This window comes from Tubulanus polymorphus, chromosome 6, assembly GCF_964204645.1.
Source record: "Tubulanus polymorphus chromosome 6, tnTubPoly1.2, whole genome shotgun sequence".
NCBI lineage: Eukaryota > Metazoa > Nemertea > Palaeonemertea > Tubulaniformes > Tubulanidae > Tubulanus > Tubulanus polymorphus.
In genome coordinates this window covers 2335479-2398677 of record NC_134030.1, presented here as the reverse complement: position 1 = coordinate 2398677, position 63199 = coordinate 2335479, and the positions used below count along the sequence as shown (strand labels likewise).

General features: G+C 39.1%; 3 protein-coding genes across 3 annotated transcripts; 1 reads left to right on the top strand and 2 right to left on the bottom strand.

Annotated features, from left to right (window-relative positions):
* Positions 1–27291: 27291 nt before the first annotated feature.
* On the top strand, positions 27292–28565 carry LOC141907614 (FMRFamide receptor-like). The gene has a single exon (XM_074797319.1). The coding sequence runs from the start codon at positions 27325–27327 to the stop codon at positions 28534–28536; it is 1212 nt and encodes a 403-aa protein (XP_074653420.1). The 5' UTR covers positions 27292–27324; the 3' UTR covers positions 28537–28565.
* A 20911-nt stretch (positions 28566–49476) lies between these two features.
* On the bottom strand, positions 49477–53465 carry LOC141907603 (uncharacterized). Its single transcript, XM_074797295.1, has 6 exons — positions 53328–53465; positions 51638–51803; positions 51252–51325; positions 51096–51168; positions 50619–50786; positions 49477–49665 (listed from the first exon to the last, which is right to left on the bottom strand). Exons 1-6 carry the CDS (start codon positions 53385–53387, stop codon positions 49565–49567), a joined length of 642 nt encoding a protein of 213 aa, XP_074653396.1. The 5' UTR covers positions 53388–53465; the 3' UTR covers positions 49477–49564.
* Positions 53466–55339: 1874 nt separating this feature from the next.
* LOC141907154 (rhodopsin, G0-coupled-like) lies at positions 55340–59239 on the bottom strand. The gene is made up of 6 exons (XM_074796728.1): positions 59158–59239; positions 58488–58548; positions 57911–58041; positions 57071–57309; positions 55966–56130; positions 55340–55630 (listed from the first exon to the last, which is right to left on the bottom strand). Exons 1-6 carry the CDS (start codon positions 59237–59239, stop codon positions 55340–55342), a joined length of 969 nt encoding a protein of 322 aa, XP_074652829.1.
* Between the last annotated feature and the right edge of the window lie 3960 nt (positions 59240–63199).

The following is a 63199-nucleotide window of genomic DNA, read 5'->3' as shown; positions in this document are numbered from 1 at the left end:
GAACACGTCACCCCGATTCGGGAAAAAACTAGGACTACGATAGAACTGGGACTGCGAGCTAAGGGTGGAAAAAAGTGTTAGGAAGTCAGGAAATGAGTCCGAGTTAGTCATGTCTGACTTAAGTGAGGTTTACTGTATTTAGAGTTTAGCATAAAAAAAAGATGTGTGGCTTAATGCCGAAAACGTCGAATAAACCAAAGGAAACCTTTTTGGGAGATTGTTAAAACGCGGACTCGGAGTATTTCACCCGACGCCTGTAAACTAGATACCCCTGTTTCATGCGTCCAAAGAATCCCAAACTGTTTTAACGAGAAAGATGAAGTCTGAAAAGTTTCCTTAAAGCTAATAATTCATTGATTCGAGGTTTCGACTATGAATCAGTAGTATTCCTGAAGATGACTATTTGGGTTATTGTCGAAACGTTGAATCAATAATAATAGCTTTGAAGGAAACACTTTTCGGACTTCATCTTTCGTTTGTGTGGGATTCTCTATATAAAATCGTCACAACACTGACTCTGAGTGTTTCATCAATGCGTCCATATTTTCACCGAAGAAACACACTCATCCTTAGCGCACTGTCGTATGTGTTACGAGATTTCATCGAAGAAATACGATTAGAAAAAAAAATACCAGCAGAAAAATCGAACCCAGTTTTTCAGCGCAACTGAATCCAATTGTAAAACGGAACCGGCGGCGATTCTTTCTCTGTCGCTTTAATTTTATCCGGGCGTATTTTATTTTGAATTGGCGCCGATTGATTATTTTATAAGTAACGACACTCCACAGTTCGACATTTCTAAATATATCATTTTCATAGTACGAGTTACTGATGTAAATATAGCGTGTCGGGTTTCTATCTGAACAGATTCCGACGAGGCGTTTAAAAAAAATATATCTTTATAAAATGTGGATACGGTTTTTTTCTGAATATGATTGTCGTATCGAATGAAGCGTGCGCAATGAAATACGATATATTCCCTATAAAAATTCTAGCGGCCTTGGTTTAAATCGGTCTTCGCTTATATCGACAAGTAAAGAAAAATTCATAATAACGAAAAATAACTAAAAGTTTTTTACTGATGAGCAATAAAAGTAAAGTTTCTATTCACAATGGCCGGCTGGTATCAATTGGTCCGTTCCAAAATGGAAGTGACCAATTTAATGACGACTATTAGTTAGTGCGGCCGCTTGGTCCATTCTAAATTGTAACGAACTAAGTTCAAAATAATAAAGCGTGAACGCGGCAGCTATTTCAATTCTTACTTGTATTTTATTTCAATTTTTACCACACAGATGCTTGAACGGATATTGTACCCACCTACATTAGTAACACTGACGGACGGACAGGTATATCTGTCAATAATGCTGATAATTTCAGTGTTTGTTTTGGCTGTTAACTATTACAGTTATGTACTTTTATCGATAATTTTTCCACTTTGTACCCGGCAAAGTTTCGCTCACACTTTCGTACGCGCCACCGCAGACGGTTTGACGCGCAGAATACTCGACGTTTACACTTCAGAAAATCAAAAATACATTTATGCGGAATATTCACTGCAAAGTGTAAAAAAGCCCCCCGATGGTACTAGGCACGGACGGATACGACCCGTTCTGTGAATGAAACAGAATTCAAGAGAGATCGTGAATTTGTAAATGCAAGAGACAAAATCGTATGAGCTCTAGGTTCGTGTCGTCAAGTTCTCATTCACTCCCAGTTTTGTTATATAGCATACACGTATATAATTTTATGCAAAACGGAAATATCCGGTTTTCAAATAATAGACAATTTTGAATTTTAACATGCAGTCTCTCAATGTGAACACTACTGCACAACCCTTGAGTACCAGCAAAGTGCTGCCAGTATCGGTAGTTATAATGTAAACTTTGCATTATTGGTTTTCCGTGCATATGCGCGCTAAAATATATATGAAACACATAGTTAGTTGGTTACTTTGCCTCGTTCAAACGTGGAATATTTTCTGACATCCGATGCGCTTAAATGTGTTTGCGCTTTTTTCCTGTTGTTGACGTTTAGAGAAATGTCGATTGCGACGGAAGCGAGCGTCACTTTGTTACCCGAGCGAGAGGAGCGGTACTAATATCGGGAATTTCGGGATTCGTACCTGGTTGATCAGCGTACGTGTGCGTATGACCTGTTTGTTCATGGCATCCGCCTTTTCGCCAACTGCAGACTATGATCTAGCTTGTTTGAATGTGGTTGTTCATTCAACCTCACGACGGGACCACGACCATTGAAATATTGCCCACAACCAGCAGGACTCGAACCCACTCGTCACTCAGTGGTTAGTCAACAGTGTAGGCTATTTGCATACACCGGCTCTAGACCAATCACAACGCGGTCTTGCATTTTCGATTGACCTAATTTGGTCAGCACACGTACTCGAACAGAAAATATGATATTTCATCAGATGATTTGAATTCCCCATATCCGCTTTCTGCAGATAGTGTTACATTTCTATTTTGCGGTTTGAATTCAATTATAAACTAGAGCGAATAAAACTGTTTGTAATTGGTTTCTTGGGAAATTACGTACGTTTAATAGGCGTAGAAACGCGTCCCCGTCGAATAATCAGTAACATTGACAATAAAAAGTGTCTAAACTTTGTAGCACCGATTCATTCTTTAATACAGCATCGATTGTACATTAATCATAAGCCTTGTCTCTGCTGAAATTATGTTATATATATACATATTGACATGTGTGAATTCCGATGACGATTGGTTTACCAAATTACCAAGAATATATATATATAACTGAAGTTTTTATGTTAACGTCGGGTAGAATTTGCTCTTCTCTTGTTCCAGAAGACAAGACATTAATTTCTTAGAATATTTTTCGCTTTCGGTCACGACCGGATAGAGAATTTTACAAGTCTCGTAGGATTTGTCAAGCCGTGTGATTCTGACAGTCCAATACGCGTTACTCGTTGTGCGTGACGACGATTAGTTCAGACCACTGATTCCACAATCATCATCCGTTCAGTTACAACTTCTAATGAACAATAAGCAATAGCTAACAAATAGTAAAAAATGAATAAGAGACAATGACCTATAATAAATAATAAATAATGAATAATAAATAATAAATAATAAATAATGAATAACGAATAATAGATAATGAAAAATAAATAATAAATAATAAATAATAAATAATAAATAATAAATAATAAATAATAAATAATAAATAATAAATAATAAATAATAAATAATAAATAATAAATAATAAATAATAAATAATAAATAATAAATAATAAATAATAAATAATAAATAATAAATAATAAATAATAAATAATAAATAAATAATAAATGTTATTTTTAAAAATGTTGCGTAGCATTTTAAGTCGAAACGTCGCTACTCTCTTAGTTTACTTCTCAACAGTGCATTTTTCCTCAATTCCCGTGGAGTGTATCCGAGGATGGACGAGTCGAACGAATGGAGAAAATTGCGAGGTAGTCTGTTACCGAAATAGCTCGATTCTATCCACGGAGCTTGATTGATCATTGCAGTATTATAATGACAGTTATCATGCTATATTGTAATCCACATGTCCAAAATACAAGCAGTTCATTTAGACAATAACGTACCTACCAGGGATGGTGTAGCCAGGATACAAATAGAAATTGTAGGCATGAAAATTTCACGAAATTAATTTCTACAATACGTATTTCAATATCATTTCGAAATACAATAAAAAACGAAAGAGTAAATTAACGTTGTTTCTTTAGACTCGTCTTATCCAGCAGCAAGATTATGGATTCGAATGAACAGTATTTTAAGGGTGATAACTTGGCACAAAAAGGTGTAGGCCCGGGCCTAACGTGACACCCTCGCCTACAAACATATATATGTGTATAATGCAGTTAGTTTTGTCGTTTTGGTCGAACGAATGTCACTGTTCTGTACAAGACAAATTGATGGCGTATATCCGAAGACTATTCATCAAAGACAAATGAGATGAAGGTCCGCTGTTGTGGCTATTCCTATTCGCTGTCACTTAGTCGGCATTGATTGGCATTTTTAAACGGATTGGTCTCGTCTAAACCGTGTCAGTAATAAGGTCCAACTTCGATAAGATTGATAATAGTTCACGCCAATTTGTAGTTAATATAGTTCTACGGGTCCAATTTGATTTTGTCAGGAGTTTAGTCTGGGGCCAGTTGTTCAAAAGTTAAGCTGAAGTTACTTGTTGATAAGTGAAGATGGTGACAATCATTTTTACAGTTCCAAGCGCCGTGCTTTTGTTGCAATGGTTACTGGGACTGCAGTTTCTCAGAAGATGGTTAGAGAAAACCGGTGGACGAATAACGTAGTAACAACATGGACTTTCGATTGCCTCTATGTCAACTATCCACTGGTTTATTTATGACCAACCTTTGAGCAACTGGTCACAGTTCTGTGAATCATGATTTAACTCAAAGTTAAATCATTCAAAATTAATTCATTTCAACCTATGAGTTAACTCTAACTCAGATCTGTAGATCAGGATAATATCGACCAGGAACTACGACTGTGGTAAGAACTATATTCACTCGTGGTGGAGACCTGTCTTGAAACAAGTTCTCTCGTCGTCTTCGAGGATCAACCCGACACAGTCATCACAGCCCTGCGTCTCGGGCGGAAACCGGCTCAATGAGGTCGCGTCTATTTCTAGACCGTCAGAAGTTGTTTGTATTCTACTTCCTACAAATAAGGCCGTACTCCGATCGAAGGATACTTTTGATAACTGTGTGATTAGTTTGTAGTTCCTTTAATGTAACAGTTTCCCGTATCACAGTTCCTTTAATGTACAGCTCTTAATATAACGTATAGTAAAGAGACTGTCCCAGTGTTTATATGTATATATACCAATTAATGAGGAGATCAATGAGTTTTGTTTATTGGTCTACTGTGTGTATATATAAAGAGATATTTTAAAACAGCGTCTTACGTATCCGTTCTATTGGTTATGTGGACCCCGTGCCACAGACTATTCCGCCTTATGGCGTGCGGTTTCAGTGCTGCACCATACACCAGGTGGCACTGAGGTGAAGTTTAGGTTACTGTATTCATCCTGACAATGTCGATTGTATAAGGATATAGAAAAACATGCATATTAATACATAATACAAAAAAAAGAATTATTTACAGAGCGTTTCAACATATCTCCCATATTCATCTAATTAATTCACCTCAGCGCCACTTGGTGGACGATGACGGTATTACTTTGAAAGATTCAACTCGTAACTGTTTGAAAACGCATTTTGGTTATAGAATTCTAAACAAACTTAGTAAAATTGTGATTCGGTTGTAAGATTGCGAATACGTTATTAAAATTCGATGTGGATTTTTCTCTCGCTAGGACGGCGTTCCATAGAGATAACACCTCTGCGCGCATCGACTGATGGCGGTATATTTCTCTCACCATCCGGTAGTTATTTCGGAGACATATTGAGTCGAGTGAATAGAGACGCGCAATTCAATTTCCTGACTCTAGTGACGTAGAAGGCTTCGCAATAAGCGAACAACATTCATTGATGATTTTACTCGCTGTAAAACCTTTAATTAGCGGCGAGTTTCGGTTGCAACAAAGATTCCTGTATAAACCCCCGAGACGCACTGAACCTTTTAGATCAGATTTCTTTTATCTCTGTCCGTTGCTTTGAGCGGTGTTGACGATGGCGGAATCACTACCGCAGAGTTCCGATATTCCACGTAATTCTATCTCTCTCTCTTTCTCTCTATTAAATACTATTATAACACTCAGTCACAAACAAATACGTGAATGTTGTTTAAAGATGTTTACGATGGCACCAGTACTGCGGCAAGCGAGGATTCCACCTGATTTCATGGTTCGAAATTTTAATTACATCGCTCCAAATGGCTCCAAGGTTTGTTCAGTTTTGGTAGTTCAGTCAAACCCGGGCGTCAACAAGTTGTTACGTTACTGAGGTTTTCTCTATTTCTTTATCTAAATTTATATTTCTAATTCAGTTTTTTTACGGTGTATAAAGTAGTTATTGGATAAGTCGTTCAGAAAATGCGTTTTTCTTGTGGTTTGTACATTCACGGAATATTCGTTATATAGAAATGTACAATCAATTTGAAACGCGATTCTCAGTCCGAAAACATTTGAATCAATCAATGTGTCCGTTTATTCTAACATAGGACGTAAGTGGATTTTAACAATACGTCAGCCGCTGTGTAGAGGTCCTAACGATATGACTGTTTGGCAACAGCTCTAATGAGCGTAAACAAGTCATCATTCAGATGACACTTAATATCGTCGGTCGCGATGTTTTTTTATGCGCACTTCTCCAGCTGTTAAATGGAAATGTTTTTTTAATGATGTTTTTACTGTTTCTCGACAGTTTGAGCTCAACAAATGGACACTTAAACAATATGTTCTATAGAAGTGTTGAATGCGACGACAAGTTTGTTTGCCAACAAGTGCTGGAGACTCGCAGTTCAGGACCTGGTTGTACAGTTCTGTGGGGCTGGGTCCTTGCTCATTAAAAGCTAGGGATTTCCAAACATTGAGGGTCTGTCGTGTAAATCACTTTTTGTGTAATATGACGAACGCAGATCGAAAAATAAAGTACGTGACTGCATAAAATCATAAAATTGATTTTTCCTTTAGGTCGTAATATGTTCATCTTGGATGATGCCCAATTATTCATTTCATACCACTGAGATGAAAGTTGATATATAGAATATGACTTTGAATTCCTAACGATATAATGCATAATCTAATGCAGATTGTGTCAGACCTTTATCGGGCCTTGAGCCGACTAGCGCAGTTGTGACTTAAGTCCAAGAAGTGGTCTTACTTCTTATGACTAGTCTTAGTTTGTTAGATTTACAGACTGATTTAGATTGGGCTTAGATCCAACCCCTGACTCATTAACCGGGTGTAGATCGTGAGAATGACTTCCTTGTTCCTTTTTCAATAACGAGAAAAATAAACCGTTTAAGCTTGAAAATGTTTTCATGGAACCGGTTCAACAGCGGCAGATGTCGCAATCATGCTGAACTGATTTCAACCCTCGATACATGTAATAATGTTATTGTTAGGTCCCTTGGGAGTTCTTATCACAAATTGACGACGCTGTCAGGATCAATAACCACTATATTCATCTTATTATATCAATCGGTTACAAAAAAATAACATATTCATATGAACTAGTACTAAAAAAACCAATACAAAAAGGAACATCGATCGATGTTAACTGACGCGCAGATGATCGTCCAGAAAAATGGATTAATCTAGAAATACAAGCGAGAATTCATTCCCATCGGTGGTGCCAAACAGTCTGTCAGACGAACAGCCATTCTGACGATAAATTGATAATATAATTTCATTGCGAATTACTTTCAATACAATCGTTTGATGCAATCACTCTCACAGCTTGAGCATTTCAGCAGATGTTCCGCGATGAACGCACAATATTGCGTATGTATTCTTCTCGCATCGTTCACAGAGCGAAGCAGTTGCCTTTAAACTGTTCAAATTATTCCGCCGTTCTAGACGTGAAGGTAGAAATTCGATGTGCGTCGCAAATACTTAAAGCAGAAAGATTGATACATATCGCAGAAATTATTTTTAAAAAAACTCCAAATCTTCTTGTTTTCAACTGGACTCAAAATTTCAAGAGTTTTTATTTAATGAATTTTTCGATGTTCTAAAATCGTTCGGTTTATCCATCGTTCGTACGATTGACATTGTGTAGCTAACCGGTTTGCTCGTTAAAACGCCGATGTGGTAGAACTTGTTCAAATAATCAACCGGCGTTTTTATTGCTAGATGGAACACGCGGAAAACATCATCACTTCGCTTCTCTTTAATCCGTCGTAAATATACATCAATTTTCTTTTCATTCATGTATTTTTAGAACGATGTAATTTGTGCACGCGATTCCCGGTTATTATTGAACGATTCATATTCGAGGTAAGAACACATTTTATGTATTTCTATCGATGATTTTTTTCCTGCACTGAAATTCTGACCCCGCCTTGAAATGTATTCATTCCAGAATTTTCGTATTTTTAGTCTTTTTCTTTATTCTACGAGTCAAATAATTGTTTTACAAACCGAGTCATTTAGTCTTATTTCTAGAAAAAAATTCAAACGCTTTTGTGACGATTTATAAGTGGAAATGATGGAATTGAAAATAGAATTTGAGCCTTCGGCGGAGTGTACAGGTCAAAACGGCTCGAGCAAAATATACTGTAGTCTGAATTGGAAAAACACTTGAACGGGTTGCAGAGTTGACAGAGATTGTTGCAGGGTTGTCGGCCAGATGTTTTTTTAGATTTTTAACAATTTGCCTAACCAGCTGAGAGATTGTTGCAGGGTTGTCGGCCAGATTTTTAAAAGATTTTTAACAATTTACCTAACCAGCTGAGAGATTGTTGCATGGTTGTCGGCCAGATGTTTTTTTAGATTTTTAATAATTTGCCTAACCAGCTGAGAGATTGTTGCAAGGTTGTCGACCAGATTTTTTTAAAAATTTTTAATAATTTGCCTAACCAGCTGAGAGATTGTTGCAGGGCTGTCGACCAGATTTTTAAAAGATTTTTAATAATTTGCCTAACCAGCTGAGAGATTGTTGCAAGGTTGTCGGTCATATTTTAAAAAAAAATTTAATAATTTGCCTAACCAGCTGAGAGATTGTTGCAGGGTTGTCGGCCAGATTTTTAAAAAGATTTTTAACGATTTGCCTAACCAGCTGTTCGAAGCTTCACAGCCCTGAGATTTTTATTTCAAAATTGGTATTATCATGATTGGTCTCTTCAGGTTGTTTGGTTTGGCTGTCGTGCATGACTGTGCAACTGGCTCTTAGCTTTAAACAATCAATTCACCGAGAACCTTAGTATATGATATAACCACGGACACTAAGACACGACCGCTTTTTTCTCAATACTTTTAAGTCTTGGTGGATTGGATACGATAGGATCGTAGAGCATAGCGTAGATAAAACCACTTCCAGGACCGTAACGATAGTTTAAAGGTTTTATTTTTTCATTGGGAAACGACTTAAACTTGTATTCAAGTTCCACGTCCGTCATTCACTAATGGTTCGGACTTCCATGGAATGAAAATCGTATCGCTATCGCTACAACTATCTAGAGTTGAACGCTGTGATTCTGACCAATTTTATTGAGACACTGTTAACAGTTTTCGCTTCATCTGTGTCAACTTTCAAAAGCCGGGTCATTTTCTTGTGTAAAAACCGTATTCACATTAGGTTCCGTAATAAACCGAATCAAAAATACCCCCAACTTTATAGTCTTTGACGACGTTTTTGATCTTAGAACAGGGATTGTCCCTGTTATTTATTTGGTTTGTAAATTTCGTTTGATTTTCTGATTGAGTGTCCCTTAAGCCGGGCGCACACTAGGTGATTTCTCGGCGATTTTCGTCGCAAGCGACAAAATCGCCGAGAAATCGCCTAGTGTGCGCCCGGCTTTACAGACCCACCACACCTGCCGGGTGCGAAACAGGAGGTTTGATTTTGAAATCGGAAATCGAAGTACAACAGATATAGTTTTGTGATCGGCGGTTGAGTTAACAAAAGCTTTTTGTTTAAATCGAAGTAAATAATTGGGAAATTCGGTTCCGGTTCATTCAAACAATCATCCAAGCAGTCTGAACCGGCAAGCGACTGATTGGGGTAAATTTTCTTGGCTGCCTAATTTAAATACATCGAAATTTTGGAAATAGCTATATAACAAGGTTGAAGATCATTTCGTCCATTTTTAATACTTTTTGGTCGTTTTCTACTTAGCTGTAGTGCAATTCAGTCTCAGATCTCGGGGGGAAAAAGATTCTTGTATGTACATATATGCTATAATTGTATGGGCCCGTCTGTGCAGGTGATAATGTTTTCTATCTATAAGTAATTCCCTCTCTATCGTCGTGTATTGTTTTCCTTACTTCTTCGTGCTGATGAACAGACTAATCCTCATTCTCTCTATCAACACGGCAGATGTACTTTACTAATCATCTCCCTCTCCCCTCTCTCTCTCCCCCTTTCTCCCTCTCTTTGCCCTCTTTCTCCCTCTCTCTCCCTCCCTCTCTCTTTCTCCCTCTCTCTCTCTCTCTCCCTCCCTCTCTCTTTCTCCCTCTCTCCCTCTCCCTCTCTCTCTCCCTCCCTCTCTCTTTCCCCCTCACTCTCTCCCTCACTCTCTCCCTCTCCCTCTCTCTCTCCCTCCCTCTCTCCCTCTCTCTTTCCCCCTCACTCTCTCCCTCCCTCTCTCCCTCTCTCTCTACATTTTCTATGCACTTGAGGGATATTTAAGAGAAGCTAAATCTTGCGCTATATGGACTGCTCTCTTATCAGTTGTGGGCGGAAAAAATGCCCTGAAAAATGTTGACATTGTATCTTATTAAGGACACGGGAAAATTGCGATGGGAGCACGTGTTATACCGTCTGGATAGGCCCGTGGGAACTTCTAAAAAATATAAACGGCAGACGTATTTTACTAATCTCCACACCACGTCGGGATGGGCTGGGGGACATAGCGTCAAAATCAACCAGGCCACGAGGACAGCACTTTCTGCCTCAGGTAGGACAATATACTGTATAACGATTCGACAAGTGATATATAATAACTTTAGTCGGTAATTGATAGAGTGCTCGTAATAGCACGATACTTCTCTGATATAAACATCCTCATAGATATTGCGATAATCATTGATAACTACGCATACCACTGACTTCCTATTAAACTATAGATTCATAGTTCGAAAGTTCACCTGCCGGTTCCGTAGCGTGCCGCAGACATTGACCGGGGGTGTACGCAGGAAGTTCGGTTCGTTCGTTCGGGCGGCTGAAAGTCCGAAACAAGTGCGCATTTTTACGGATCACCTGATTACCTGATTTTGACCATCACCGCCACCTGGCGGGTTGATTGACTGAAAAAAGAATCGATTGCTGAAACCACGAGTTTCTGAAACGATTGCTGAAACGACGAGTTTCTGAAACGATTGCTGAAACGACGAGTTTCTGAATCGATTGCTGAAACCACGAGTTCACGAATGATCAATGCTATTTTTAGATTACAAAACAACTTCAAAATATACAATTGTATGAATCTTATTGTCGTGTATATGACAAATCATTCGAAAGCAAATTGCGACCTGTCACAGGAAGAACATTTCTTTTGCGAGTTAATCTTGTCGAGCGGTATTTCTGACAAGATTTATAATGTTACTTTCGACTGTGAAAGTCGCAATGTCAACGTAACATGTATTTTATACGGACGACGACTTACGAGAATTCCTATTTTTTCTTTTTGTATAAACAACTTTCGTATCAACAACGCCAACTGAAATATCCATTTATAATCGAATTCAGAATGATTAATGCCTTACACCGAAGTTGTGTAAGAAATCGATGAAAATGAAATAATCGGGAAAATTATTCTTTAAACTGTCTTATTTCGTAATTAGTAAATTTTTCGTGTACAGCTTAGAACTACTTCTTTCTTCTTGACTTTCAATCATTATTTTTCTCATCTGCCTGATGGGAGATAAAATGATTCAATGTCAAGGAGGAGGCAAGAATCGTGAAAAAAGCAGCGAACATTAGACGTCGTTGTGCGTGAATTTATGAGGTCGAATCGTTATCCCAGAGAGAGAGAGAGAGACAGAGAGAGGAGACAGAGAGAGGAGACAGAGACAGAGAGAGGAGACAGAGCTAGAGAGAGAAGTTTGCAAATGTGCACAGTTTTTATCATCAATGAAAAAACGACGCGACGCGACGCGACTTCTTCACAATTAATGTTCAATTCCGTAATGGTTCTAAAGAGTTTACACGGAGTAATTTAACAGAATGTACAATCACTCTCTCACTCCCCTCACTCCCTCCCCTCTTCCCCTCTCAGTCTCTATCTACCTCTATCACCTCTCCCTGACCCCTCTCTATCCCTCTACCTCCCCGCTTCCCCTCTCTTACTCTACCCCTCCCCCTTTCCCCTCTCTCCATTTCATCTCCCCTCTGTCGCCTCTACCCAGCTCCTCTCTCGCCCTTTCCCTCCCCTCTTCCCCCCCCCCACTCCTCTTCTTCTCACTACTATAGCACTTACGGGATTAAAACATTCTTGATCATCATTCAAACAAAAAAAGACTCTCTCGATGCACTTAATCTGATGAGCAGCAAGAGCAAGAAAACAATAGTGAAATGTATTTAGTGGTAAACATTACACTCTTTAAAGCAAGCAGTTTGCATGATTAGCATGCATTCCACGTCAACGACTAACCGTTAGGATTCAGGATCTAGTTCCACTTATATTGTGACTTATATAGGATTAACTCTGAGTTTAGAAATGTAATACGGGATCTATATAGTTCCACAGTAAGTGAGTTAGAGTTTTAACTCTGAACTCAGGATTCAGTTGGCCGCCAAGACTGGTCTTTCAACTTGTTAGTTCGGCAAACCAAAATGAACTTAGACTAAGACTATAGTCTTATATATATTGGCTATGAACAAAATGACTGGTCTTAAGCTGATGCTTTAAGAACTAGGATGACCTTAGACATGTTTTTTTAACCGACTATGGAATGAGATCCAAGGGCCAGTTGCACCAAGTCGTATCAATTCTACGTGAAGTCTTCCTAGAAGATGGGTTGAACCGGTTTTAAATCTAAAACATGACTGTATATGGAACCGGTGCGGAATTTTTAATCTTCCATGATTGAACAGATCGTTCACGTACAGACATATGATCAGTTTTCATCGGTTCAATGAAGTCGAGAATCGATTGCGTATAGACAACATAGAGAATACAGCCGTCACTGTCTCAGACAATCAGCCTTTCGATCAATATACGCGAAGTAAGATGAAATTTGAATTATTCAAATTTCTCCTGATAACTGACTACATGAAACAGTGTGTGACATGCGTTTCGTGTGTAGAAAGTTTAGAAATAACGGTTTCCTCCTCCTCGCTGCCGGTTTCCTCCTCCTCACCGCCGGTTTCCTCCTCCTCGCTGCCGGTTTCCTATACACAACATATCGGTTGATGTCGTGTAACAGATTTCAAACACGCGATCATTAAACTGAACACAGAAATTCGAGTCTAATTTGTTAAATCGAGCGACTCGGATTTAATTCTAAACTCGACGCGGCAAAAATCGACTGAGCTGATTTAATCAGCAAGATATTTCAACAGTATTATAATCCATTTACCCCGTCGTCTCCTGCTGTTTACCCTAATTGAACTGCCTTCTGTCTGAGTTTCGTGTCTGTCCCATCTGACCTATATCTACTCTCTCCGTGTTAGTCTTGCCTGAATAAGTTTGCCCTGTCTACGCCCTGGATGACCTATCTGCCCTATCTATCCTGTCTACACCCTGCCCATGTCAACCCCGCCTGACCTATCTGCCCTTGCCAATGCTGTTACCTGTTGCCTACCAAACCTACCATATCCCTTCGCTCCCTAAACCTGACCTATCCATTCCCTGGACCTGGCGTCCTCTTTACCTATCTGAACCGTGAATCTCTTCTCGAACCTAACTTCAATTAGATGAGATACAACGACGCGCATCATTTAAAAGGATTAACTGAGTTTTAATCTCTGAGATGACTGCTGTTGGCAAATCCTCTCACAGTCGGATTTACAGTACCTACTATTAGAAAACTGCACAACGTCAATCAAACTCGAACACAAAAATCATCGGATCTCGCGTGCGTGAGACCACGCCCCTTTTCGATATAAAAACCCGAGCGTTCGTCATTTCGTATAATTCAATTTCCATCCATTATCCGTCAGTAAACATTTCATGTCTGAAACAGAACTCAAACTAATAATTCATTTCCAATATCCTGTGTTTAAGCGGTCGTCGTTGTGAATATGATAATGATAGGTTTGTTTCCCTTTCTTTGCTTGCGTTGCGACTTTTTTCCGCAGGAAGTGTATATTGAATAATTCATTGTATTGTTTGCCGAAGGGCTCTATTTTATCGTGTACACAGCTCCGGCGGTTTACCGTCATCACGAATTGGATTAATACGCTCGCGTTGAGACACCGATAAAATACATTTCCGAAATGCCTTTATAATATTTTCCGCGCACTCGGTTTTGCGCAGATAGGAATCTATTTTCTATTAAACCTTGCGAAGCCGATATCAACAACGACAGGAAAAAAAAGCGATTCAATCTAAAAAACAAACTCTGCGAAACTTTAATCCCAAACGTATCGTTATCAGCACGTGATGTAATGACGTCATCGGTTTTTGCGGCGTACGTATGCATGTCTGACTGTCGTCGCGTTTAGAAACGCTGCCATAAATGGTCGAGTGCCACATCGCAAATTGTAAATCGTAAATTGTGAATTGTTAAATACTTTGCATTCCAAAATTACGTACATTATATATCGCAGAAAATATTTCATACATCCTCCCCCGGCAGGGATTCGAAGCCTGATGGCATCGCTAGACTCAGTCACGGCACGAAACCCTACCTGACTATACCACTCAGACTAGTCAGGTGGTTCGAGGGAGGACGGGGTTTCATATGAATTCTTTTACGATAATAGTGTGACAATGAAATACGACCGATGTGACTTTCCTGCATGAAACCTGTATAGGTATAATGAGACTGAACACGCGAGCGAAGAGAAGCTTTCACCGCGAAATTCAGTGTTTGATGTACCGCAGTTGTTAAGGTCGTAGAGCCACGGAGATCATCCCTCAGGCTGCTTGATTCGACGATTCGGAGTACTCCGAATATTATTCTGGAGCACACCGGATGCCTGTAGGAACAACCACTTCCAGCACTGGGTGAACAGAACCTGTGGCTTCATTCAAAATATGACCACATTCCGCACCAGCATTGAACGAGCTCGATTTGCTTCCCGTTAAAGCCAGAGTTGACTTTAAAATCTGACTGCGGACTTTAATGTTACATAATGGAAGAGTCTGTCGGTAAAGCGGGTGCGGGCGAGCGGTTGTCTGGACGGGTGGGCGCTCTGGTGGAAGAGTGACTGTTACAGTATTGTATTTGACGTGCTCCAGTAACTCGCTCACTCGTTCGTTCGTTCGTTCGTCTGTTGATATCGTTGACATTTAGCTGTAATATCCGGTGTAAAACAGATCAAAAAACGCATTACAGTTAATCATGTGTAATTAATCACATTAATCGACTCGAGTTCTATAGACTGACGTTTAATGGTCTCGTGATCCCGCGAGTCGGGGGTGAGAGCATTTATCATCGCTCTCAAATCAAACACAAACTGTCTCTTAGATAACATTCACACCAACTATCAGCCGCTGCTCATCTGCACAAGCGTCGATTGCAGTTTGTTTCCAAACGGGGCGAAAAGATTATTATTATGATAATACAAAATCAAAGAAAAAATTTTGAAAAAAAAAATTATTTTTTTAAAGATAATTGAAAATTAGAAATTAAAAATAGAGGACAAGACGCACAGGCTCTTCTGAACTTCTGTTAATTGCAATTTATTTCCAAAACACTCCACTCGGTCAGTTCCGTTGCAACACGGTCAGTTCCGTTCAACTCGGTTAGTTCCGTTCAACTCGGTCAGTTCCGTTGCAACTCGGTCAGTTCCGCTCAACTCGGTCAGTTCCGTTCCAACACGGTCAGTTCCGTTCAACTCGGTCAGTTCCGTTGCAACTCGGTCAGTTCCGTTGCAACTCGGTAAGTTCTGTTCAACTCGGTCAGTTCCGTTCCAACTCGGTCAGTTCCGTTCAACTCGGTCAGTTCCGTTGCAACTCGGTCAGTTCCGTTGCAACTCGGTCAGTTCCGTTCAACTCGGTCAGTTCCGTTCCAACTCGGTCAGTTCCGTTCCAACTCGGTCAGTTCCGTTCAACTCGGTCAGTTCCGTTCCAACTCGGTCAGTTCCGTTCAACTCGGTCAGTTCCGTTCCATCTCGGTCAGATCCGTTCCAACTCGGTCAGTTCCGTTCAACTCGGTCAGATCCGTTCCAACTCGGTCAGTTCCGTTCAACTCGGTCAGTTCCGTTCCATCTCGGATGTTTTGTGATATTTTTTGTGACGCTATATATGAAATACATCACATCTAACTCAGATAAGGCGTCAAGAAACTTTCAAGTTAGTTTGCTCGTCTTTCACGAGATGTAATAAAGAACTGAGTTCCTCGATAAGGAGTAGTTTTTTTTTCCACGATGTTTTAAAGCCCTTAATTAAACGCTCTCTTTACAAGTGATTAATCTGCGCTAATTGAAGCTATTTGTCGCACGTGATGCGCAGGTAATCTATTTGATTTACAGCTCGACATCTTAAACGGAGTTGATCGTCGTCGCTTGCGAGAAATAAAACGACCGATGACGGAAACCGTTCGGGTAATTTCGACGAGAAACGGCCGCCATTTCCAGCGCGATTCGTCGCACACGATTCGAACAGAGAATGATCGTCTTCCTGGTCGCTCTTTATTTCCTCGTTCCCTCGTTTCCCATTACCCAACACACGCGCCAACGAAAACGTCTTCCCCGGTCGTTCTTCATTTCCTCGTTTCCTCGTTTCGTATTACCCTCCGCACGCACGCGCGTATGACGATGATTTCGGGCGACTGCAATGTCGTTTCCAACACGAGTGACTTTTTTACTTCGTCTAAATTGAAGCATTAAGGAAATCTCGATATTTCGATGTATTCCCTCGTGGGGGTTCGGATGATAACTCTACGCTTGCCAGCGTGCGTGCTGCAGATGATTCGCTGGTGCCAGACAGTCCGGGTTAATTTGTTTACTCACGATGTAGTTTTAAGCCTTTTGTGTTGCTAATTAGTCGTATAGTTTTAACACAACAGCTGAGGCCCCAGGTGTTTTTGCACGTAGGTTTCAAATTAATACGAGAATTATGCACAAAAAATAGCAATCTCCCCAGGTCAAGTTGCAGAGACGTGGGCTCAGTAAGTGAAGATATAGTCGTAAGAGCTCAGACTGGTCTTAAGTGTGTTAGATAGGCTTTAGAACCAAATGAGCTCAGACTGGTCTTAAGTGTGTTAGATAGGCTTTAGAACCAAATGAGCTCAGACTGGTCTTAAGTGTGTTAGATAGGCTTTAGAACCAAATGAGCTCAGACTGGTCTTAAGTGTGTTAGATAGGCTTTAGAACCAAATGAGCTTAGACTGGTTTTAAGTTGTTACAATGGCTAAAGAACTGAAGCTCATACTGGTTTAAAGTACTTAGATTGATTATAGAACCAACATGAGTTTAGACCGGTCTTAAGCTGTTAGATTGGTTATATAACCAAAATGAGCTTGGACTAGTTTTATGTACTTAAATTGATTATAGAACCAACATTGAGTTTAGGCTGGTCGTAAGTTGTAAGTAAGATTGGATGTGGAACCAAAATGAACTTTGACCGATCTATAAGGTTGTTGGATATGCTATAAGACTAATGTGCTGAATCGAAACCGAAGCGGTACAACAAATGGTCCCCAATATATAATTATATTCTGCTTTATCACGATGATAGGTCCCAAGAGGTCGCAAAATTACACAGATTCCCATAATTCAAAACGTGACGTATCACATGAGTGCTAATTTTTACGAGGCAAATTTCTGTAAACTGTCAATTGACTTAGAGAATTGCCCTCGATTAATCATTTAGAATGACCCCACTCACCGGGTAATTTAAAATACACACTGGGCTCATGCGCCGTACTCTCGGGAAAAGTGTTCGCAATCTGAACTCCAGAATTGAAAAACAGAATCCAAACAGTCGCCGGAGACCGATTAAACAATTCTGTTGATTTTTCATCCGGATGTCGGAGTTTGTTGAACAAACAATAATTTTCCGTTTTGGTTGTACGGTAAATAACTATAACCGGCGCGAATTGATGCCGGTAAATAGCTTTAACCGATGAAAATCGACGACAAAATCGATCAAGAAAACGACCTTGAAGAAAACGCGCATAACCGTAACTTAGATTTTATCGCGTTGACAACGCTGCTGACGTCACGCGTTCATAGATCAGGCAACGCAGGATGTGGTTGAGCATCTAAATCGACGTGAACTCTTCCCGAACATTTCAGTGACTTATACACTAAACACCGGAATGATGACTTTCACAGATAAACGTGACCGCTAATTACAATATGATACGCGGTGCACGAATTGATCTTGATTTCATATGGTCAAACTGTGTTCATGCACGAGCAGAGATTAAGATTGTAATCATCTGTAGAATATCCCGCTAGAATATTGTCTGGTCAATTAATCCGATAAGATCGATGAGATTTGTGCAACAGGAGAGTTGTTTCATATTTCACGGATCTAAACTAGATGTATTACACGCGCGTGCTTGTGCGTGGAAAGCGGCTCATCCACATTTTAAGGTGGAACATCCTCTACATGAAAGCATGACACGACGAAATAAATGTAGAAATCAAATCACTGAAAAGCAAAACGATCCTTATTTCCAGCATGTTCAAGGGATTCGAACCGTTCTCCGAACCCCTTGACCTTACGAGTCGCTGGAGTCGTTGTTACTAGCCGACCAGAAACCGGTCGTACCAATCACAGCGCTTGTAATAACCGACATTAGGTTTCTATTGAAATTCCCGTTAAATGGACCAATCGGCGAATGTTTTACGGAACAAGGAAGTATTTCGCAATTCAATATATGACGTCATGTGCAATAGCCCAGATAATGAAATTGCGCGTCATGTGGCCAGGGGGCGCTTGTGGAAGTGAGTTCAGGGAGCGATGACGGACTCCTGGCAAGCGAATATGTATTTCCAAATTAAAAAAAGATAACTCATAGCCAAAAATTTATGAATAATGTCAAGAAATGAGTTTGGCTTCCTTTCAATAAATTGTCTTGCTTTATTTCACCGCATGATTAAATGTACTTCTTGAAGATTGTATTTAGATAGTATTCTCGAAACTGTCAGAAAAATGTACTTGATGCAATATCGTTCGCTGTGACATCGTGTACTTTATGTAGGTCAGGGACCCGCTTCCACAGTACTCGGTTTTGACTGATTACGTATCTATCACAGAGCGATCGATGCACTTTATATTAACCTTGAACTAGCTGACTCCACCGTGTGGTTAAGCGTAAATGACGGCGCCGTGAGTCCCTGACACGAGGCCGCGATATACATACATACAATTCGCGCAGAACAAATGATCCACTCGGCGTCTTATCGTAGTTTGAACACTCGTCTATTGCGAGATGGTAAATCGTACTGGGGGGATTAATAGCTGTAAGAAAGAGGAAAACATCGCAATCATTCACGAAAACGTCGAAAATTGATAACACGCTCGATTAGAGACGTTCTCGCATTTATTTAAACGGTGATATCTTCATTTCTAGACTTGTCTTAGAGCGCAATTAACCCGGACTATTTATAACTGATATCAGTGAATGTTCGATTAAAAGATCGGGAATAGAAGCGGAGTGAAGGGGAGGTCGGCGCCATAACAATACATTGGAACCTCGTTACAATGAACTTCACGGGACCAGAAAATATGTTCGTTATAACCGATAGTTTGATCCAGCATGAAGCTAATGAAATTGTCATATATACTTTAGACAGAATATTATATTTGTTACATCCGATGAATCGTGCTATCCGAATTCGTTATAAACGATGTTCCACTGTATATCTTGGAACACGTTCCAGCTCTACAGTTGCCAGGCGTGAAGAAATCCCGGTAAAGTCCTAAGCTAACGGTGCCGTTGTCCTCGGTGGGTCCAGGAGGAAACACGGAACCTCTCTCGCTGCGAATAGTCCAGTTTTATAAGCGAACAAACGGGATCCAGTTCCACAGTACTGTTACTGTTGTTTCCTGCCCCGCACCCTGGGACGACATGCGGCGTACGATATGCGATATGCGATATGCGATATGCGATATACATGTTACATTTCTAAAGTCGTCCATATTCTTGTCGCACTGAGCTGGAACAGTATCGTGTTATCCACCACGGCGACCCTTTGATCTTCACTTACATCTTACAAACCTACAGACGATGAGAGAAGAGACGAGTCCAGTGGGAAAGCCTGTTATAATCGGGGGTGGGGGGAGATGGGTCGTGATGATTCTGTTGCTCTGTTCGTTTGTCATAAGTCAGCAGTCGCTAGTACTAAACGTCTTCCCGTGAAACCGACCGTAAACGATGCGCAATGATGACCAATCAGTGATCGGGATCAACGCTGCAAATATAGCCGTGTCCAGCTAACAGCCCCGGCAGCTATCCTTCGTATCTTGGCAGGAATTCGAACCTGATGACATCATGAGACTCCGCCACGTGTCATCACTGAGATTCGAACCTGATGACATCATGAGACTCCGCCACGTGTCTTCACTGAGATTCGAACCTGATTACATCATATCTCGTTCCTCCCTCGGCAGGGATTTGTACCTGGTGAGACATCGTGAGGCTCCGCCACGTGTCCTCACTGAGATTCGACCCAGACGCGAGATACATCAAAGAGCTTAAATCAAATATTCTATGGGTACATAGTATATATTGTGAGTATATTGTGACGCCTGAAATATTATCAGTAGGCAAAACTTCTATAGACCGCGCCTTCCCTTCGTGTTGTCAATAAGAAAATATAACAGGGTTATTTTTGGGAAACCATTATCCGAACGAAATGAAGTTAGATTAAGAGTATTTTTAGACCGAAGAAGGGTGGTAGCATTAGCAAACATCCGAAATATTTCTGCTGTTATGTAAACTTTTTAGATTCATTTATTGAGATTTTTATTCATTTCCTCATCACGGATGTGATTCTTAACCGATTCAGTTATACGTAGATAAGTTAGATAAAAACAAGCAAAACATGCTAATAAACCTGACTGACCGATCGGAATCTGTGAGAGCCAAGCGAGCCGAAAACAGACGTGACGCGAGTAAAGTGATGCCCGTCGATAGCAAGTTATGTAACGCGTAAAGAACAGCGAGAGAAAGTGAGGATAAAACAGTTGTAAAACAACAATAATCGCCGTACTGAAACAGACCGTTACAAGAATAAACGCCCGCGTTTTATTGATATCCACGCCGGTCACTCACTTCAGAATATCCAGCCTGTATTGTATTCAGGGGCGGGTCCGGACTGTACGCTCGATACTAGCAGCGATACCGCGATATCGGTGCCTTTCCCTTCGATCGATCACAAGTTTCTTTACACCGACTTTTTCTCCGAATAGATTACGCTACTATGATTTGAATAACGTTGTTTACTTCGGAAAGTTGCTACAAGACTGTGTAAAACCCTACAAAGCTGCTTAAAAGGAATGCAATCTGTTAAAAGGAATGAGGCCGCATTTTTTTAGCGAAGTGCCCGTTATTCTGTTGGTTCTATGGTCAATGCATCTAAACCCTGTTATCGGGACATTGCTTCAGTAAGGTTTCGGAGTCATCCTCTCGAATAAAAGAGCACTATATCAATTCGATTTGGTAATCCGAAACGGGTTGAACGCCGGTTTATTCAAACTATCAGATTAAGTATTTAATGGTATTTGAAGGTGTTTGTCTTTCTATGCAGCTGACAAACTGTATTCGCGATATGTTACATACTGTTAATCCTAAAACAACCGTATTACGAATTCAAAAAAAAACCGTTAGAATATCTGAATAATCATTCGTTTCAGACAGCATCTCTCGACCGACGTGGCGCGTGGCGGGTATTGTAAGTTTGCTTTTCGTTTGTAAAACAAAATTATGCACGTTAAAAAAGTGACAAGTTTTATCGGGGAATGTTTTATCGATTTTCATTAGGATGTTTCTAGTTCAGAACTGTAGAACTGTGTACAGAACAGTGGAACTGGGTTCAGAACTGTGGAACTGGACCCAGTACTGTGGAACTGTGTCCAGAACCGTGGACCTGGGTTCTGATCTGTGGAACTGTGTCCAGAACCGTGGACCTGGGTTCTGATCTGTGGAACTGTGTCCAGAACTGTGGACCTGGGTTCTGATCTGTGGAACTGTGTCCAGAACTGTGGACCTGGGTTCTGATCTGTGGAACTGTGTCCAGAACTGTGGACCTGGGTTCTGATCTGTGGAACTGTGTCCAGAACTGTGGACCTGGTTACAGAACTGTGAAACTGAACTGTGTTATATACCGGTATATATAATTTCATCCGTTTCTGACAGTTCATCGTATGCTCAATATCGTTTACTTTTCCTTGAACAACGCAGTTCCATTATTTCTGGAGAATATGATCGAGGCAAATTATAAGAAACGATAATTAATAAAAGGTAACGATATCGCTGTCAATCAATGATAGGTTATGAAGCAGAACAGATATCATCTGTTATCATAGTTTTTTCCCGATGCGCGACATATGTTTTTGCTGCACTCTGAAATAGTAGGCGGAATACATGAATAATATTCCATCCATGGTCACAGTTGATTAACACTAAACAAACAGTATATATATACATCGTAGATACTGCGATATACAATACGTGGTTCAGCTAATCTAATCACAAGCGTCGTTTGTTCGGTATAATTTGCTGAAAGGAAGAGATGTCGGGGGTAGTGGCGGTGGTAGTTCTATTGTCGAAGCTACGATAGTTGCATTTGTTATTTTTCCATTTTTTCATTTTATATTTTGTATATGATACAATGAGCAATGATTCAATCGCAATTGCTTATGATTCCACAAAATGATTAAATCATTAAGACGCGTTTCGGACTTGGCACGGGATAACATTGGTAAAACAGGCAGCTTCTTGTAATTTCAGGCATTTCAGATATAGATTTATCAAATTTACCAGGCAAGGCGCTGTTATAGTTCCTGTTGCAGCTGTCAGGTGTAACAACCGGGTTTTATCGTTAAGTCGTCTGTAGCAATCATCGAGATTTTTTTTTTTATTTGTAACGCACCTGTTTGGTGTTAACTGGAGGGGGTGGGGGGAAAGAAAGATTAATTAAGTTTTCGACGCAATCATAGTTTATTAATCCGAGTGGCGACGACGCCTGCCATATTGATTAGTTGCTAAAGGTCGATGACGAGAAACGACTGCGATTTCAGCTTGATGGAAGAAGATTAAGTCGTCACGTCTTTGTGGTGGCGCCGCGCCGGTCGGTTCTGCGCAGGTAATCCTATTACCGGATTATCTGAATCAATCGTCGAAGATTATCGATTTTTATTTTTACCGTTGTATGACGTAAGAACTGTCCGATGACGCGCTGCTTCAAACACGTCGGAGAATAGTCTCGCAATGAAATTATCTTCTAATTTTATGGCAGTGTTAATTTCTAGTTTATTCGGTTTGGCAGTTCGCGGCCTACGACGAATCCGTTAATCCAGTATTCATGGATTCGAATCCCGCTGATATATATATATATATATATATATATATATATATATATATATATATATATATATATATATATATATACATTTTTTGTAACAATTTATTTTGTAAATAAATTCATTCATTCATTCATTCATATATATATATATATATATATATATATATATATATATATATATATATATATATATGAATGAATGAATGAATGAATTTATTTACAAAATAAATTGTTACAAAAAATGTCGACACAATATACATTATATTCAGAGTAACAATATATAGTGCTACTCTGAATATAATGTATATTGTGTCGATACATGTTTAGCGGTAGTCTCGGGTTCGATTTTAAGTTAGCTCATGTTTCAGAGATTTCGATATTTCTTTCATAGTCTGATAATCAGGAATTGATGAATTGTTCGTAAAAAATGAATTCCACAGACACTTGTATGATGAGAAAGATGAAGTCCGAAAAGTTTCCTTAAAACTAATGATTTATTGCTTCGACGTTTTGACTATAACCTAACAGTCATGTTTTCGGACTTAATCTTTCTCGTCTTATCAATGTGGGATTCTCTATTATAGTCACAACACGGAATCAGAGTGTTTCACCAATGGTTATAATGATCGTGGTAGTAGATATACGTATAAGAAGACGAAGAAAGCTTGACTTCGTGTCAATGAAGAGATCGTGGGTTCGAATCCCTTTGATCCCATGGATTTTTTGTTTATTTGTTTTGTTTTTTTCATTTTTGATCACTAGTCAATCCGATGGGTTCGGTTCTACCAGTCGAAGGATTCCCCAGTAATTAATCGGGTGAAATGAACTTCAACTCGCTGAGCGCCATTATCGTATGATTAATGTATCATCACGTTGCTAATGAGTTATGTTTTCACTTCCCTGTTAATTAAAAAGGCCCTCGAAATTTTTACATACAAAATCAATAATCGTCATCTACGTATTTCATGTTGAGTATCGGGTATAAATAATGTGCACGCGTTGCTGTCTATATACATATATATATGGCCCGTTTAGTTATCAGCGATTATAGTCTAGGCTTAAACCAACCGTAATCAACGTTCATTAAGACTGAAGATACTTCGATAATCAAACTGCTAAATAGATCAATTCAATCAAGTGCTGTGTATATAAATCTAAGACGCGCTCTCGTAGAATTGATTGTTAGCGCGCTGGGAAAATAAACTTGTGAAAGGGTCGGGATCATTGTTGATCTATGGTTTCTTCTTAATTAAGTTCACCGCAGATCGAAGGACTTTTCCGTACTTTGAAATGGGTTATACTCGAGAAAAGGGGACGAGTGAGAGACAGGCGGGAGAGTGAAGAGAGAGGAGAGAGTAAAGAAGAGAGGGGCATAGAAAGGATAGAGAAGAGAAGGAGAAAAGACAAAGAGAAAGGATCCGGATTTTTGTTCTCCAAACCAAATAACCCGGATGTTGCGCCCCAATCGCCGAAAGGTCACGACGTTCAACTTCCGCGATATCTTCATAACTGACAGAACTGACAACACCTAGATTACCAGCTATTTTCTGGACTTCACATCTCTCTCAGTTGATTTAATGCCGATCAATTCCTATAAAGTAGAATTCGATTCGTATATTTGTATCTCATCGTTTTGTTTTTCATATACACTAAACTATAGGCTATAGTGTTTCAATACTTAAAACACAGAGTTCCAGATCAATTGGCGACAAACATCTGCCTTTTATTCCTGGATATACACGTGAGGGACGAGAACTATCACTAACACTGCTGCATACTTTATCCGCCGCCGCAAATGTGTTTATTTTTACCGGGAATATTTCCTATATTATCTGATTGATTTGGTAAGTAATAGACTCTATTGGTTCACTTAAAACATCGGAAATCAAACCGGTTTTGTCTAGAATCAAATATTAGGCCGTAAGTGACAAGAACACTGATATATGGGATGGTATGCCATTGATGAATATGCTTGGGTGTTAAAATGTGAGAGATAAAATGCCAGACAGAAATATGCACTGTGTATATTCATAATAAAAGTTATAACAATGAAATCGGAATTTCAATCTATTGCTCGCAACAAAAACTTGTGATTCTATTTATCATAACAAAACAAGTGACGTGTTGAATCTTCATTTCATCGTCACTACTCTCTTAACTTTTGAAAATGTCTCGTAGAATTGAGTATAAACGTCACTACTCTCTAGATCGTTGAAAACGGCTCGAGTCTAAACGTCACTATCTTTTGATCTTTGAAAATGGCTCGAGTCCAGACGTCACTACTCTCTTAACTTTTGAAAAAGGTTCTTGTAATTAAGTCGAAACGTCACTACTCTCGTTTAGATTTTTCTAAAAATGGTTCATAGATTTTGTGTTCATTTTTTACGCCACTATACATTCTAATCGAGTGGAACTGCGTTGATACGAATCTTGTGGGCAAAAGTGAAATTGTCGAATTAAATTGGTTTCGCATTTTATCCAAATCTGTATTGATATAAATCTGTTTAGCTGAGACATGCTGGAAATCATCGTGATAAACGCGTTTTATCTTTATGAGAATCGTATTTCCAGAGGTTCAACTGTAATCTTCTTCATATTGCGGGGTATTCTATCAATTAAACTGCGAAATCTTTGACCGTTTGTTCCCGATGTACAATGCCTGACTTGATGTTCGGATTGGTTAATATCGCCGGTTAGAAAGATTACAATGTTGACGTCAAACGCAGAACGGGATCTTTTTGTGATGACTGTTATTATCTGAATATTAATCGTTGATTTGATGTCGCGTCAATTTTCGTCTGTCACTAAACGTCAAAAGGTACTTAACGGTAAACGGTACAAAACGGTATTAGGAAACAGCTGTAGCGCTCTGACTGTGAGACTCTGCGCACCGTGCACTGAAACGTCACTTACTCATTATAGTTCTAACAATCGGACAGCATTTGAATATGTTTGAATCGTGGGGTTGATTTCTAAATGGCAAATGCTTCCAGCCGTGAAAATTGCATTCCGATTCACGAATGATTTTTTTATGATTCATATGGTGGTAGTGAGACCCAGACTCGGTTCCACGGTCCAGCACCCATTTCCACAGTCCAGCACCAAGTTCCACACTTCAGCACCCAACAATTCCACAGTTCAGTACCCAGTACCACATTTCTGCACCAAGTTCCACAGTTCAGCACCCAGTTTCACAGTTCTGCACCAAGTTCCACAGTTCAGCCCCCAACAGTTCCACAGTGAGTTTAGATTTGACTGAAAATGAACTGATTTTAACTGAAATCATCTTTTTAACTCACAACAGTGGAACTGCATCCCGAGTTAGAGTTTACTCAAATTCCCAACGCTGTGAAACTGGATCCGGTTCCACAGTTGAGTTAGAGTTAACTCTGAGTCGAGATTACTTCATTATCAATGTTTTAGTCAAATCTTACAACTGTGGAACTGGGTCCTGGATGATCAGTTCTGCGTTAACTAAGGATCAGGCGCCATTAACTTCTCAATATGCTACAAAAAAAATAAGTCAGCTCTAATTCTTCATCCATGTTGTAACAGGATATGGATATATTGGTATAAAAACTAGTTGATAATTAAAAGTTATTGACTTCAATGTACGGATTGACATTGACATCCGCACGCGGTCAAGTCTTTACCCTTGATGTGGTATTTACACAGGTGGATTAATGTGAACCGCACGCGCTGTTATCGGATACAAATAATCACTACAATAATCGAGCTGTCAGAGATATTTTCTGCTACTAATGATGAATTATAATAATTCTCCGTTTTCTTTTTCACGATCTCGTTTCAGAGGATTAGCTGATTGAGTGCGCGTATATATATATATGAACACAAAACTGCCAGTAGAAAACAAGAGACATCGCAGTTTGACGTGAACGGCGAGAGAGTGGAGGTTGTGTCTGGCCGATGGACGGTACCTCGCGTCGCAATACGTCGTCCATATTTATGCTTCTAACCCAGGACGGTTACCAGCGCGAGGCTCATCATTTACCGCTGGTCGGCACCGCGGACAATGATACGGATCTGTTGTTATCAGCTAGCATGGATAACATCAGCAGCAGCAGCAGCAGCAACAACAGCAGCAACACAACCGTCGCTAGCTGGCCATCTCTATGGAACATGACGACCGATAATGCGTACGCTAGTTTACGAAATGCGACCCCTACCGGCGATCCGGTCAACTCGACCGCTAACGTCAGCGATCCGTACGAGAAGTTTTATCTGGACGCTCAGTTCGCAACCGGTATGGTAATCATACCGATCTGTTGTCTAACGGGAATACTCGGAAACATCCTCACGTTGATTATCTTGAACAAAAAATCGATGCGCACCTCGACTAACGCTTACCTTTCGGCGTTACTGGTCGCCGATACTATCAAACTACTGAACGATACTTTATACTTCGTGACGATCCTAGCTTCCTATATAGATCCGCCCACTGGTGACCTGCTTTACGGCTACCTATATCCATACGCCCATTTTATATTTAGTCTTTCCACTTGCATATCGTCGTGGATGACCGTCGCCGTGGCCCTGGAGCGGTTCCTGCTGGTGTGTTTCCCAACTCAATCGCGAGGATGGTGTACCCTACAACGCGCGCAGTTCATATCCAGCGCCGTGTTTGTGATAATGATCGCTATAGCGTTACCGTCGGCGTTACGTTACCGGACCGTCGAAAATTACGACAACGCGACAGAAACGACGTCGTTGACCGTAGTCACGACGGCGTTGTGGAAAAACGAGAAATTCGTAACGGCCTATACCTGGGTCCAAAGCTTATTACGATCTATCATACCGTTATGCATTTTGATATTTTTGAACTACAGGATCATCTGCGCGTTGAACAAGTCACGTGCCAATAAGAAAATGCAATCTCGCAATCGCATAACGATTATGCTAATTAGCGTCATTGTTGTGTTTATTATTTGCGTTACCCCTGACGCCGTCATGTCGTTTGTTGGGGCCGGTTACCATGACGAACAAAGTTGGCTGATCAAAGGAATTCGTGAGATCACCGACTCTTTGTTATCGGCAAATGCGGCCAGTAACATATTCTTATATTGTGCTTTCAATAAACTGTTCCGACAACAGTTTCTGGCGATGTTTTGTAAACAGATGGTCGATCCGAAACTCATGGACGAGTCGCAATATCGAAAACTTCCGGAAAACTCACCGAACTCTAACGACGGAATCACGTGTTCTCCGACGAAAGAAACGATGTTACCGACGACGACCAATCAAACGCAGGTATAGCATCGGCTTAAAACGTCAAACGAATGAACTTTGGGAAACTGTAAAAAATGTGTTCTGACGATTCATTTTTTTGTAAAAATCAAGTAAAGATAAACTAACAACTAAATGTTCAAAAACTACGTTCCGCTGTCAAACAGGATGGTTCTAGTTTTTTGGAACTGGTAAATGCGGCACGGGGAGGGAGTGGTTCGCTCAGAAAAAAAGGTTGATTTTGGGGTACGCGCACTTTTTGGACGCTGCCTTCAGACGATGACTTTGGGTCGGGGAATCTCTCTCGAGGGTTTGTCATTTGTTTCAATGTAGATTTCACTCTGCGCGCAAATTTAATTTAAATCTAAATGAATGCGACGAGAGACGCGTTTTACGGGCTATTTGTAGAACAAACTCAATAAGTTCAAGACACGGTGATCAATTTAAATTGCTTTCAACGAAACATTCGCTTCCCGTGCATACGCGTTACTAACCTATAATTCTTCGTGCTTATATCATGGTTATGATCCAGGGTCCAGTTCCACAATTCACAATTACGATTTTACTCTCGAGATTCAAAACATTGAAAGTGAACTTATTGATGTAGAGTAACCCGGACACTCAAGCGTGGAGAACCGGTTATTAGATGTAAACACACTATGTACAAATTTGAAAACAAAATTATTATCAACAATATATAAAAAAAGAAACAGAGGACACGACGTTTCGAACTCTCATTAGAGATCATCGTCGTTAGGTTTTTAGTTTAAAATTTGTACATAGTGGGTTTTTAACAAACCATCAATTTAGATCTCGAATGAAAGAACCGTTGAGAACTGGATTCATTCTTCAAATCGACACATTTTGATTGATGAAGTGTTGACATTGTGACTGTTCTAAACTTTATTTAGGGTGTATTCAGTTTTAAACAAAAAATACCTCGGGACCTGACAGGAGACCTGGGGCCGGTTGCATAGTCATGGGTTAGACTTAAGACCAGTCTAAGACCAACTTAGTTCTATAGACAATCTAACAACTTAAGACCACTTTTGGACTTAAATCACGACTGTGCAACTGGCCCCTGAGTCTTAACGATCAGTTTTGTGAGAAAGTAAAAAGGTGATCGAATGTCTGAAGGGGTAAGGTACACAGATAGCGCAGATGGCTCGAGGCTGCGGGTTGTCCGAGTTGTCTGTCGTACATGCAGCTGGTCGACTGAGCTGGTGCAAGGTACAAACAACATTTGTCAGCAGCATATATTATCATTATATAAGATATATCAAGATATACAATTTTAGCATTGACATTTGTATAATAGTGATAAAACTTTATGTGGTACGAATTTCATTCGAAAAAAAAATCACGAAATCTCAGTAAATGTATCTGTTTCATGTAAATAGTTCTGCAATTATTCGTATTGTCTTCGTTAAAAGGTTCAATCATTGTATATTATACAAACATATTGTTGTTATTTGTGTTATTACTTTTAGTTTTTTTTTTGTTGGAATTCTAATGCGTTGCCGGTTGTGTTGCCACACACAAAAAATAGTTGAGTTTTTTTTAAGATATTTTTTCTTGTTAAAATATTTGTTGTAAGGTGTGCGTTGTGTGCGGTGTGCACGTGAATGCGTGTGCAAATGTTTATAGTGTGGTTTCGTGTTAGAATTATAGATATTGAATGAATCTATGAATATGTGTGCGTGTGCGTGTGTGTGCGTGCATGTGCGTGCGTGTGTCGGATCTTAATCTTCACAACGGATAAATAAGAAAACCTGCAAAATTAACACCTGCAGCTACTTGACTTTTTCATTTCAAGGATCATCATCATCATCATCATCATCATCATCATCATCATCATCATCATCATCATCATCATCATCATCATCATCATCATCATCATCATCATCATCATCATCACACCAGCTCCCCTTGATTCTTGAGTGAAAGAAAGTGAATTGTAATAAGCCTTATTTACGGTTTGAATCCATTGAACCCCGGTTACCAGCCTAGTTGCACAGTCAAACGTATAACTTAAGTCGAATTGGTTCAAAATCTTAAGATTGGTCTTAAGTTGTAAGGTCGGTGATAAATCCAAAATTTATCGCGAAGGCAGGTTCGGGCAGCCTCTATTGCCAGGGCTGACTCGGGTGTAGCTTCCACTGAGCTATATGATAGGCTCGGGCAATCGCTTTTGCTTGGACTGTCATATATACAGCTCACATCGGTATGGTGATATATGGGGGGGGGGGGGCGGTGAATTTGACTGATTGGCTGTACCAGAATTACCCTAGCCCGAGAAATGTGTTACATGTTTCAGTAGGTGTTTGATGAAAACCTAATTGTACCATTACCTCTATTATATGCTATTATAGCAGCAGCAGCTGCTGCTGTGGTGTGATTCGTGGTGAATGGTGCACGCATGAAGTGATGCTTACGTCGCGTGTGTGAGTGTAAGTATGATACACCGTGCGGTGTTTAGTTATAGTGTCTCAATAATATAAGGCTCTCAAGTATATGGCTGTGAAGACGAAGTGGCCACAAGCAGAAACGCTGATTTTTAGCGTAGGTGGTGTGAATCGGTAAATTGCATGTGTCATGTTGAATATAGTGCGTTTTCGTCGTTAAAACAAACATCGTGATTGTTTTGCATATTTAGGGTCAATTTCTATCTGTTCGGCAGAAAACCTTATTATTATTATTATTATTATTATTATTATTATTATTATTATTATTATTATTATTATTATTATTATTATTATTATTATTATTATTATTATTACCACGTTTAGTTTCTTTTAATGAGGTCAATATTTCAACAATTCTAAGGAATACTGCAGACCGTTGTGATTGAAGTTCTGTGGAGTCTTTTCAGTTGCCCTTTTCTGAATATAATCTTCTAAATGGAATCTTATAAAATTCTCTCGTATTATTAGTAGGATGATAAAGAAGATCATTTCATCTTGCTGTAAGATTTTTCTAACCCATCCACAAAGTTTCAAAGGCAATGATGCTCATACGCCTCCGAATATGCTTTTTTCAGTGATCAAAAATGTCCTTCACAAGATACTTCTGATAACCTGGACCCAGTTTCACGAAAATGTTAAACTAAAGATTTTTGGTGTAATTGCCATTCAGGTTACTTGATGTTTTTAATGAGGAAAACAATTCAAACTTAACCGTGTTTCAAGCTTAAACTTTTTCGTGAAACTGGGCCCTGCGCTCGGGTAGGCTCAATCGCTAAGCCTACCGCTAGGACAGCATGTAAAACTAGAATGGAAATCACACGTGGCCGTGTCGATAAAATCACCGGACTTATCACCGGAGCATTATCCGTATTATTTTTTCAAGATGCACTGGGAATGACGTCATAGCCAAGCTTCGACCAATCAGCTTTTCACATTTTTAAGATCAAGTCCACGAGGAGAGAATATGTTACTAATATATAACCTACATGTTTTTACTGTAATCTATACGGGAAAATTTTTATCAAAATCAAATTCAACAGTTTTGCTCATGAACGTTTCATGTCGTATAAAATGTGTATAGTATAGTGAAACGAATATTGACATAAACTCGAATTTAACGCCGTTCGTAAAATGTAAGTTTTTTTTTTAAATATTTTACAAGGACGGAATTTGATTCGATTACTTTTTTAAAGTGTTTATACGAAAAGTGAATTGATATGGACGCGTATCAGATTACTACACATCACACGCACTTCGTTGATTATAATATTCTGTTCGTTTTCATATTTAGAACTAAAATCAATCACTATTAATGTCGATTATCGAGAGTCTGTGCAGGGAGTGGAGATAGGAGGGGGAAATGAGAGAAAAAGGCGAGGGCGGGGAGAGAGGGAAAGAGAGATAAGGGGAGGGAAAGAGGCAGAGAAAAAGAGAGAGAGAGAGAGAGAGGGGGGAGAGAAAGAATGAGGGAGAGAGGAAGGGCGAGAGAAAGAGAGGGAGGATGAGAGAGAGGGACTAGCCTATACAATCTGCATCTTTGATGAAAAAAAATTACTCGAATCACGAGTGAAAACACTACATAATTCAAGGCGACGTCGATCGCGAAAATTTTGTTCTGGTGCGATTTTAATGTTTATCGTCACCGCAACCCGCCGCCGCGCATTAACGCCATCCTCGTTTTCCCATATTTTCATCGTTGCATATGTGCATATTACCGATATAAAATAGAATCTACGACACTTCCCTAAATCTCTATATATCCCGGGCGAATCATTGACGTAGATACTTAACTATCTAATCCTCGACCCCTGGGACTCGCTTCATGTATATATATATACACGCCGCGCAGGTATAAAGACTTACTAACAACCGTACTTCGGTTTCCACATATAATCCCAGATCGCGTATTAATATTTCATAGATTTAGGACCGACGGTAGAAAAATTGATTTATCACCGTGGAGGATTTTCGGTGTAATGTTCATATATAATTCGATTCCCGACCGGTTCGGAATAGATTTATTATTTTTACAATGCGGTGTGGACGATATTAACGACAAACACGCCGCATCGCCGTCTGCTGATAAATCCTAGACAATCGTTCTGTTATCATCGCGACAGGGATTTAGAAATTTCACATTCGTTAATCCCGCTTTGAACCTCTTGAAATATTAGAAAAAAGGAATCCATACGTTTCGTGTAAAACTGTTTTCATCATACGGTAGTATTGATAGACCCTGCTATACGGAGTCGATTGCCTGGGACAATGGCGTCACCTCGGATAAACTACACGTCACCCGGTTCCTTAGTCGTGAGTTAACTCTGTGAGTTAAAATTAGTTAACTTTTAATGAGTTATTTTCGAGTCAAATCCTATAAATCAAATAAATGAATTCATTCAATGTTTTTATGTCAAGGATAATCATCATCCCCCAGACTTAGAGGTTCTGCAGGTCCTATACAGGTCCTACAGTCCAACAGTTCACTGTTATCTTACTTTGACTCTAAATAAATTCATTCAATGTGTTTATGTCTAGGATAATCATCATCTCCCAGTACGTGGTGAGACCTACAGGTTCTGCAGGTCCTACAGGTCCTACAGTCCAACAGTCCAACAGTTCACTGTTATCTTACTTTGACTCTAATTGGATTTAGTTTATTTCCATTCTTAACTCTGATCTCTATCGAGGGAAATGTGGTGACCTAGACCGAGTTTTGCAGTTGTGAGTTAACTCAATCTAACTCAACATACGACTCACGAAAATGAACTAATATCAACTCAGAGTCACTCTTAGTCACAAATTCGGAACAACCTTATAACTCATGCAGTTGTTAACTTTCTAATAAATCTAATTCAAGAAGCTGATTAAGTTCAGTAACTGACAACTGTGGAACTGGCTCCTGAGTTCAGAGTTAAACCAAACTCACAACTGAGGAACTTTATCCTGAGTTCAGACTTAACCCGAATTCACAATTGTGCAACTTGGTCAAAAATCATGAAAATGATTAATGGATATTTTGTTTCATATCACAATATCGAAAAAAGGATTTACCATGAGAAACAGATAGTGTTAAAATTTCTTTTATTCAAATGACAATGAAATTCTTACCGGTTCTTAACTTATAAATAGAATTCAACAATGTTACAAAATAATGATTATTATTATCATTACAAATATTATTATCATTACAAATATTATTATCATAAATACTATTATTATTATGATTATTATTGATATTCAATTATATGTGTGTATATGTATATGTATATATGATTCATGTATTGTCTGTATCTAAACGAGGCTTTGAATTATATGACGTCATCATTAACATATATTGTTATATTATACATAAAATCGAATACCGATAGTGGACATATTATTTTCCTTACAAAATACACGATATATGAAGAAATGAAAATGATTTTTTTAGTTTTCGTTGATTTTTTGTTTTAAAAATTCTGATTGGAATTCGTTCCAATGGATTCAGTCGTATGCGACCTTCTGGCAGTCGGCGATCATGCTTTTCTTTCTAAGTTTGAGAAGTTACCAGTCCTTAAATACGGCGACAACAACAACAACAGCAGCAGCAGCAGCAGCTACTTATGCTTCAGAACGATCTTCACCTGTCAAGGGATTCGAACCCACTACGCTAAAGCTGTTCGCCGAACCCCTTCTTGACCTCACGAGTCGTTGGAGTCGTTACTAGCCGACCAGAATCCGGTCGTACCAATCACAGCGCTTGTAACAAACGACTTTAGGCTTCTATCGGTTTTCCCGTTAAATTGACCAATCAGCGAACGTTTTACTGAACCAGGAAGTATTTCGCAAATCGATATATGACGTCATGCGCAACAGCGCCAGTAATGAAATCACGCTTCGTGAGGCCAGGGGGCTGGTGGAAGCGAGTTCGGGAGTGATACCGGACCCCTGGCAAGCGAGGATGCTTCAGAACCGGATCCAGTTAGAACCCTCGGTTTCGAACTGGTGGCAAATGGCTGGCGTTCAACGACCCTTATGAATAAACCCAACTCCATTGAAATGTTGATAAAACGTTTTGAAAAATGTTTTTTAAAACAAAGATGAATGTTTTTTTCAATATCGGATAGAACCGGTTCGGGTCGCTGTAGTGCGGTATTGAACGAATGGTGGATGTACATGATTTGTATCTCAGGCACGCATACCGATATAGATTGCGAGTTAAGTGCGCACTTAACCGGCGGGGACGCGGTAAATGGTAAAAATGTCAACATAAAACAGCAAAAATATCAATTTCACGTCGATCTTTGTATCGTAAAAATATCATGTTCATCAGTTTTGTCGATACGACGGAATGCGCGCATCACCAGTCCATACTATATACAGTTCACATCTCGGTTCATCCTATAACAAAACGCCCAATTTTTTCTTTAATAGGTGTTTTCATTTTTTTCACTGTCAATTTGTGTTCTGTAGATAATGCACGCACTTTTTATCGTAAAGCGTTAAACAGTTAATGAATAAAATATAAATCGAATAACGTTTATTTTCGGCAGAATATGACTGTATGATAGTGCATTGTCGCTTAAATGAAGAAATCCCACACTTCGAATTTGAAATTATATGATCAAATTTATTATTACGTATCATTCCACCTGATGATGACTGTTAGTCAACAGCCGAAACGTTGTGGTTTCGTAATAGTAAATTTGATCATATAATTTCAAATTCGAAGTGTGGGATTTCTTCATTTATCTACAGTTTACACGGATTATAGTGTTTATTCGACAACTAGCATTGTCGCTTGTTTCGAATATGCCATTTTTTATGAACAAGCTGATAATCTTCTGATCCTGAAAACTTCAAAAAATCGTAAATCGAAATTTGTTAGAACTACGAACTTTCGAACGAGATGGACAATTTGGAAGACGATATCAATGTGAATAACCTAACCAGCGCGTAATTGTTGCAGTATGGAGGTAATTATCAGCTGAGTTCATGATTCCATCTTAATCAAATCCAGAGATATGAACGAAACTAAAATATCAAACGTGGAAAAATAGGGACAAACAATTCGACAATGTAGACCGAGTGGGTACCCCAAAACATGGCGCCTGAGATCTGTACCCCAGGGTCCAGTTCCACAGTTGTAAGTTAAGATTTCAACTCAGTGTTAACTCTAACTCACAACTGTGGAACTGGATCCAGAACTGTAAACCAGACCCAAATTTAGGATTATAAAGGAGTATAAACATTGATACCCGGTCTATAGAACTACAGGCCCTGATTTGAATGCATTCTGTATTTGGGTAACAGATAGAATATGATTATAGAAAAAGATTATTTACAAACGTTTTATCTACGTTTCAAATCGGGGAATTTGATTAAAAGATTCAGCGTCCACGACGTCTGGTACACTGTGTGGATTATGATGTATCATCACTTTCAATAGAAAAAAACCTGTTCAAATATTATACAACAAGACTTGTTTGTGAACGCAAATCAAACGGACGCGTTTCTTCGCACGGAAATTGTCTAAGGCGACCGGGATCTTTTCTGTACACTACACACGCAGTATTCTAGTTTATTAGATCAAAAATATGAAATATTAGCCGCCCGTGTCGATATCTGGTAAAAGCATTTTGCGGAAATTCTCTTCATCTTTTCGCTGGGCAATAAATAAAATCTATATGTACATCTGAAATTGAAAAAACGACCGCAGCTTGTGGAGTGCGGTGTCAATCGTAAATATCGTATACATAAATCCACGCGCGTAAGAGCACCAAGTCATTCTTAGTTCTCTTGCGCCTCTCTTTCTAAGTTAGTCGATCGGGTTATTGGATGTTATTGGATCGCCGTACATCAAATTGGCGACGATGCCCCTGGCCGTATAATATCGTGCTTCTTAACCGTCTATTACGACATATGTCGCGCGTAAATGGCATATTTTACGCCTTGCTAACGTCAGATAAACGAGCCGTAAATCTTGGTTGTATCGTTTACCATTGAACCCGCCAGCGGCACTTTACTTATACATTTACTCATTGTGGTCGAAAACGACGATCCGCTTCGCGTGACTCCCTCTCCTTCACGCCCTCTCCCTCACCCTCTCCCACTCCCTCTCCCTGACTCCCTCTCCCTCTACCTCATCCTCACCCTCTTTCTCTACCTCTCCCACTCCCTCTCCCTCTACCTCTACCTCTACCTCACCCTCACCCTCTTTCTCCCTCTCCCTCTCCCTAACTCCCTCTCCCTCACCCTCTCCATGACCCTGACTCCCTCTCCCCGACCCTCTCCCTGACTCCCTCTCATTCTTCCTGACTCCCTCACCCTCTCCCTGACTACCACTCCCTCTCCCTGACTCCCTCTCCCTCTCCCTCTACCTCACCCTCACCCTCTTTCTCTCTCTCCCTCTCCCTGACTCCCTCACCCTCTCCCTCTCCATGACCCTGACTCCTTCTTCCCGACCCTCTCCATGACTCCCTCTCATTCTCCCTGGCTCCCTCACCCTCTCCCTGACTACCACTCCCTCTCCATGACTGTCTCTCCCTCTCCCTGATTCCCTCCCTGCTCGCTGACTCTCTCCCCCTCTCTCTCTCTCCCAGAGACATCCCCTTTCATATTTTGACACAGACATCCATCCCCGAGACGTTTTCGATTTCAAAGACACATTTCACATCGCTGCAATCAGTTCATTGTTTTTCGATGACCGAAGTTTCAATCGGAGTTTTCAATCATTACCATAAATTGATATTCTACGAACGTCAAAAGTGAATGTGTATTAAGTCAAACTATATGTTTTAAACATGTATCGAAACAGCCCGTCTGATACCCGTCTGATACCCAGATAATGCACGCCGAATTTCTATCGAGTATGCGCAGACCGATTTGTTTAACGTACATCAAAGCGTTTGACGGTATCGCAGATAAGACGCTAGGGGTTTGTGATCGTCTTAGGCATGACGCGTCTGGACGACTTGATGTGTTATATACACGGTTCGAAAACAGGAAACATTTCAAAGTGAAGACGTTTATCAAAGATGAAATTAAGCTCTATTTTCTTTTCGTCGCCTTACTGAAGATGAAGCACAAAAAGAAAGATATATTTACAAAAACACCGCAGCTTCAGCATCGTAACTGCAATAGACCTTCAAATACAGCGTTAGGCTAAACAAAAATGATAACTTGTTTCTCCGCAGCGGCCGGGTCATTTTTGTAAAATATGATAAAATTTATAAACAGTTCATTTCTATAGCGGCCGGGTCTGTTATGGTAAAATTGATCACGATTTTTAAAAAAAGTAATGTATAGGGTAGATAGGCGGCCGGCTGGGTCAACATTTAAGCTCAGCAGAGCGGAGAAACAAGGTATCAATTTTGTTTAGCCTTATAACTGAAGAGAAGTTGAAGGTTGGGCAACTAGAAAATCAATTTCATTTTCATTTTCATTTATTCTGACAAACTTAAGATTATTTGTGATACAAAAACAACAGGGGCCGGTTGCATAGTCATGGCTTAGACTTAAGACCAGTCTAAGACCAAATTAGTTCTATAGCCAATCTAACAACTTTTAGACCAGTCTAAAGATTTAAGACCATTTTTGGACTTAAGTCACGACTATGCAACTGGCCCCTGGTTATAAGGTTATAACATAAGTTTGTCTGGGGACACTTGGAATTTCGGATAGATATGATGTTCAGAGGTGATCAAATTGATTTTTAACATTAACTACAAAACGCACGACGGAGATCACCTTGGATACAACCATTTCCAGGCCTGAGTGAAGTTGTGGCATGCAAGCATCCGCCAGGTGTCGCTAATGGCCGGACATTTAGACGACGACGCCTGAATTTCTTCTCAGATTCAATTAAAATTGATCAATAACTTCTTAAATTCTACAAAAAGGTCGAGCTAGTAATGCATGCTAAAGATCAATCTGCGTTCCTCGGTCATGCGCGCCATCTGGTGGGATAGCTGGTGACCGTCGGGCTCCACGCCTTATCAAACGCTCGCCTGAAGAATTGTCAGAAGTCCATAACCACGTTCCATATGTAAACCAACTTCCGCCTTTGAGAATGGAATTCCACGAATTCATCGAACGCGCAGTGCGACTGTGAAATTTATTCAGTATGATCGCGATTAAAACAAAGAAATGAATTTCATAAATCCATTATTTCAAACAACCCAGCAATCTTTCTATCTCTCTCTTTCTAATCGCTCCTCCGAGACAGACGAAAAACGTGTGAATCTACAATTCATTCCGTCAATTCACCGGATCCGACAAGTCTGATTTCTAGTTAAAATACGATTCATTTTCGCTGCATCGCCGCGCGCTTACCAGCATCTCATTTGCATAAATATGTCGCACTAGTTCCGGCGTGTTTTTATTTTTATACCCATGAGCGCTCAGTACTGACTGACTGACTGGATGGCTGATGTTAAAAATCAAACACCATAAAGTTCTTGGCGAAACTCGCAATCCGACGGGAGGAAAAATGTTCACAAATTAATTTCAAGTTCATATGAGAGAACTTCAATTCGTTCTTATTTGCCTTAAGCTTAATTCGGCATGCGAGACGCCACCGCCGAGTGTGTTTGAATGATAATTTGCTTTTTTCAATTATCGCCTCCCAACTCTCGCCGGCGCGACGACAGATTTAAATTTGTCTTCGTATTTAAATGAAAAGACAACAGACAACACCGTTCGTTGTTGCTTAGATATATATCTGTTTTTATTCTGTAGCGGAGAGGAGAATCAATGTACACGTCGTTGAACTCAAGCTTTATTATATCAGCGCCACAGGACTCAGAGCCGAGGATTGAAGATTAATCCGATTTACTTCCAATATAGTTGCATATTCGTGTTCTTAAATTATAGGATAAGAACTACGAACTGAATGAGTGAAAGATTCGGATTTTGCATTTTCAATAATATTATTACAAGAAGTCGACCGTGATTGAACACACGTATTGTATACGTCATATGAACGTGAGTGCGACGGTTAGTTTGAATTCAAATGTTAAAAGGCGACGGCTTTCTAATAGACATAACCTTCTAAGACTAATGTCTATTTATTAATGGATGAGACCTGTTTTTCTGGGATATTTTGCTTACTTTTTGGGAAAAATACCTCATTTATGTCTTAACAGAATGCCAAAAGTCGCGGACAACAACTGAATATCCGATATTATTCCAGTTCTGTACCAATTAGATGGATTGGCAAAAAGACTCCTTAAGTCCAGTTGAATGAGAGAGAAAATCCTCCATTTTGTGAAATTTCTTGAATTTTTACATTGTCACCATGCCTACAAAATGAAGTTATTTTTCTTGTGGGGTCTCAACAACTAAATCAGGGTGGCGTAGGCATGGTAACAATGTTCAAATCCAAGAAATTTCACAAAATGGAGGATTTTCTCTCTCATTCAACTGGACTTAAGGAGTCTTTTTGCCAATCCATCTAATTGGTACAGAACTGGAATAATATTGGATATTCAGTTGTTGTCCGCGATTTTTGGCATTCTGTTAAGACATAAATGAGGTATGTATCCCAAAAAGTAAGCAAAATATCCCAGAAAAACAGGTCTCATCCATTAATAAATAGACATTAGTAAGATCTTGTTACAATAGGATCGTTTAGAGAGCGACGGAGATCTCTGTGGAAAAACCGCTGACTACTAGCAGATGGACCTGGGGCCATTATTTAATTGTCACTATGTCAACTATCCACTGGATAACTCTTACCAGATTTGGAGCAATTAGCCCCTGATTACTTCCGACACCAGCGCCCCCTAGTCGCCATTAATAATGGGAAGATCGTGGAACAACAAGGTCCTATGGACGACGTCTAAACGTGGCAAACACCACAGCGAACTGAGCGTAGTGAATATTATCTCGCATTATTCGGTTAGATGTATGTATATAAAATGTGTCTACAGTTTGCGTGTTGGCGTCTGATTGCCCCGTGAGAGTTTTTACAAGCAAGTCATTAGGATTCTATTTTCCTCTCTTTGTTAAGGTCGCATCCACACCAAACGTCATTAGCTTATGCGCATTCTTCAAAAAGGTCAAACGACTTCGGTAAAACTATAAATTAGGGGGGGTAGAGTAAGAGCACTCGAAGGTATTAAGTAATGTATTTTGTCAGTGCTTCAATGGTTCATTTTTACCTGGAACTGGGCAAAAACATATAACTGAGGTCTTTTTTGTTTAGTTATGGTTCGCTTAAAAGCCAACGTGAATGCCGCAAAGGAAAAACGTTTTTCCCTTGTGCAAAATTTGTTCTGCGGACATCGGCCGGACGCCGCCAGTCTGTCAAATCTTAACCGTCAAGTGCTTCCCCTTTGAATTACGTAGGCGGTAAATTTATGAACTAATATGAATACACATCATTCCTACTGTGACGTGCGAGTGATATTAGTTCGCGGATTCGCCGTCAGGCAGCACTTGACGGTTAAGAACTGTATCGTTTTAGGCGACGAACTAAATTTCATTTTTGACTGTAAATTACTTACCGTATTCCGTGAAAGCAACCTAAATTCAAATACCTTTCGGAATCTTGATGTTTTAAAGAATCCAACCTTTAAACTGGCCAAATTTAACAAATTAGGTCTAGATGTATATAGATCCCTCCGGTAGTGTGTAAATAGTATGTTGTAAATAACGTGTGTTATGTTTCAAAGTGCTTTAATCTAGTGTTTTTGTAAATAATTGTAAATACTGTTTTCTCCTCCATATACCATAGGAATGGTTGGAGTGTAATAAATATGCGTATTCGTATTCGTATTCATATTCGTATTCGGGTAGATTGCGAGATTATTGATTTAATGCTTTCAACAAAAAAATCTCTCAAAGCGCATTAGAAAACTTCTACTAAGTTCAAGAGACATTTCTTTGTGGTTTCGATGAAAAGTCAACAACATTTGTGCAGAAGTATAAACGCTTTACAATTGATATGAAGTTTCGCCATGACATAAAAGTATAACGTCTTTCTTAAATGAAGATAATTATTGATATGAAAAGTTTCATGATTTTTCGCTTGGAATTATTGTCACCGGACGGACCTGCTGCAGACGCTTTATGTTTACCGTACACATTTGCAGCGCCACGGATAAAGTCGTCAATGCTAATATCAGAGGGATGTTTAAATATTGTATGATCGTCACATGTCAATGATAATAAAACGACAATAATTATTTGGCACGATGCGTTACTCTTTTTATTTTCTGACGCACGTTCTGAGGCTACGCCGTTTGATCATACATACATGTACGTCCAATAAAAAATATTTACTCAGTCCGCGCCGACTCGTCGAGAGAGTGTTAGGTCTGTTTGACTTGCAAAACGCGCCGATAATGAACAATGTCAGATCGCAAACACGAAACGACGAATAGAAATTATGCCGTTTCGGAATTTACGATCGTTTCACGCATTAGTTTTACAGTTATAAATTTTGATCGATCATGTCCTGACCTCACTCTCTCACTCTTACTCAGCCTGTTGTCGATTATTTGCACGTATCGAGTCACGTGACCGAGTGTAAAATTGGATACGATGAATCAGCGACCGGAAACACCCGCGCCGCCATTTTTGATGAAAAACGTGATCGTTTGAGTTCAACGATAATTTCCGATTATTTCCTCAATTTGCCGAATGGGTCCACGATTCACCTCCTCAAATTATTGGTTTTCAGATAATATATATTTAAATGTGTCTTTTCTAATAAATAAATGTAGTGGGTTGATGGAATATTCTGTTGAAAGTTGTAAAGAAAAAGACAAACAATATTTAGAAAGTCACGCACGCAGTTTAAGCAGCGAGAGGTCCTTAAATTTCCGAACCTTTTTCAAGACAACAAATTTCCTCAATCTTACTCATCTTTGATGCGTCAAAAATACTATTCTAATTTTGACAAAATGTCCATGCCATAGTGTTGTGAGTTTTGACTCATCACAGTTACTCATTGATTTGTATAAACTTCTTCTTTTCACAGATGAGAATATTCGTAGAGTAGCCGTGTTAACCTGGTAAAACCTGTCAATAAGTAACGAGACGAGTAGTTCTATATAGGTAAACTATTTATTTGACGCACGAGCTTTCGCTTCTAATGTATAGAAGCTTCATCGGGTGAATGAGCGAGGGATTCATTGACCTGAATTCTCTCATTCACCTGAATTCTCTCATTCACCCGATGAAGCTTCTATACATTAGAAGCGAAAGCTCGTGCGTCAAATAAATAGTTAACCTAAACAGTACTACTCGTCTCGTTACTTATTTTCACAGTAAGCTTTGACTTACGGATCTACGTAGTACAACAGTGAGTAGGACTGAATTGAAACTGTCCTTTATAACGGCACCGTAAGTTGGGACCAAGGGAAAATGGAGCGTTATTACGAATTTGGCGTTATGTTATTGAATTTGAGTTACGCAGATTGAGCAAATTAGTTCTCCGAAAAATGTGGGGAAATTTGAGGACCTCGCGGCTTGTCGTTTAAACTGACTAACAGTCATGTCCTTATTTCGAAAATTAATGTGTCCTTGCGGGTTGGTAGTAAGGAAGGAACTCATAAATGCGCGATGACCCGGCGCTCCTCTGTTTTTGAGTTGTAACTCTGACCCCATCCTCCCCCGGCAGGGATTCGAACCTTATGGCATCGAGATTGCCACGGCACGAAACCCTGCCAAAATCGACCGTGTGCGCAGATACATGCGCAGTTCAGATGATGTGATTTTTAGCCAATCAGAAATCCCGTTTTATTTTAGCCCGGGTTTTCCCATTTATAGTTCTTCCTTGAAATATGCCTCAACGATTATACAACAATCTGATTGGTGCCGCCAGTTTTCGTTCGGAAAGCTGCGCATGTACCTGCGCACCCGGTCTACTGATGCAGGGGTTCGTGCCGTGGCTGAGTGTAGCGATGCCATCAGGTTCGAGTCCCTGCAGAGGGAGGATGCTTTGACCCGCGTGTTGGGATCACTCGCGGTTCTGATCAGTGTTGTAAATTCAGCGCGAGATTGTGGCGTTAAATGCTGAAGTTCACGGCGAACAACAGGACAAATACGAGCGCCGTATTTATATCGTTAATCTTCACTGATTACCGATAATTATCTGCAAACGACTCAGTTTCCGTAATACACATCCATCGATCATCACAATCTCAACTAACCACTGGTATGTGTGCGTATAATTGAGCAGTCAGTTCTCAGCGCGACCTCGCGAGCAGCAGCAGCAGTAGCAGCAGCAGCAGCAGCTACAGCAGCAGCAGCTACAGCAGCAGCAGCAGCAGCAGCAGCAGCAGCAGCAGCAGCAGCAGCAGCAACAGCAGCAGCAGCAGCTACAGCAGCAGCAGCTACAGCAGCAGCAGCAGCAGCTACAGCAGCAGCAGCAGCAGCAGCAGCAGCAGCTACAGCAGCAGCAGCTACAGCAGCAGCAGCTTCAGCAGCAGCAGCAGCAGCAGCAGCAATCTCTTATCGATGAATCTCGACACACCGCCACATTTTTCAGGCTACCTTTGATAACTAAACTTAGAAAAAAGAATAAATAACTAGACCTATTAAATAGACTTAAATAACCAGAAATAGACAAATAACTAGAAGATAAATAAAGGATGTACTGGGGGTGTCCCGGGTTTGAACCGTGTAAATACTGAATAATGTTCTAACCCATCATATATTTTAACCGTCAAGTGCTGCCCCTATACATATCGTTGACGGTGAATATATGAACTAACTCATTACTCGCGCGCCGCAGTAGGAAAATTGAACTATCAGTTAGTTCACAAATGTACCGCTTATGATACACATAGGGGCAGCACCCAACAGTAAAATACCGTGTAAATAGTATGTTGTAAATAACGTCTGTTATGTTTCAAAGTGCTTTTATCTACTGTTTTTTTGTAAATAATTGTAAATACTGTTTTCTCCTCCACGGGAATGGTTGGAGTGTAATAAATATTCGTATTCGTATTCTAAACCGACTGTACGTACTGAGAGCCATCACAGGGTTCAGTACTCACTCACACTACCGATCACAACTTGGGGCTGCTCTTATTGACGTTTCAAATTATACCCTCTGAAATTACATTTTCGTGTGTGTAAGTTTGTCTCGTATGTGATTTCGTATGTGTTCAGTTAAAATCAATTTTCAGAATGCATCTGAAAGAGTTTGTCAAACGGATTAAGTTAAACAGATAACTGAGGTAAACTGAGGACACATCACTGTGAATAATGATTGAATTTGCGTGCATTCGAACCAGATGGAATTTTTTGTGGCGTTGATCAGGTTCGAATCCCATCCGATAATGATTTTCTAAACTTGGCGGTAATATAGGTACTTTTCATTGGTCAGGATTGAAAGTTTAGTGTTAGAATTGAGATTTAGTGATCCCTCCCTTCCCGTATTGTCAAGTTAATTGTGACATAAACTGAATTGTAAGTGACTTAAGGCTGGGGTGATATTGAGGTTTAATGCCTTCCCCTCCTTTCCCTTCTTGAATTGACAATTAAATTTTGACATAAACTGAATTGTTAGTGACTTGATTATATTACTCCACTTAAGGAGTGATAAAATTGTCGGCGTCTAAACTCTGATGATGAGGTTAACCAGTTTCTAAGTCTGTGAGCCGACAGTGTAAAAAACAGTTAGAATTCAAATTGCTTTAAGCATCTTCAGAAAGATGGTCGATCATCGTAAACACTGGTGAAAACAAGTGACATCTCAATTTACACGTGCCGTCCCAATTTACACTTGAAATCCCAATTTGCACTTGATGTCTCACTTTGCACTTGACGTCCCACTTTGCACTTGACGTCTCACTCTGCACTTGACGTCCCACTATGCACTTGACGTCTCACTTTGCACTTGCACCGACGCATCAATTGCACTAAACAGCACTGGCACACCCGCGGGTCCATGCGCATGGTTAGCAAATCGATCAGCATGCAGCATGCCATCTTTGTGTGTGGAAAGAATTTACAAACAGCTGTGAGTTTAAAATTAAGGAACGTTAAGGAATGTATTATTTGTATCATTCCTTGTACTATCTCGAATAACGATTATGTAAAGATAAACATAATATCAATTTTATGATGGTAAAAATATCAAAATGTCAAATAATTAGATATCAATTTGTAAAACGAGAGGAAAGAGAAAGATGAAAGTACCAGAAAGAGAAGTGTTGGATTGGTGTCTGTTGTCAGCAGAAATCTGCAGTACTTGAGGAATCTCCACTCCCCAAACAGAGAGTTCAAGATGATACTGAAAGTTCCTGAGGTTCTTTTCACTAAGTAAAGACTATAAATCAGGTATAGTATAAATTGCTATAAATTTCTTTGTAGATAAGAATGTTCTCAACTAGGACGGTAAGTTAGTATTACGAGTATTTCATATTTCCCTGTTGTAGCGTGTATTGATTTGGTCTTCAAGTACAAAATACCAAACGATTGACAGGAAACATCCAGGATTTTTCCAGTTGTCGTTGAGAAATGTTTAAGGTGTCACGATCGAGTCTGAATTGACTATGAATCAGGTAAAATTGTAATTGATATGAACTTCTTTGCAGGAACAGTTGAAAAGAAGATGGTTATGTTTATTTTATGTACTTTTGTTGTAGCCAGTGGACTGTTGTCGTAAGAGATGCTCAAAATCAGAGGAAAGGAAACATCAGAGTTCAGGAAGTGTTGAGCAAATTCCTCAAGGTCCGAGTCATGAATCTGAATTGACTATAAAGCAGGTATAATTGAAATTTATTTTTAAGAAGAGTCTCAAAAATGATATCATAATTCATATTTTGTGTTTTGTCATTGTAGTATTGAGCTTGTGGTTGGCCGTAGAATATCAGACGACCGGAAAAGATCAGATCAGAGATGCCGACAAATTTCTCCGTCAATTCGGGACTTCTTTCAGTGTTTGTACCCAGAAATCGAAGTACTCTGGGGAATCTCCACATCAAACAGAAAGTTCAAGAAGATACGAAAAGTAACTGAAGTTCTGAGCAATTTCTCTTCTATGTCATGTGTCTAGATTGACTATGAATCAGGTAAAATTGAACTTGAATTTCTTTGCAGGAACAGTCGACTCAATGAAACTGGTTACTTTTATGTATTTTTGTTGTAGCTAGTGGACTGTTGTTGTAAGAGATGCTCAAAACCAGAGGAAAGGAAAACATCAGAGTTTAGGAAGAAATGAGCAAATTCCTCAAGGTCCGAGTCACGAATCTGACTATAAATCAGGTAAAATTGAAATTAGATGAATTTTTGTTTTTATGAAGAGTCTTATGAAAGAAAATCACAGTTTATTTAGTACATTGTTGTTGTAGTTAGTATTGAGTTATTCGTCACACAATACCAGATATCAAAATGGAAACGATACCGATGATGAGGATTAATTTCCTCATGAAAAACCTAAGAGTCATGTGTCTGAATCTACTAAAAAGCAGGTTGGTTGAAATTTACTTTGAAGAAGTCTCAAAAATGATATCATTATTCATAGTGTTGAACTGGGTCCATAACCGCAATGATTTGATTGTAAATTGTAAGTCAATGCACCGGATGCAATGGATTGAGTAGAAAGTCCTATCACATCTTCGAGCTTGGGTAAAGTTAGAAGTGAAAGCGACTCCTTTGCAGCTGTCCCAGTCTACCACGTGTGATTCTCTTATTCATTTCCCTACCCGGAAGTGCTGTCACGGCGTACTTCCGGTTCTTTTTAAATAACATATGATCTATTGGAACTATTTAATATATTCGTGTATCTGATATCTAAGATCCGCTATTGGCATCATTATCGGTCTAGTACCAACGTGCGTATGAAACTCGATTATATATTTATCGTGTTACTTCGTTGCGATAAGATGGTTCTCTAGAAATATGATATCATCCGGTAACTGTTTGAGTTGATAAAAAGGATCCGACACAATAGAATTTCCGATCCGCAGAATAAATGATCCTCTCGAACTGTAGATAATAACACTATCATGTATCATGTTCAATGTCAGTTAGCCCACATATACGCATTAGATGTATTGCATTTCCAGACGATATTTTCGATATCATTAAACGATATAGAAATGAAATATAAAAGAGGCATTATTGTACGAAAGAACATAAGTGTTTTGTTCTCAGTTCTGAAGGACGCATTGACCTATGTACTGAAGATCAGTTACGCAGTGATGGCTTAGTTAACTTAGTTCTTAAGCTAAATACCACAATTTAAGACCAGTCTTAAGATCTAAGGCCACGTCTCGACTATGGAACTGGGTTCAGTTGCACTGTAAACATTTTAGTCCAAAAAAGGGGCTTCAAATCTTAAGACTGCATCAACTCTTTGGCTTAAGAAATAAAATGGTCTTAGACTGGTCTTAGGCCATGGCTGCGGTCAAAGCCAGACCATGGGACGAAATAAATGCAAGCCCTGGGCGGTTGTTAAGTCGAGAACGTGCTCAATATGCTTGTATGATCAATATACACAATAAATCCCACAATAATTCAGCCGAAGATGATAAGTTCAATAGCGAGGTGATTATATATTTGAGCAACGTTTCGCCTAAAGACTATTAGCCAACATCGGGCGATCGTCTTCCATTGAACTTTTCCATCTTTGCCTGATTTATTGCGGAGTTTATCTCGTATACCTGGGCAGTCATCTATAACATGCGATGCAAGATTTTTTCTTTTCCAAATTCATTATTCATTCAACGAAAAAATGTTTGTGTCCAGTCATTCATTATTGCGTTGTCGCTCTCTTTTTGCGGAGAACTCATTCAGGAAAATTAGCTCGAACCGCTCGAACGCATATATGAAATTGGCGGCGTTAATGTTTTGTCGTTACGATAAACGAACGTGTGACCAAGCGTGGCTTGTGTTGCGGCTTGTACGTCACGCAGTTGAATTATTCAACGAAAGACAACAAGTCAAACGCCGCATTGCATAATGACGACCGACGAGAGAACTAGTCCGGCGAGAGAACTAGTCCGATGAGAGAACTAGTCCGGTCACACGTGACCGATCCTCTATATACTATCTGCGTCTCAGTGTGTTTACACTATGAGCAATTTTCAACCGCATTTATTTATATTGCTTCGTTTATCAAGCGAAACTAGAAATTCGTCTAATCGCTTTTTCGAAATCGTCGGCAAAGAAAATAGCATCATGCATAATCGTGATGGATTAACTCACAGAAAGACCCAGCGATGCACACGACCCAGCGACGCTTACGGGCGCGGGGAACAACGTTTTCTCCTCGATAAAAACGTTTTCGATATGTCACAGAAAAAATAAAATACTATTAGCATAAAAAAATCTTTCGCTAAAGTGTTCGATTCGCGAAAAAGTGTTCAGTTTCGCCCAACGCGCGTTGGATACTTTAGATCTATCCGATACCCCTATGATACCCGCTGATACTCCTCTGATCCACATCTGATACATCCACCTCTCTAGATACGCAAAGTATCCTTAATCATTCATTAAGTTCCCAAAACATAAGTACTTCGAATAAAATTCAAACTTTATTTACAAAATATACATTCAATCCCGTTTTCAATTTGTCTTCTATACTTTGCCCTCATTAAACTGTCGCACACTTATCAAGTAGAAAACTACTAGGAAATTCTTGAAACTGTTGTTTAATAAATCGGTTTCGAATTTAGAATCGAGAGTCGTAGATTGTGAAGGTAATTGGAGTCGTATCCCCGACCGGGGATTGCCGCAGCGCCGCCGTCAAAACCTATCAATGAGAAAAATAATGAACATCAGACATTCTCATAAACAGCACGGATTCAGTATTACAGTCTCATAAACAGCACGGATTCAGTATTACAGTCTCATAAACATCACGGATCCAGTACAACAGTCGTCTCGGCCAACATTGGATTCAGAGTTAAAACATCTTAAACGAAGTTTTTCATCTTAGGTTATGGAGCCGGGTCCACGTTTATTAAGGATCTAGTTTCACAGTTCTTAATTAAATTGTCTACCATTGATTCAAAACATTGAAAATGAACTAATCTCAACTGTACAGTTATTCAACTGTTTCTCATCCCGAGATGGAACTACTTTGAAATATCATCAATCGTGAAATTGTTGAATATCATCAACGCTGAGATATCAATCTACAGTAGGCCCCCGATATACCGTCCTCATCGGTGCAGAACGATTTCGGCGGTATAGAGAGTATGGTGGTATAGAGAGTATGGCGGTATGGAGAGTATGGCGGTATAGAGAGTATGGCGGGATAGAGAGTATGGCGGTATAGAGAGTATGGCGGTATAGAGAGTGTGGCGGTATAGAGAGTGTGGCGGTATAGAGAGTGTGGCGGTATAGAGAGTATGGCGGTATAGAGAGTATGGCGGTATAGAGAGTATGGCGGTATAGAGAGTATGGCGGTATTGAGAGTATGGCGGTATAGAGAGTATGGCGGTATAGAGAGTATGGCGGTATAGAGAGTGTGGCGGTATAGAGAGTATGGCGGTATAGAGAGTATGGCGGTATAGAGAGTATGGCGGTATAGAGAGTATGGCGGTATTGAGAGTATGGCGGTATAGAGAGTATGTCGTTATATCGGGGATGTTTTACTATGTATTTGTATAGAGATGAACATTGAGAAACCTGGCGGTAGGCGGGGTGGCGGTGTATAGCCAAACGGTGGAACATCTGCACCTGCTGGCAACTTTTACTAACTTTTAGCTTTCAGGTGATCAACCGGGGGCTGAATCCATTTACGTCGGGAGAGCGCGTGACCCGAGACGCTACGGATATCACGAGACGCCGAGTTGTCCGCGGAGCATGACGGGATTTGTAGCGAATTGCGTCGATTTGAATCCGTAAAGTAGAATATTTCCACGTGATCTAAAAATGAGTCGAAAAAATACATCGTTTGAAATCATTATCTCTTTTATATGTGACCTTAAAATCGACGAACTTTATCGCATTTGATAGTCAAATATTTTGCGAAACCGCAGCGGACCACGGTCATCGTAGTTTGCATTTAGTTCCAAAATGGCCGACACTGTGAAATAGACGAAAAACAGAAGTTCACCGTGTCGATAGTCCAATAAACTCATGCCATGAGATAGGTTTATGTAGATATATGTTGTTATGTAGTTATGTTATATGAGATATTTTTTTATTTTAAAGGGATTTTTTTTTCGTTATTACCTTTTTCGGGAGGAGCTAATTTTCTCTTCCTCTGCATGAATCTGTAAGGACCTCCAGTCGGCAGGTTAGTTGTCTGTAGTGAGAAAATTAACACTTTCTTCGAAACAACGAACAACGGCGTAATATCATAGACTCGATCATTTATGAATAACTTACCTTGATTCTTGTTGCCAACGGTAGGAGGCGCTCTACAATCGGTGACGTCGCTTCCTGTTCTTCGTTTTGAGGAACTAAAACAAATGGCTGATATCATCATAATTGCTATAAATGTATTGAATGAATTTAGTTTCATATCAATTAATGTAATATGTTTAAGAGGTATAGAAAGAGTGCGAACTGTTGTCCTTTAATTTCGTTCTAATCGTTAAACATCGTTTTTGATATTTCAAAATTATATCGTGGGCTTGAGTTTTGTATTTTACGATTTGCACTAAGATGGTAAAGAACTTAAATCAGGGAACATTTCTATTGAAGTGAATTTAGATTCACATCAATTAAATTAATGTAATTGTTTTAGCCGACGGCTAGGACTTTAGACCAACCTATTCCGCTAGCAGCCTTTCGTCTTGATGAATCTCTTTTAGAAAGGATCGCGTGTCTCGGTAAAATGTGACTGACGTAACTTGTTTTCGTGATGGAAATTTTCGGTTCTCGATTAGACGGATGTACGGGGAATTTAGCCAGTAACGCCTGTACGCTCGTCGCCGGCTGAAATACATTCATACGGCAACAAAAATTATTGATATTGAATTCGTCACAAATAATTGGTATTGAATTATCACACAATTTACATATCTTGAATAGATTTAAAACCATGACACGTTTTAATTGAAAGGAGTTATGAAGGTACATTGTTTAACCAGACCTCAAATCGGTAAACAGGTATCGTACACTATGTAGGTAATAAATTGGTTTTATTAGAAATAAACGAGCTTTCGCATAAAAAGTAGCTTCATCAGATGATAAATCAGTCAATTGAGGAAAGAAAGGAAAAAAGATGGAACTTCATTAAAATGAATTTCAAATTGGGAGAGTAAACTTCTATTTCTCCATTGATGTTACTCTTTAAGCGGGAGAAGTCGTGGAAGATCGTTATTTCAAATAAAACCAATTTAACCGACACAATGTTACCTGTTTACCTGATGCAGTTATACATGTAGATACTATTTTCTAGTAGCTCATTATTTTACCTACACTGATAAAACTGTTGACTAGCAAAGAATTAACAATTTACAAATAATAGTAAGATAAAGTAGTAGAGAGAAGAGTATACGTTCCCATGTTGGTCTAGCGAAGTAGTTTGTATCATCTCTGATTACTTGAATTAGTCTCTTTGTCTCTGGATTGTATATATATATATCTCATAATTTTTGTAGTATCTCATTATTCCTGAAGATGACTATTAGGATATAGTCGAAACGTTGAATAAACTACACTAGCTCAAGGAATACAGTATTCCTGAAGATGACTATTAGGATATAGTCGAAACGTTGAATAAACTACACTAGCTCAAGGAATACAGTATTCCTGAAGATGACTATTAGGATATAGTCGAAACGTTGAATAAACTACACTAGCTCAAGGAATACAGTATTCCTGAAGATGACTATTAGGATATAGTCGAAACGTTGAATAAACTACACTAGCTCAAGGAATACAGTATTCCTGAAGATGACTATTAGGATATAGTCGAAACGTTGTATAAACTACACTAGCTCAAGGAATACAGTATTCCTGAAGATGACTATTAGGATATAGTCGAAACGTTGAATAAACTACACTAGCTCAAGGAATACAGTATTCCTGAAGATGACTATAGGATATAGTCGAAACGTTGAATAAACTACACTAGCTCAAGGAATACAGTATTCCTGAAGATGACCATTAGGATATAGTCGAAACATTGAATAAACTACACTAGCTCAAGGAATACAGTATTCCTGAAGATGACTATTAGGATATAGTCGAAACGTTGAATAAACTACACTAGCTCAAGGAATACAGTATTCCTGAAGATGACTACTAGGATATAGTCGAAACGTTGAATAAACAACTATCTCAATGTTACATTTTCGGACTGTTTTTCCTTTTCATTGTGGGATTCTCTCTACATCGCTTTAACACGGATAAAGTGTTCTATTAATCGTGATCTAGCGAAGGCACCCGATGAAACATATAAGAGACAGAGAGGCTTTTGAGGGAATAAGTAATAGAAAATAGATCGTGACTTACCAATGCACCGTATTGTTTCGGCCGTATACATTCTAACGGATAAACCACACAACTCGACATCTCTGTAGTTTTTTTAGTTCTCGATAAGAAAGTAAAATCCCTTTATAACACTATATATATGATTTACAACTTATCGCACTTCTCGTCTTATCAGTAAGTAAGATAAGTTTATTGTTGAATTGCGTGAATTTTCTATAGTTACTTCACATATTTTTTATAAAATACTCCTCGCAAAAATACACGTCGATATGAGACACAGTCTTCAATTTCCTTATCGTCCTCACCGTAAAATCGTCCGTATGTTTTCATATACCGAAATATATATGTATTTAAAATATATACGTCTTAAAAACCGCACCGGGCACGAGTATTAACAGATCTACCGTGGCGTGACAAACAGCAAGCATAATCAACGGTTTTATTGCCCGTGACAATCATTACTGTCTTTATACGACAAATAAACAGACGAACGCCAACACCAATATCAGGTTTACATACTCTTAATAGTGTCTATATACACTGAATAGAGAACGGGCAGGTTTTCAGCATTTTATTATTGCTTTCAAATATTATGTATAATGAAAACCAGTATGCGATAACAACACGAATTATTGAGATAATCTTATATACCAGCAAATCATAATCAGAAAAATTACTGCAAAAGAGTCCGAAATAATTCCTTGAGCTTATAGTTTATTACGATATTTCGACTATATACTTGATAGCCAGTCATCTTCAGGAATTACTATTACAAAATGTAACAAACCCGAAGATCGCTTTTAGGATGAAATCGAGATGTTTCCTCGATAGTTTATTTCAACGTTTCGAATTTATCCTGAATGTAGTCAGTCATCTTCAATGTTTTACTGAAGCCAAATAAAGCATTAGCCAAATAAATAAAACATTAATGAAACAATTTCGGACTCGATTTTCTTTTATATTGTAGAATTCTTCGTTATAACCGTTACGATGCGGGATGTTTCACTAATGGTTAATAGCGAATCATTTGATAATTAACAGCAAATTATCTTCTGCCATAATGACCTGCTAAAATCTTCAAGGAGTGTCATCAAACTATTAGCGGATGATTATCACCGTAAAAATGCTTATAATACATAGATATGTACCTCATTCCATGATTCTCGAGAAACCGTTTAAGATTTTCATAATTTCAGAGAATTTTCTCGGCCAGGAGTCAAAGGATAACTCGAGTACGAATCGAATATGAACAGAATCAACGTCGTTGAGTTGAACACAAATTCATGAACTTTTTATTACAACTTTCATATGAACAGAATCAACGTCGCTGAGTTAAACACAAATTCATGAACTTTTTATTACAACTTTCATACAAAGTTTGACAATTTCTATCATTTACATTTTCATCATCAAAAATACATAAATTGCCCGGTAATACCCCGGCTTCATGTCTTGTGATCAACTGTATATAACATTGGACGTATTTCGCTTTAAGGGAGAACTCTGTATCTTTCTTATACATTTTGATACATTTTTGATACATCGTGTACCAATAAGTTCAATTTGAGACGGAAATTCTTGACTCGTTTAAAAAATAATTTCCACAAACATCACAAACAAACTACAATTAATAGAATTGATTTTCACCTATAAAACACTAAACATGATTCAAATGAATAATTCATTCGTGACACTGATAAACCATAGGAAACTTGACACACATGAATAAAGCACATTTTCAATTTACATGAAAATAGCGGAATAAATGAATTTTTAAAAAAGAAACTCGTGGATCTGTTTAAATATTCAAATATTGAGAGATAGAAGGGAAGATCAGAATTGTACGTTATATTTGCGATGGAAATGACTCCAAACAACTCCAAATAAATAGGAATCGTAACTTTGTAACTGACATATTATTCTAAAGCTAACCGTGACCTGTCAGTTATCTCCTTTTCAGTTTTGTGTTGTTGGTATACATCTGTAGGACGAGGTGGGATCGAATCCCATAATCCTACAATTCGGCAGAACGCTCAGAATTTTGAAGTGCGTGTATGAGCGGGCACTGATCGCGCCTGGTCGTTATCGGCGACCGGCAACTCCAAACCGGCTGGGTTCTTCAATAGTAACGCCTTCAGCGCTTTTCGAACATGTGCATGCATTGAGATGATGACTATCGGATTGAAGGCGGATTGCGACTTGGCCAACATCACCGGAACTATTGCCAGACTAGGCGTGACCTTGAACCCGAAAGCCGCCATGATGGATAGTATACCGTACGGTAACCAGGCAACAAAAAATAGAATCATGGTGACGGAGATTACCTACAAAATAAAGACCGTTAATACAATCAATATCATAACAGCCGTTGACATATTGGGATCCGGAGCAAATGTTTCTGATTGGAATGTTGCATCTTTCAGTCCTCTGGTGACGATCGCAAGAACTAAAACTATAAATTCTCAAATGGTAGATGTTCAGGACTGATGGATGGCGGATCTTCTTATTAGTTTTATTCATCTTATTAGTTTTATGGGGGTGGTGAGAGTGGATATTTGGGGGAGTGGGCGTTGAAGTTGATGAGTGTGAATAGCACTGGGAGTGGCGTGATTGATTGGAAATCTGGGGGGGGGGGTAATATGAAGGGGTTAATACGTACACAATTAGCTCTCTGTTCTAAGATGGATAAAGTCGTCTGAGCAGAGCTGATAATTGTCGTCGTTTCGCTTCCATTAGCGGATGAACATCCGGGGCAGGTAGTACGTGGCGGTACTGCGTCTAGCGGTGTTATATTCCTGCGCAGTTGTTTGTTGTAACAAGCCATCTGTAATTTATAATATTGTCTGTTCGTATCTACATGATATACCTATTCTGTTCCAATCTCTGGAAATTTGACTCCACCAGTGTAATAGGGGTAATGGGCTTTCAAGCCAAAGGTCGAACGGTCGAGCTCATTAAAAAACAAATATTGAAAGTAATTTAAAACTATAATATATTTTCATAACCGTGTGTATTTTATATTATAACTAAATATTTATTCTAAGATATCAATAATTTAAATTTAAAAAGCATATTGTATTAAATCAATTGGTCGCTCCACTTCGCTACCGCTCCGCTCCGCGACCAATTGATTTATTTACAATACACAAATTCATATAATCAAATATATTTTGATAATAATAATTATTCTATTATTCAACTGAAATACACACGGTTATGAAAATATATTATAGTTTTAAATTACTTTCAATATTTGTTTTTTAATGAGCTCGACCGTTCGACCTTTGGCTTGAAAGCCCATTACCCCTATTACTCACCAGTGTAAGGCTGATATTTGGCTCTAAAGCGTTAAAACTTATGATTGACCCCCTGTTTCGCTCCCGGCAGGTGTGGTGGGTCTGTAAGGGACACTCAATCAAAAAATCTAACGAACTTTACAAACCAAATAAACAACAGGGACAATCCCTATTTTAAGATCAAAAAAAAAAAAAAAAAAAAAAAAAAACTTATGATTGATCTTTCCCACTGTTCGAACTATAGAGAACTATAGATTTCCCTTTTTATACTATATACATATTTGTAAATTCATCATGCTCCAATACATCGATACCTAATGAATATTCATACAACTTCATTAGCATATCTTGTTGCATATTGATTAGATTGATATTATCTTTTCGGTGATTGTCATGTTTAATGTGTAATCAGTATATAGTTTATTGATTTCTTACTTTGATGATCATGAAATGAATAGAATCAAATACCTTCACATAGCAGCCGATCATCACTACGGCAGGTATAATGAGAGTCGTAAAGAACGTTGAGATCGTGTACGAAAAATTACTGTAATCAGTCGCATGCCAATTGATCGAACAGGAAGTATCGAAAGGTTCCGGTCCGTAGCGCCCCCAACCGATGAACGGAAGAACACTCCAGGCAATCGACAACGACCATATTCCCAAAACTACCAAATACAACGATGTGCTCGGGTCCAATGAAAGATCTGTTGGTAAAGAATACGATGGGTTACGGAATACGTAACACTGACTAATGGCTTACAGAGACTGAACCATGTATGGTGTGTCTAGGATTCGTAAAAATGAAGAAGTTTGACTTAAAAAAAAAACATTATCTTAAGTACATTAAATGTATCTAATTTAATGAAGTTTAATAAAAGGTCACCAAATGATTGTTAGAATTGAACTGTTTTGATGATGGAAATAAACGTGGTAGGCTATACATTTTTTCAATTTGATGTTGTTTTTTTTAAATTTTAGATTCAATTTGATCAGTCTCACGGGGAAAGATATTTGCCACTCGTTGGGCAGTTTTGCAATTTCATTTAGTAGAATATGTTGACTAAACAAAGCAACTGCGGCAGTCGAGGACTTCTTCCTCTTCCTCTGCCTATGACAAACTACTGCACCCCCTATTAGCGAGGCGGCCATTTTGGATCACACCTCATGATATATGATTTGGTGGTAATCACGTATGACTTGTAGGCGAAATTCCAATTGGCAAACAATCAACCATTTCAGCCCGCTAGTCTCGCGTCCATTATTCAAAATCCAAGATGGCTGCGAAATCGTTTGATTTTTACTTACCCAAAAATTTTGGTTTACAAACGCATCTGTATCTGTAGACGGCCAGTGCGACATGGGTGAAAATATTACTGAGGGCAGTAGCAAAACATACAAAACCGTACAGCGCACAGCCCGTATATCCAAACAGCCATCTGTAAAATATACACGAAGAGCATGACTTTATATCCAATACGTTTAAAGAACTACGATTCGACAGAATGGTCAATCTAGTAGTCATAGGTTCGAATACATGGCCCAGTTGTACAAACATGGTATAGCCAATCTAGCATCAGACCAAATCTACACTAGAGTCCACTCTTGGACTTCACGACTCGGTAGCTAAGCCCTGGTGGCTGCAGAGTGTTCTCTGGCCTAACTTCCCCTGATTGGAAAAGACGAAACTTCGAATCATAAGTTACACACAGTTGTTTGAGGGGCTAATGTTGCCCTGAGTGACACCAAACGGGTTGAGGCCGAAAAAGTAATATTTTCTATACATGATTGAACATTTATCCATAATTTTCCAAGTTTTCGCTTTTTCCTTTTTTCTTTTTCTGAAATTTCCAAGTCTGGGTACATTACAAAAGAAAAAGCTTACCTTTGCTGGAAAGTGGAAATCACGGCAAATATGTAGGCGATGAAAGCTTCGATGAGATCGGCTACGGACAGGTTAATCAATAAGAGATTAATAGGTCGATGAAATAGCTTGAATTTGGTGAGAAGTAATAGTAGAAATGTATTTCCAACCGTCGCCACAACACCTTTAATACAAAATGCAATGAACCACGTCTTAAGTCATTACTAGAGAAAAAAACAAGACATAATTTTTACAATGTTATTTGATAACATCACTTAACAAATGACTGATCTCTCTACCGCGGTACCTGATATCAGAAGGGTCCACCTCTCAGTTGATATTAAAAATAAAGCCGTTAACAAGGGAGCCTTTAACTCACCTCCTTGCTTTAACCAACACAGATTCACAGTAGATAAAACCTTTTGGATCGTGCACTGCGGTATTTAAACACTAGATAACATTACAAAACCTTTCTGACCCGCTACTGATGTATTCAAAAACTGGTTAACATCAAACAACCTTTCTGTAACTGCCCCCTGTATCGTGATATTTCAAACATTGGTTAAAAGATAGGTAAGACACATAAGCAACGGGTGACAGAAAAATAACCTAATACGTATATTCGAATAGTTTGAAGTTTTGGTCGCAAATGGTTCACTTTAAAAAAAAACAAAACACGGAATTAACTTACAAATCGAAGTGAGGAAAAATCCGGTGATGAAATACGTAGTCGACGAGAGTTTTAAGGGCTGAATTTGAGATCCGTTCGTCATTATCGTTCAGCGATGGAATTATGAATGAAAATCGTGCGTGTGCGCGACGGAAAACTAAAAACTCTTACAACTCTTTCTCGATTCGAGGTGAAAATGACGGGATAATTACAGCGAAATCTACAGAGCGCTGTTAGCGGCTTACTGTTAACTAACCGTTACACGGCTGCAGAATATACGTCATACGATATCCGTCATGATGAAGCTGATATAGAAATAATTGTGACATTAGGGAAATTACTTTGATCATCGTCTCTACTCAATAAGGATTACGATATATATGGCTTAGTCGTGACAAGGTTAAATAATCTGCCCTCGACTGATAATGATATTATATATCTTCAATTCCATTATATAGGTCTAGTACGCTGAGGCCAGCTCCTCGGGCATCCACCTTAGTCAACTGCGTGCTCTGTGGGCGATTAGTTTCTGACAGGGTGCTGATAAAATCTCCAATATCTAATGTTTGTAGAATATTCTTAATCAAAAATGTCTCTCGAGTGAAGTTCTGAATACATGTGAAGTGTGTCTGTGCAGGTTCCAGGCTGAGAGGGGTGCAAGGTCCAGGTTGATGGGGTGCAGCCAGGGTCCAGACTGGAGGGGGCAAAGTCCAGGCTGAGAGGGGTGCAAGGTCCAGGTTGATGGGGTGCAGCCAGGGTCCAGACTGGAGGGGGCAAAGTCCAGGCTGAGAGGGGTGCAAGGTCCAGGTTGATGGGGTGCAGCCAGGGTCCAGACTGGAGGGGGCAAAGTCCAGGCTGAGAGGGATGCACGCTCCTAGCAGCAGAAGAACACCTGCGTCAATAACATTTATGAAACAATAGAAACGACTGTAAACTGGTTTGATCGCTACGAAAACAATCCAATTAATCGATTATAATTCACATACTCATGCATGTTTGATAATGTTCAATGAAGCCATTACACATCTGAAATATTACTGGCAATTAAAAGGCTGTAGACCTCCCGCAGGATCAGTCAATACGAGCTGCGTGATGTGCCACGGCAGATATTTTCGTTTCACCGGTGGATCCAATTGTTTAAGGTACTTCTCTCATTCAATTTTGCATTTTTAATTTGTTCCTGAATTGACGCTAATGACGTGTGTTCAGGTTAAAATGTAACAAATATCGATTGTTCTATTCCGGGCTTTATTTCAAAAAATCATTCTTTCAGCCGATACAGTTTCATGGCTACCAGTTGTTGATATCGCGTGTTACAGCAGACTCACGGGGTTTGAACGTTTGTGCGTCTGTAGCTTGGATTGTGACCTCACCGCCCTCTTAACAACAAAATCGGGAATAGTCAGGAGTTTTTCTTACACAAGGAGGATTCAGTTGATATTATAACCGCTCCGTTCTGCAGATTTCGCATAAGTTTTCGGGGGTAATTCGTCAATTGAGTTTGAATCGTTAAAACTACTTTTATTCTCAACTATTTTCAATTGCTTGAAACAATGGCTGAAAAACAAGACGCGAAAGAGAAAGAGAGTTTTAAAACGGCGGCTCTTGATTTCGCTAATGAAACAAACTTCCACGGAGTGAAATACATCGCACATTCGCCTAACTTCTACGCTAGGTGAGTATAGCTTATTCTTCAACCTATACTCCAGCACAGGGAAAGTAATATTTGATCATATAGATCTTTGAATTGATAGAGTTATTTCAAATTTAGTCTTTATTCGATTTAAAGATTATTAATTCATGCACAACTTCCAAATCTACCCATGAATTGTAGAACTGCGATGATTGTAAAGTATCTATTCTGATTGTAATATATTTCAGGTTGATTTGGTTGATTTTATTTGTGGGTATGACTGGCGTATTGTGTTATCAGATATATGACCGTACCACGTATTATCTGTCGTGGCCTGTAACTTCTGATATAACAGTGGGAAAACCAGAAACAGGAGAACTATCATTCCCTGCTGTTACTATCTGTAACACTAACACTTTCAGGTAGCCACTTTATTTCATTTACGAATGTTGAATTAGGTAAAATATGTAGAACTGTAGACTCAGAACGTTAGCGAACAGGAAATATCTATCAACGATATTAGTGTCAGAAATCTTTTTGAACTGTCATCGGCGAATTCATTGACTTGTTCAAAACGATACAATTCAAAAGTTTTGTTACAAGTGGATTTTATGATAAAATCGTAAATGAAATAAAATCTAATTTTTCTAATTCATAAAGAATTAAAACCTATAAAACTGTCTTCGTTTAAAGGTTATCTGATGTAGAGGCGGCCGGGTTTCATGAACAGGTATCAGGATTTTACAGTGATAAAACTTATAACTCTTCATCATCGTCTGTCGTTCAAATGGATTTACGTTATTTGATGTTAAACATGAGCCACAGAATGAAAGATTCAATCAAAAAAGCGTCGTTTCAATCTGAAAATCTGGATACGAATAATTTCACGGCAATATTCACTGATTACGGCTTGTGTTACAGTTTTAACATCGACCAATCACGAAACGTTTCCTCACAAGGAACGGGTAGGTTTTAGAAATTGAAATTCAAGACGTAAAAACATCTAGTACTCTAAAAAAAAACTGAAATGAATGTGAATGTTTTATATTGCTGTAAAGCTGTATCGGAATTCTGTTAGATTCAGATTTTCGTAAATATTTTCTATATCTGGGATTCGAACCCGATGTGATGTGATGACAAGAATCCAAGCACTCAACATCGTCCAATGAGGGCCTCTAAATCACGATAACAAATATCAACTTTTTCCCCAAACTAATTACGGATAAAATTGAAGTGGTTTAAAGTATTTCTAAGGCACAATAAAAAGTAAATGTTTGATTAACACTGGACCATTATACATCAACACGTGTGGTGACAAAAGTTAGTCAAAATGCAGTACAAAAAAAATGACTGAACAATAATCAATCTAATAGTTATGCAAATAAATATGCTAATGACGTTTAATGAATATTCATTAGGTATCGCATTCGGATTGAGATTATTGATAAATATGGAAACGTATCAGACAATGAGCGGTGAACACAAGTCATCAGGATTACGAGTTCTTGTTCACGATAAAAACGAAGTTCCTCGAGTCAAAAACCTGGGAATTTTTGTGCCGGCAAAAATGATGGCCGTTATTGGTATCAATACACTACAGGTAGGGATGAACTTGACTTGTAGAAAATAATTTGTTAAAAAACCAAATCGACAGTTTTTTGGTAACTCGTTTATAAGTGTTGTCAATGCATCTGGAGCCAGTTGCACAATCGTGCAAAGTTGCACAATCTCTTAAAACTGATCTTAAATTTTTAGATTGGCTATAGAACTTAGATAGTCTTAGACTGGTCTTAAATCTAGTTTAGAATACTTAAACGTGTGATGGGAAGTCAAAACAAGAAAAACATAAATTGATTTTTCAGACGACTGAACTGCCATATCCTCACGGTACTTGTAAACATGGCGTCGCTCCGTTGGAAACGTGTTTAAGACAATGTCACATTAGAAAAGCTGCCGATGTTTGTCAGTGTTTGCCTTACTACGCGGAACAAAATCAATTCGATGGATTGCCTTATTGTAGCATGATCAAAAACCGTGACTGTATGCAACTAGAACTGTGTACGTTTTATTCAGTCAAACATTTATTCATATTTCTATCTGTTCAACTATGTAAAGCTACACTTGAACCTCCATAACGTATCTCCATGAATCGCTGAATAACTTGCAGATCAGATTTACAAATCGCGTGCAAAGTAAAACTAAACAAGTTGCGTACTGAACTAAACAATGACACAGTAAAATGGAACGATTTAAGTAGAATACAAAAAATCAAAATTCTGTCTGTCTGTTAAACTACGTGTGTAAAACAGCTTTTGAATCTTCATAACACTATCGCTCTGAATCACTATTTTTATCATTGCTATGTTTTACTATCAGTTACATTTGTACACGGAACTTCGGACATAGTTACTATATGATTTGCATTAACAT

Excerpts from the sequence above, each read along its gene's own strand:
- LOC141907154 (XM_074796728.1), bottom strand. The coding sequence starts at position 59,239 with ATGACGAACGGATCTCAAATTCAGCCCTTAAAACTCTCGTCGACTACG. Across the intron at positions 58,042-58,487 it reads ATTTCCACTTTCCAGCAAAG|ATGGCTGTTTGGATATACGG; the intron begins GTAAGCTTTTTC and ends TATATTTTACAG. Across the intron at positions 56,131-57,070 it reads TGATCGGCTGCTATGTGAAG|ATGGCTTGTTACAACAAACA; the intron begins GTATTTGATTCT and ends TATAAATTACAG.
- LOC141907603 (XM_074797295.1), bottom strand. The coding sequence starts at position 53,387 with ATGTCGAGTTGTGTGGTTTATCCGTTAGAATGTATACGGCCGAAACAA. Across the intron at positions 51,169-51,251 it reads CGTTGGCAACAAGAATCAAG|ACAACTAACCTGCCGACTGG; the intron begins GTAAGTTATTCA and ends TTCTCACTACAG. Across the intron at positions 49,666-50,618 it reads TGATCACCTGAAAGCTAAAA|GTTTTGACGGCGGCGCTGCG; the intron begins GTTAGTAAAAGT and ends TCTCATTGATAG.
- LOC141907614 (XM_074797319.1), top strand. The coding sequence starts at position 27,325 with ATGGATAACATCAGCAGCAGCAGCAGCAGCAACAACAGCAGCAACACA.